The sequence below is a fragment of the Ursus americanus genome, chromosome 4 (assembly GCF_024610735.1).
Source record: "Ursus americanus isolate L20-20 chromosome 4, mUrsAme1.1.p, whole genome shotgun sequence".
Classification (NCBI taxonomy): Eukaryota; Metazoa; Chordata; class Mammalia; order Carnivora; family Ursidae; genus Ursus; species Ursus americanus.
The window spans coordinates 74,259,201-74,331,289 of NC_142130.1; the positions used below are offsets into that span (position 1 = coordinate 74,259,201).

The 72,089-nt window shown below is 36.2% G+C and overlaps 1 pseudogene; it reads right to left on the reverse strand.

The window, feature by feature from the left end:
* Positions 1–36,223: 36,223 nt before the first annotated feature.
* LOC123784391 (nuclear ubiquitous casein and cyclin-dependent kinase substrate 1 pseudogene) lies at positions 36,224–50,723 on the reverse strand (annotated as a pseudogene).
* Between the last annotated feature and the right edge of the window lie 21,366 nt (positions 50,724–72,089).

Consider the following 72,089-nt stretch of genomic DNA (forward strand, 5'->3'; position numbering starts at 1 on the left):
ATTGAAATGTCTAAGCCTAACACTACTAGACTTTTCAAAAGTGGATGGCTTACACTGATACACTGATAATGATTAATAATATGTATTATCTCCCTCGAAGTTGGTATACTTACATAAACAATGGTTCAAAAGCCATAAGCCAAATTGAAAGTGAACCAGTACAGAAAGTGCTGAATGCGTCTATTATGCACTATTTTAGCTAGAGTAATGAATATTGTATTATCTCTTAATGTCGAGGTAGTTTCGTACTATTGTGGTGTCTGTTATTCTTAGAGAATCCTTAATGTAATGAAATGGAGCTAAGCTTAAACGCTATTTTGCTGGTTAGGTCATTATTTTTCTTTTTTGCTTGCACCTTGGATTATATAAAATCCTGCAGAGGCAAGACGACGCTTTAAAGATACAATAGACACAATGCTAACTTTAAAGTGAATCTTTCCTGGGCTAAACACAAAGTGTTTTCACTCGTGATTTCTAATTACAGTAGAGATGACTCAAAAATTGCCACATATTTCATTCGTAGAAAAGGCACCATAAGTAAACTTTTTATAGGTGAGGAAATTTAGGGATCATAAGATTAGGTGACTTGCTTAAAACTAACTATATTTAGGGGCGCCTGGGTGGCACAGCGGTTAAGCGTCTGCCTTCGGCTCAGGGCGTGATCCCGGCGTTCTGGGATCGAGCCCCACATCAGGCTCTTCCGCTATGAGCCTGCTTCTCCCTCTCCCACTCCCCCTGCTTGTGTTCCCTCTCTCGCTGGCTGTCTCTATCTCTGTCGAATAAATAAATAAAATCTTAAAAAAAAAAAAAACTAACTATATTTATAAAACTAAATACATATATATATAGATATATACACATTAAAACTAAATATGTATATAACTAAACATATACACATAACCAAAAAATACACATATTTATACATATATAAAAGGGAAGGGAACCAAACATGAATTATCTATTATGTTCAAGGAATTGAAGAAAGAGGTAAATGTTTTATAAATAATACCTCATTGACCCTCTTCCATGTTTTTCCAAGCATTAAACCCTCACAAAATTCCAAGCCACTGTTACAAATCAATTCTACCATAAAGATTGTTTCACATTCATACCTCACATAGTGAGCTATATTCCCTACTAACCAGACAAAAGCATGGAAGCAGCATCTACTCTGACTTCCTTCCATGACTCACTAGGGAGCCTAAAGCCTTTCTGAGGTCACGGAGCCAGGAAGGAATTCTGCTTTCATCCTTTCCAGAGATCTAGTAGCCCCTCCCTTCTCTCTCCATTGCCGCCCCTGGTTCTTTCTCCACTGCCTCCTTTTGTCACTGCCACACTTATCAACAGCTGCTTAAGTGATGCCCACTTCAGTTCATTATTTAACTCCCTTAACATCTCCCTGCAATAATCGTGTTTATTCAGGAGTTTCATCTTTGAGGATAGTGGGTTAATTACAGTCTATGCAGCCATCATCTTCATAAAATTGCCAATTCATCACCTTGCTACACATGACTGGACCTTTTCCCAACTGATTATTATGTGTGACCACTAGTGGTGATCATTTCCTGCCTTGATTTTCTACGTTTTCTGGAATTAGTTTGCTTCTTCACTTTTCCCAACATCTATCCTTACACAGACACAGATAAGTTTATATCTATGCTTTATAGGCAGATTTGAATATAATTTATAAAAGACTACCTTTGTAGTTCAACATTACCACTTATTTTGAAATTAATAAAATATGTACACATCTCATTAGTCATTTTCTTCATTATATTACAACTACATTTTATGTTGACCCAACCATGGTTTGAATTTAACTATCAAATCAAAGCTTTAAAAATTTATTTCCTTTTGGCCAAAATCAAACTTTTGACAATCAACTTATCACCATTAGAACTCTACAATGTTTGGAAATCTACTTTAGACAAATCTCTTTTTCTGTTTTTAGCAGGTATCATTAAAAAACGTTATACATCTTTCAGGAGACTATTATGCAACAGACCAACATCTTGGTGCTAAATTGGTGGGTTGGTAATTCTAGAAGCAGTGTGCTTTATTTGATAATAGTTTTAAAGTCATACACTGATGTTTCTCTGTCATTTGCTTTCTTTTTCCTAATGAGATTTAAAAATTTATTCTTATCTTCTTGATCTCAGTGATTTTTTTTCTCTCTCCCACGCTATATATTGTCACTCTAAGCTATGTGTTTCAATGACAGTGCTCCCCAAAGATATGGAAACCTTAATTTTGGGGGCATAAGATTAGATTTTATTTAAGTAAACCATAAAGAAACTTCTATGGTCCATTAGTCATCCTCCTCCCCTTTCCCTGTTTCTAATCCCCCTCTAGCTTTGGGGAAAAGTAGTATGATAATAAGGATTATAATTAGATAAGGATACATGGGCAGAATATGCTGTTACTGAGTAATGCTTACATATTATTTCTTTTTGGCCACTGGCTAAAGGAGCATAGAGTGATTCTTAGGTGAAAGACCAGATAAATTTGCTAGCTATCATTTTTTTAGTAGGAACATGCTCCCTGAAAAAAACACTCCCAGCCACTTCCCATTGCAAGGTAGTGTACTGAATACAAAGAAACTTATTTTTATAAAATCAAGTTCCACTATTTCTTTTGTATTTTGCTTTTCCTGTTGTTGTTCTTATTAATATTATTTTATCACAGGGTGTTCCAGTATTGAGTTGTAATCCTTTAGAAGAGTTTGAACATAGAGACGCAGATATTTAATACCTTCTGTGTTTACTAATCTTATAACTGAAGTTGAAGTGCAACAAGTTTAGTTTAACGATAATCAAGAAGAAACACATCAGACAATTGGAAACCCTAACCCCTGAAGATTATGTAGAACAATGTTTTATACATCCTATAAGAAGTTTACAATATCACTTGCAATTTTAAGTGCCAATATACAAAAGATCCAGGCACAACTGAGCTCTAACTTATTCAAATTACAATGTTATAGTTACATTACATTTTGTTGGCCCTTTCATATCACTCCAAATAAATCCACATTTAACAAGGTTTCAGATTGATGGGTTTTTTTTTTCTTTCAAATAACGTAAATCCAGGAAATTCAGAAAGTTGCACTTAGCTTGGTTTGATTACAAACATCTGTCATTGGCATGCACTAGGCCCTGCTTACCTGTGTCTCCAATTGAGCACTCAGTGGTAGCTGTAAATTGCTCCACTAAACATTCAGATAAAACCCAATCATCTTGAAACATTTTCTCAGGTTTTGGTGTTAAATTTTAGTATAATTAGCCAGCTGTATCTTTTTTTAATAACTTGGCAGTTTAAGCTTAGCAGAAGTTCTGTTTGGGGAAATGTCACTTTAAGGACACTTCCATTCTGATGTTAGCTATTAAATTTTTACTAAAGTGTTGTCAGTTCCAGTTCAGTAAAATAAGGTTTATATAACTTAAAATCCTAGTTAAGTAATGTAGACCATGTTGTTCAGAATTTGTTTTACTCCAGTAATAGAATATTCATGGTCACCCTGAGAAATATGTTCTTTGATCCCCATTATCGAGGTAAGGAGAGGCTTAGAGAAATTAAGTAACAAGCCTCGTGGCAATGCCAGCTGCCATGGGCTTACTCAGCATTTGATTTCAAGTCATTCTGACTCCAAAGACATAAATCCAAGTTAAAAGCAATTGATGTCTTTGCTTTCTTCTACTCCTGTCTTTGAGAAAACTCAACAATGCAAGACCTCTCCTAAGTACTATCATCTACAGAGATTTTTCTCTTCTAAAATATATCAAGACCATAGGTTATTTTATGAATTTTTTTAATTGAAATATTGTTGATATACCATATTAAGTTAGTGTTAGGTGTACAACTTAGGGAATCAACAATTCTATACATTACACATTGCTCTCTATGAGAAGTATGGTTATCATATCTATACAGTGTTAATATAATACAATTAACTATACTCCTTACGCTGTACTTTTCATCCCCATAAATTACTTATTTTATAACCAGAAGTTGTTCCCATAGCTTCAAAGCCTAGGTTTTGCACATAGTGGGAACATGGTAAGTTTTGCTATTTGACCAAAATGCCTTCTTAAGCAAGCAACTAATACTTATTTTTCTTAGCAGGCACAAAGTGAGTTAAATGCTATCTAACCATTGTAAATGAATTTCGGTAGCACAATAATTCCAGGCCTACCTGCTTTTATTCTCTATTGTTTTTTTCAAAATTTATTTATTTTTTTTATTTAAATTTTTTTATTGTTATGTTAGTCACCATACAATATTTCATTAGTTTCTGATGTAGTGTTCCATGATTCATTGTTTGCGTATGACACCCAACTGCTCATTGCAATACATGCCCTCCTTACAAAATTTCTGCAGCAAAAAAACAGCCAAATTAGAATTAAATATGGGGTGCTTTTTTCCTTTCTCCTCATGCATGAGTGTGTCCCTGATTTCTGAAAGGAGGTAAAATATTACCAGGAAGCTAAGAGACAAGGAAGTCATCTACCTATTGAAGATGAAATGTAGCTTACTCATTTAGAAGCTTACTAGGAGGTTTTGTTTTGTTTTTTCATATTATTTGGTGGGTGACTATTTATGCTGTAGGTGCTATCCTGGTGCTTTCCAGATACTTTTGTTAGAAGGGAGGCAAGAGTTTACAATTATGGAGTGCCTAGATCTTTTACGAGAGACGTTGGAGGGAAAACCTGCTAGCACTTGCTGTTGGTGGGGAATCACCACAGACCTTTCAGTTGTTGTTTCTAACTGTGGATACCTTAGCAGAATGCCAGCTGTTTGGTTCCTGGAAAATGTACTATGAATTTTAATGTTTTCATTCTATATTGACATATATATTGGAAATTTATTATTTGTGAACCACAAGAAAGAAGTGCATTTTATAACTGCCCAGATAAATAAAATAAAAAACCTCATCCAAAAAAAAGTGAGACTCTTTCTTAGCCAAAGAATTCTTTCGGCAGTTGGCTTTAGAAAGAACAGGATAATGTTTAACCCATAATCATGCTTTGAAAGTTGCCAACTGTCCTGGCCCTTTGATCATTCCAAAGAGAAATACTTTCTTGTCTGTTTGAAAGAGAACCAGATACTGTGTCCTTTGGTTACTATGCTTGGTCACTAGATTCATAAATAAAGTTGTTTAAAATGCAAAGAAATGACCAAAAAAAAAAAAGCTGTTGGAAATTCAGGAAATAGTGGAAAGGAACTGAAGAAGAGATTAAAAAAAAAAAAAAAGAATACCTTAAGGATGAGTACTGTATGATAAAAATTTACAATATACTTGTGAGTCAAAAAATTAGTTTGCCCTCAGAAATGTTAAATGTTAGGTTCTTTTATGCCACTGAGAAAGGAATTGTCCATGATTATTCAGGCGATAATTTTGGTGATTATGTGAAAAAAAAAAAAAAAACCCTAAACTTATGAGGGACAATTAGGAAGGAAAGTTATATAAATACTTGAATTTCCAGAGATACTGAAGTGAACCGTCTGGATGAGCATCAGAGAATTCTTAAGGGCACTAGAGCGTCTTGTCAGTGGAGTACAATACACAGACTCAGATACTGCAAAGAATCTAGTTGATTTGAAATCTCACTTCCTGAATAAAACTCCATGAAAAAAATCTTTGACTTAACTAGTTTTCAACATTTAACACTTTGGTATCATTCAAGTAGAACTTAGTTCTTCATTGGAAAAATATTAAAAACATTCAAGTGTTAGGATAATTTTTCCTCAAAGATTAAAAAAATATTAGATAAGATGAAATTGGTTAAACTTTGGAAGCTGAGGCAAATAGAAGCCTCTATTAGAGCTTAAGGTAGCATAAAGCAGTCTATACGTTAACTTCCAGACATTTTTGTCTCTCTAGCTTTTATTTCATTTCCTCCATCTTTCTCTGACTCTTTTCTGGATGGACATTTTCCAAGGTGTTCACTCTGATGTGTATTTAAAATAAAGCTATATTGAATTTGGAAACAATGAGGAAAACCTATAGGCAAACCTATAGGCAAAAGATGTAGTTACCAAACTTGCCATCAACGCACTCCAGAATAAGGGTTTAGGAGAGATTTTTCCAGAGGGGAAAAAAATGGGAGAGCTAAATGATTATATTCTTTTATTATCTTAGTGGTTCCTACTACACATGTTTAGTAAATTTAGGTGAATTTTGACCTACTGTTATTATACAATAATTAGAGGTTTCAGGATAGTTCTGAGAAATCCTGTTTTCTATTAGGTTCCTGTCAGCTATTGCTACTTAGCAAATAACTCTGAAACTTTGCAGCTGAAAACAACAATCATTTTATAATACCTCACAATTTGTGAGCCAAGCATTTAGTCAATGCTCAGCTGAGTGATTCTTCTGTCACCTATGGTGTTGACTAAGGTCACCAGTACTAAGGTTGGCTGGCTGATGGGCTTGTCTGGAAGGCACAGGACAGCTTCACTCACATGTCTAGTGCCATAAACTGGATGTGTGTGTCCCTTCAAAATTCATATGTTGAAACCCTAACCCTCAATAATATGGTATTTGGAGGTGAGGTATTTGGGAGGTCATGAGGTTATGAGGTCGAGGCCCTCATGAATGAGATCAGCGCTCTCATAAAAGAGACCCCAGAGAGCTCCCTTGCCTCTTCTGCCATATGAGGACAAAGTGAGAAAATGGCCAGCTATAAACCAGGAAATGGATCCTGGCCAGACACGGAATCTGCTTGGAACTTGATCTTGGAATTTCTAGCCTCCAGAACTGTGAGAAATACATTTCCGTTGCTTCTAAGCCACCTTCTCTATGGTATTCTGTCATAGCAGCCCAAATAGTTCAAGATATCTGGTTTCTTGATTGGGGTGACTGGAATATTGGCTTCAGCTAGAAGTACACCACCTACGCATAGCCTCTCCGTAACGGTGGTGGAAGTCAGGTTTCATCCATGGTAGCTCAGGGTTTGAAAAGGGAGCATTTTAAGAGACAAAAGCTAGAAGTTTCCAATTTCTTAAGGCTCCCCTAAACTAGCACACTGTCATTTCTGCCATATTGAATTTGTCAGATTCGAGGGGAGAGGACACAGATATTACTTCATAGTGGGAAGTATTTCAAAAATTTGTGATTTTTATTTTGCCCTGCTTGCAGTTACTAAAATCAAGTAAATGTCCCTATTCAAAATCTATACATTCTTAGCAAACATAAGCTCCCTCTCTCGCTCTCTTCTTTCCCTCCTTCCCCTCTTTTTATCCTTCCTTCTTTTTTCCCCCTTCCCTCCCGTCCTTCTTTCCTTCCTTTATTCTAAAAAGGAAGAAGCTTTGAGAAACCATGGAGAATGACAGACGGAGACTGAAATGTTCATGTTTTCAGTCTGAAAAGAATCTTCTCACAGTGTAGAAGAGCATATTTCAGGATACAGGGAGAGAAATGCAGAGTCAAGGACGTTGCAGTAGACATGGAAACAGTTTAAGAAGAAAAATCAACAAAATTTGGTGATAGATTAAATATGGAGAATAAATGAGAGGAATTGAAATTGAAGTGCTCACTGTTCACCAATACCCATTATCTACTGCTTAATAACACATACTTCAACTGAAAAACACCTAACATGTACCAGGCACAGTTCTAAATACTTTACAAATATCTTTCTCTGAAGTAGATGAGATCATTCACCTTTCCCAAATGAGGAATCTGATACAGAGAGAAGCAGAATAAGTCATGAAAGATCACACAGTTGGTGAGTGGGATTTAAACCCAGGCAGTCTGCCCTAAGAATCTACGATTTGCTAGCCCATTCCAATTGTAGTTGGGCTCATGGCCAATCAGCTAGAGATTACGTTCCTCAAATTACAACTCCTTGTGTTTGTGTTCTCATGACTAAACTCTGGCCAGTGTTCTCGTGACTAAGCTCCGGCCAGTGGCATGGGAGCAAGAGTGACACATGCTACTGTTTGGTCATGTGTTTTACTTCCCTCCCTTTTTCTCTTTCCATTGAAAGATGGTCAGCACTGGAAAAACTGCCTTGAACCCAGAAATGGAAGTCGTATACTGATGATAGCAAGCCTGCCCCACAACCCACAACCACTTATTTAGAAACCATGTGAAAGAGAAATGTGTTCTTATGTGACCTAGCCTATGCTAAATTAGTTACTATTTGTTGCACCAAATTAACCTGTCTCTTACTTAATGTAAAAACTGTCACAGATAACTCCTCACTTCCTGGAGTGCAAAAATGGAGGCATGATGAGACTATTCACTAAGGGAGGAAACAAGCAGGTTTGGAAAAGGAAAAGATCACATTATAATCATATTCGTTATACGCATGTTAAATTTGAGATAACTTTAAAGCATTCGCGTAGAGATGTTGAGTAGGTAGCTATATGCATGGATCCGGAGATTAAAAAAAAAATAGAGCTGAAAATAAACACTGATACAACTCTGAAACCAGCTGCAAATCAGTGAAAAAAAAATATATATATACATATATATATTCTTCTGAAATAGTTCATAATAATCTCAAGTGCTATAAAAGAGGCTTTTTCCTTCCATTTTACTAACTTCCAAAATTTATGTTCAAAAATATGCTTTTAAATGTGAATGTTGGGGATAGATGATCCATTGAATCTTATATTTGTGAAACAACACTTGTCTATGGCCTCTAGAAAGTTAGCTTAGTAATCTTGTATCAGAAAAATTACCTGGTTTAGGGAGGTTGAGGTTATTGGAAATTATATTGTCTATTGCTACATAACAAATTACTCCTAAACCCAGCACCTTAAAACAACAAAACATTTATTACATTATAGCCTCTGTAGGTCAGGAATCTGGACACAATTTGTGAGGCTCTGGCTCAAGGTCTCTCTTGAGGTTGCTGTCAAGCTGGTCAAGGCTGCATCTCGGAACTCAACTGGGACTCAAAACACCTGCTTCGAAGCTCGCTGTAGTGGTTCTCAGAAAGCTTCAAGACCTTGCAGTTTGCTGAATGGAGGGTGTCATTTCTTTACCAGGCTACCAAGGCCTCCCCACAGGACTGCTGACAACATGGCAGCCTGTTTCCCCTGTTCCTTATATTCTTAAGAAATGGAAATTGAAATTTTTTGAAGAAAATATGCAAAGAAAATATGCAAAAATATTTTACAAAAATGTAAAATACTTTTACATTTCATATTTATTATAATCAAATTCAAGATGAGGGGAGTGATGATAAACCTCTGCAAAGCTTCTTTAAAAATTCATTGCAGATACATCATTTAAGTATTAAGATTAATAAAAAGCAATTAAATTAAGATAATTAACACAAAATACAGTGTTCATGCTCAGTAGGGTTACTTTACACGGGATTTTAATTGAAAGTTGACATCTTCTTACCCAGCATACTAACCAAGGGCTTTATTTCATCTTGAGAAGATTATATATCAGTATAAATCCAGAGATTAGAAAAGTCTTTGTAATTACACAAATTGCCTCTCTAATATCATGTCAATTTAAATGTTACATAAAGATAGAACAAGAAAACTAAGAAAGTTGAAACAAACAATCATTGAACTGCTGGGAAAAAGTCCATATAAAGGGCATGTAGTGCCCTCTACTAAGAAAATATCAGTTTCAATTCTTTATTGATCAGCTCATTTCCATAGTGTGAAACCAAGTAAACTACTGGACTAGATGAAAAGGAACAGATAAATTCAAATGCTGTAAATAAATTATTATGCTAATTCTCAGATTCAGATACAATTATAAAACATTTGTTATACTATTGTTTGGTTTATCCGCATTTCAAATTAAATTTCTATGGTGAGGTAAATGCACTTCTCATAGTACATAGGAGTTATCCTTATATGTCAGCACTACTGTTGACTAAATTTGTGGTCTATCAATGATTATATTTTAAAATATATTTAAACAAAAATCAATTAAATACTTGGGTAGATACAGTGTTGACTGGCTAGGTAAATTTACCTACTACTTGAGTAGGCAAAATTTTCTTGGGGAGGTAGAGAATTTCTCATATTTTGTGTAAGATGAGCATAAAAAATTAATCAGCATTTTGATATGTAATATCCACTATTCAGTCATCCATTAGATTCCAACAAATATCGGTTAAGCACTAATCATGCAACAGATATTGTAATAAACACTCTGAGAAAGACAGAAATAAATGAAAAAGATAAATACAAAGGTAAATTTAGAAGTGATCCATGAAGTTCACTACAGATAATGTCATGGAACCTAACATCATGTACTGTATAATAAAATATGAAGGCTATTTATTTTCTAATTTGAAACTTATATTACTTTTTGGAGCTCAGCTAAGGAATGATTAAGGGAATCTCCCTTATAAGTCAGCACATAAGTTCCCTTTCTCCTCCTAGAAATCATGCAAAAGCCACAATGACAATAAAGACCCCTATACCTGCATTTGCAGAGAAACTAGGAAGTGAAATTGAAATGTACATATTGAGGATAAGCTACACAGAAGAAATTGCAGAGAATAATATGGGAGTTATAGAAGTGCTTAGTGGCAGCATATATCAGAAAGCCTCAGCAAAAGTGTATTTCCTGAGGTGAGTGGCTCTTTGCGAATTATGAAAGTATACCCATTCTTTGCGGTAACAGGAGTGGGAACGGGTCTAAGCAGCACTCACGACCAACCTGCCACCAACTCCAACCTGCAGTGGTTTGGATGAGAGAAGCAGAGGAGAGAGAACTAACAAAAATTTCCCGGGAAAGAAATTTTTTGCAAAAAGTAGTCTAGAAAGATATTTGTCAGGGGTCGCTTGGGTGGCTCAGTCTGTTAAGCGTCTGCCTTCAGCTCAGGTCATGATCCCAGGGTCCTGGGATTGAGCCCTGCACTGGGCTCCCTGCTCTCAGGGAACCTGCTTCTCCCTGCCTCCCTGCTCATGCTTTCTCTCTCTCTCAAATAAATAAATAAGATCTTAAAAAAAAAAAAAAAAGACAGTTGTCAGCAGAAGGGAGATAATCTGGATTTTGAAATTTTAAAGAATACTCTGGAATATCTAACCCTACAGAAACTTTCTGATAATAGCTTGTCCAGAAAAACTTCAACTCATTCAGTGATGAGTAATACAAAAGGAACTGGAAGAGCATCTATACAAAAATAATATAGAAAGTAAAGCATAAAGCATACCACAGAGTAAACACATTGTTATGATGCCTACAGAAATTGTGAACAACTATTTCAGCATGAATTGAAGAAAAAAAAAAAACCCAAAACCTCATGAAACAAGAGCCTTTATAACATTAGACTGGAAACACAAATAAAGAACTCAGGTAAAAGAAAATTTGGATTTGAAATGAACTATCTTCAGAGAAGAAGTAGAAAAAGATCATTGTAAAATAAGGGGAAATATGAAGGCCACAAGGAGAATGGTCGTTTAGAGAGAAAAAAAAAGTAAAAATTAAAATAGAGAATAGAGAAATGAAAAATGAAACATGAAGAGTTAAAAATAACCTAAAATATTAGCTATTTATATTAGGTAGAGGTCCCTCCAATATATGCATAGAGTCCCTGATGAAGTCCCTTTGAGGAAAACAAAACAAAACAAAAACCAGAAAAATACATTCAACAAAAACCAGAAAAATATATTCAAAGGCATAATTTCATAAAACTCATAAAAGATCACAAAAGGAAAATAGTGTATGATTCTACTTATGTGACGTATCTATGGTAGTCAAATTCATAGAAAGTAGGGTGGTGGGTTATGGTTGTCAGGGGTAGGGAAGGAGGGAATATGAAAATTTTTGTTTAATGGGTACAGAGTTCCAGTTTGGGAAGATGAAAAAATTCTGGAATTGGGTGGTGGTGATGGTTGCACAACAATGTAAATGTACTTATTGCTACTGAACTGTACACTTAAAAATGGTTAAAATGATAAAAATTTATGTTATGTATATTTTACCACAGTAAAAAAAAATCATGAAAGAGGATTTGTATTTTCATAACAAAAAGGAACACTGTGTGTCATAAAAAATTGACCTATGGCCAAGACATAGTCCGTTAAGAACACTGGACATTGAAGATACAGAAACCAGCACAAGTCTCACAACGCTTGTAAAGGGAAAAACAAATCTAAGCTGGTCTCAAATCTCTCCACATAACTTTCCACACCGGAAGTTACCTAAAATATACTTACGGAGAGAAAGCATGAACCACGGATTTGACATTCAGATGAGCCGAACTATGAAAGTTGCAGATAATTATTTTAAACGTGCAAGAAACATGAAATTTTACTCCCAAAAGACATTTTTAAGAAAACCGCCAGAGGAAGAGACTGGCTAATTAAGGAAAGACTGGTGAAAACATGACAAGATAACTGGAAGAAAACACTGAATATATTTAACCGCAAAACAAATGCAAAGATTACGGTTAAAGTCGGAGTAGGCAAAGGTATATTCCCTGACAAGAAAAAAATAATAATAAATAGGAAAGAGAAGGTAAGGAAAGACTGGAAGGAGAATTTCTTGATGGTCTCTTCTGATATATCTGGGAATCAACGAATATCATTTATAGATGAAAAATAAAATACAAATATGTAAAATATAATATTTGTAATACCAATGCATATATATATAGGCAAATATATATTTGTGCATTGTCACAACCATGTAAAAAATCAGTGGTTAAGACAATAATCTTTAATTTGCAAGAATCTGCAGTTTGCCTGAGACAGTTCTGCTTCAGGAAGAAAGTCTATGGGTCCAAGTCTTCTCCATAAGGTTATCACCTTTTTGGGGACAGTGGACCAGCTAGTCAGGCATGATTTTATGCTTGTGGCAGAGGCTTAAGAAATATGTGAGGCTTCTTGAGTCTTAGCTTTGAAAAAAACCCTCCTGAAATGGATGAAGGGGATCAAGTATAAAGTGTCCTAGAGTTGTAATGTACAGCATGGTGACTATAGGAAATAACATCATATTGCATATTTGGAAGTTGCTAAGAGTATAAAAGTTCTCATCATAAGAAAAATTTCTAATTATGTATGATGATACATTAACTAGAGTTTCTGTGGTGATCATTCTGCAATATACAAATATTGAATCAATGTGTTGTACACAGAAATAATACGTGATATGTCAATTATACCTCAATTTTTTAAAAAAAGGTTAAATTAAAAAAAGAAAAAAAGCCCTCACTTTCCTGAGCTCATCTCTTTCTTGTAGTATTTTTTTGTATGTAGCTAAAAGTAACCAAAATATGTTGCTGACATTCTGCCTGAAACCAACTTGCCCAACCTTCCTTTCGGCCTGGGATCACAAGATCTTTTGGTCCACTTAAAAATTTTCAATTTATGGTAAGGGACAGTTTTACCAAATATTTTGCCACTGTCTAACATTATTTAACACTAGGTTGAATATGCCCTGTCAAAGATGTCCACATCCTAATCCTAGGACTTGGGAATATTTTACGTTATAGAGGCAAAGGGTCTTTGCAGATGTGATTAAATTAGGGATCTTGAAATGGCGAGATTATGCCAGGTCATCTAGGTATGCCCAAAAGTAGCCATGAGGGTCCTTATAATATGGAGGCAGGAAGATAAGAGTTAGAAAAGGTGGTGTGATAAGAGAAGCAGAGAGAGATTTGAAGATATTAGCCTTCTGGCTCTGAAAATAAAGAAGGGGGCCATGGCCCAGAAATGTAGGCAGGCTTGAGAAGCTAAACAAGGCAAGGGAACAGATTCTCCCACAGAGCTGCGCTTAGGAACCAACCCTACCAAAATCTTGACTTTAGTGAGATTGATGGTGGACTTCCGACTGGCAGAACTGTAAGATAATAAATTGGGGTTGTTTAAGTCACTAAGTCTGTGGTAATTTGTTACAGTAGCAATAGGAAATAAATATATAGGGGTTATCAATTTCCCAAATTTGTATAATAGTTTATTTTCTCACCCTTTTTTCAACCTCTTGTAATATATATGACACAAACATTCATGGGGGAATATAAAAACTGAATTGGCCATATAGAAAATTTTTCCGATTGTCTCATCTAAAATACATGAAAGCTAAATGTATCATTTAAATTTGGCAAGTCAAGTAATATAAGTTTAGGTAGATTTAATAGTATGAACGTCAAGAGTAAAGAGGATAATCAAATGTTGGAAGAGAGAGAAAAATGTACCAAGTTTATTATTATAGGGGATGCCTGGGTGGCTCAGTCAGTTAAGCGTCTGCCTTCGGCTCAGATCATAATACCAGGGTCCTGGGATCCAGCCCCACATCAGGCTCCCAGCTCTCCCTCTGCCCCTCCTCTTGGCTCATACTCTCACTCTCTCTCAAAAAAATCTTTAAAAAAATTTTTTTAAAAACATAATAATTATATTATTATAGGAAACTAATGGATACTGTCTAAATCAATAAAAAAGAGGTGTCAAAATTATAATTATAGCAATAGGAATAAAATTTAATTATTCCTAAACATTAAATACATGTGCAAGCATATACCACATACACACACACCCCATAAATATACCAAAATGAAGACACCACAGAGCGAAAGTACACAAAAAAACGGGGGGGGGGGATAGAAAACGTAACAAGATAATATGAAAATTTAAAAATGGACAAGAGTGTACCATGCAAATGCCAATCAACAGAAGCAGAGGTGTGATTTTACTATCAACTAAGATGGAACTCATGGTGAAAACATGAAGTGGTACAAAAGGGGGAACTTCACAATCATGTAAGGTACAGCTCACAATGAAGATACAATAGAGATGAATATTCATGTCCTAACTAGCATAACACCATTATTCAGAGGGCAGGAATTATAAACTATTCAAGCATAAATATACTAAACACACTAGCAGTTAGACACACAGTTATTCAATTTGATTAAACCCAGCAAATATTGATTGCACCCCCACCACGCACTGGGGATATAGTAGTTAAAGAAATAGACTCTTCCTTCTGTGTGTCTTGTTTTCTAGCGTGGAGAGATAAACAACAAGTGGAAAAAGGAAAATATACATTATGGTAGAACACGATTGATTCTATGGAGAAATTAGAGAAGAGTGCTGGGGTACGGCTTTCTGTGTAAGTAGAGGAGGCAAGAGAAACCTTAATGAGAAGGTGATTTGAGCCATGTTTTGAAGGAGTTTACCTGATTAAGGGAGTGTTAAGAGAGGGGTTGATGGGAAGTAGGTAAAATAGGCAAGGAGTGAAAACTACACTTCTCACGCTGCCTTTTATAAATTTTGAATAATGCAGGTATAGCACCTTTCAAAAAATTAAAATATAATAGAGAACTAGCATGATTTGGAAAAACAAACTGGACCAAGAGACAGAAGATTTGGGTTTGGGTTTAGGTTCAGTTGTTAACTTGCCTGTGATTGTGAATGAGCCACTTTTTTCCTTTCCAGATCTGGGAAAAAAGGTGGTGCTACATTAGGTGATCTTCAGATTCCTTCCTCCTTTACTATTCTGTGGGTCTATGATTTAATACAGTGTTCATCAAACTGTGGCCTAGGAAAATAGTTTTGGAGTCTAGCCATTAGTCAACCTGTTTATCAGCACCCTGTCCTCAGCTTCCCTGCAGCACACAAATAATGAATAGCTGTTTTTCCAATTCTAGAATTATGTAATTCGAGTCATGTAAAGAATAAATATTAGAAAACTCAAGAAGTATCACTTTTTCAAAGAGATTCAAAACTCAGTGACAACAGGATAGTTCCCTAAACACAGACACACACAGACACACAGACACACACACACACCCCAAGTTATCCTTTTAGGCCTTATCATCATAATAAAATCATGATTACATTTCAATATATATATTTACATTTACAAAATGTACCTTTTTACTCTTTTGTAGATTGCGATGTGGCCTTTGGGTAAGCCACAGGAAATGTTCTGTTCATTGTAAAATTTAGCGCAATTAAAACTGTGGGTGAAATATTTCTTCCTCTAAGTGGATTGCCAATTCATGATGCAGCATTATTTATGTTAGTCTTATAGTTATGTACCTAAATTCTGTCTCCTGTCTCTGCATTCTATGGAATTAACTCCTTAGAGTAAGATCTCACCTCCTTGATAAATTCCAGAGCACATACGACACAGCTCTGTACAAATATGAGCTCAATATGGTTCTATCCTGACTCACCCATGATATGAGAAAGGATATGAGGTGGAAGGTCAGGTGCCGCCCTCTCACTGAACGATCACTTCTAAATTCTCCTGCCTTGATACAAAAGAGCAATTAAGAAAAATAGGCAAAGGGATACAAAATCTCTCCTATCTACAAGGTCAATAGCTCTTCCCAAAGAGAATAAATATCCTATGCATAAGATCATACCATTTATACAAGAAAATATTTGCATGGCCAAAAATATAATAATGGTATTTTTGTCTTCTATCCAGGAGGAATTTGATACTTGGATATTTCCCTTAATAGCAAGAGAAGGATGGCTGTGACTTTTATAAATAGCTTTTGTCTCAAAATGCAGATTGAATGAAGTTTCTTGAGAATTAGACTACAACCTCCAGTACAATCTCTATATATCCTCTGGAAACATGGAATATGGCTGCTGTGCCATTTTGGTAATGCCTTACTGTGCTTCTTTTTCCATTGTCTAAATATTTTCGTTGTTTTCCATGGGGACTCTCCTGAAACTGTGGTTCTCTTGTCTAGGAAATGATAAAACAAGTTTCAAATCTTGTACTGAAGTTAGAATCAGCATTTCCTAAAGAAATGGTCCCATATATTCCTACTCTTACATAATTACAAGTTGATACACTAGTTTTATTCCCCATACAGTAAAGTATGTGTTTGGTGATTTTTTTCATCAGTATCTCCTATAACACTGCATAACTTCCTAAAATCCGAGTGGCATAATTGAACATTTTTTAGCCAGGGAGGGATCAATGTTAATCGAAACAAGATTCAAAACAAGGGCAATAAAACTGCATCTCACTTCTTCGTAGATCTGACACAGCTGCTTTAGCACATGAGCCAACAGAAATTTGGGCTGTGCTCCCCGAAGGAATTCTGTCCTAATTATCCTCAATTATCATAGATATCCCCTGTTTTGAATTTCCTACTCCTTGACTAATTTTCCATTGTAGAACTTATTCATGTTTGTATGTATCACATAAAAGATACATAGAATGTATCTAAATGTTCTCTTCATATTTTCCCCCATTCTTTTTTTATTGTGTTAAATTACCATCTTATTCGTGTGTAAAAACCTATGACAACTATATCCAAACTAGAATAACGTATCATGTTATTACAAACAAGTCTATAAAATTAAATACCGCAATAATGATGTGGCAAATTATTTGTCCTCTCAAGTTTATGTAAGAATTTCAGGAAAACTAAAGGAAAAAAAAAAGCCTCAATTTGCTCAATTACATTTTTCTTTTTCCTGCTCCCAGTATTCAGAGAGGTCAGAAAATTGAACTAGAAAATATCTTTATTTGGATAAATAGCTTTGTAGGGAAAAAATGCTTTAAAGAGCATTACTTGAATTAGTTGTTCTTGGGAAACTGAAATCCCACCAATTCAAAAACTGGTGTTTTCATTACTAAGAAATAGCTAAAACGAAAACATTATTTTACAGTGTTAGTAAAACTAGACAGCAGTTGATATAAGAAACAAAATCAGTCATTTTCCAAAGTAGACCAGAAGCAAACACAAGAAAAGTTGATTTGAGTTTTAAAATATTACATATTATATTCGATTCATAAATGAATCATGATGTTAGTCTGAGATAGACACAAACTGAAAAACATATTGTACCAGATACACCCCTAACGCTTCCTTATTTTCCACCTCAATAAAAAATTCTCCTGGTTTCACTGATCAAAATACATTTATGCAGGAAATCTTCATGATGTATGCTTTCAAGGAATATTTAGATTAAACTTGGCTACTCCAGTATAACCATAGGTGATATAACCTTTGAGACACTGGTACATCAATATTTTTTATCACTTAAAACCACTCAGTACTCTCTGGGATCTGGGATTTAGAAATTGATGAGCTGGCTTAGCAAAATCATAGCTGATCATCAACCAACTGTTCTTATTTCACAGGACACATGAATTAGCAAAAGTCTTCCGGGGATTCCACACTGTCTGAAAGAGAACACATTTTGCTTGGAAGAACTTTGTGCTCATCACTGAGTTCCTAGGGCAGAAGGGAATAGTTGCTTGAAATTTCTTTGCCTTTGAAGTTGCAGAAGTGATCTCTTGTAGAACTGAGGGGCCTTAACCAGCCAAACCAGAACTATCTCTGAGACCTACAGAACCTCTCCCGGGTCTACGTATTTCCAATTCAACTGCTAAATTCAAGACTCTGGAAGATGTACAGTGGAAAGGTATAGAAGAAAAAGCTACAGATCCTCCCCTGAAGGACCTAATAGTCTATGAGCAGAGATAATAAGTCTACATCGATTATAGTGAAAACTAAACTCACCCAATCTGATGTCATCATCATTCTAACTTGGGCCAAACCTGTGCCTTCTCATGCATTTCCTGTTTTAGTAATGATACCTCTCAACACAGATACAGAACAACCTTCCTAATCCCTTCTTCTGTCTTTACCTCTCTATCCCTGCTACCTATGTTGTAGCTCAAAAACTAACCTCATTTTAACCTCTAAATAACTGCCTAATCAGTTCCCCTTATCCCATACCTTCTTCAAAATGACATTTCCAGTAAGGGCATCTGACATATTCCTCATCATTCACCTACAAGCTCAGCTCCAAACTCTTGTGTATAGAAGGTAAGCCTTTTTCATCTCACTCCTCACTTCTTCCCTCCATGCAACTTAAATTCTGGTCATTTGGAATTATTTAGTTGTCCTCCAATATGTGATTAAACATGTGCCTTTGCACTTGTTCATCTGTCTGGAATGCCCTATGCCACCCCACTCTATACCCTATGTGGCTCACTGTGAACTTTTGTTCATCCTTCATTCTCAGTCCAAGCATTTTTTTTCCTTTGTCATATATTTCACAATGCCTCAGATAATAATTTAGCCATAAATGTATACAATAGCATCTGTTGTTCTACAGATTCAGAGCCTATTGTATCTGTTCTTATGGCTGTCTCCCTACTAGATTATGAATATCCTGAGGGGAGAGGCAGTCTGAGGGCTTTTTTCCACCTTCGTATCCCAAGCTCTTGCTGCAATACTGGACACACAATACATCCTTGACAAATATTGAATTAAAAACACAATTATAAAGCAATAAGTCAAAATAGCATGTGGAAAATACTGTAATAGTTATACCTTAGTTGACAGAGAGTAGATCAAGCTGAGAAAATCAAGAAAGACTTCACGGTATAAGGTGTACTTGACACAAACATAAAAGAATGCACAGAATTTATAGACGTGGAAGTGGAAGGGAGGAAACACTTAGGTTAGGGAACTTCATGATCAGTAACAAGAAGCTGAAAAAAATATCTCCTGTGTGTGAGGATTCGATCTGAATAGAAAATGGGTGCAAGGTAAAGAACTGTAATGAATAAGATAGAAAAGTCAGCTTGGAGGATACCTTGGTAAAGGTCATGAATATCTGGCTAAAGAGTACAAATTCATGGTTTTTTCCCTACCAAGTGTATATATGTTTAAGGATTGTTGTCTTCACACACACACATGATCACACATATATTCTGTCAGGAAAAGGAACTTTAATAAATTGAGTAGGAAAGTCAGCTCAGGGAAGATATTGTGGAAATTCACAGACAATTGCTTTTCTCTTGAAAAAAAAATACATATATATTTTAAAGGGTACTGCAATAGCCATAGCTATAGATATACATGGAGATATAGACACTGACATAGATATTTGGACAAATTTAAAGCCAAGAAATGAAATGGTAGGATGTTGACAAAATGTAGAAGGGTTTTGACAACCTGAATTTGGATGACTGTAATTCAGTATATAAAATTCTAGGAGAGGCAATCTGCATAATTCAGTATCTGGATAGAGAAAATGGTGGTAAGGGAAAGGGAGAAGTCAGAACAGAAAGAGATGAGTCAAAATTCCCACTGATTAGGCATCGTTTATCTCTTATCTGGTACGATTAATTCCCTTTCTTTGCATCAGCCAGACAAGCTTACTGAAGGTAGGGTCATTCATTATCTCTTTTGAAACCCCACCACTCAACAGAGTGTGGGGTCAATTTCAGGTAATCAACAAAATTGAATTGATCTGACCACAGATGGATACTTAATGCAACCTCTTACCTACAGCTGCTGCCATCTATGGCATTTGACTGTTTTCTTTGAAATTTGCATTGCCTGGGCCATGGAAGGGACAGGGCTATGTTAGAGCTACCTGTCGGCCGTTTTCTTGTGAGTGCTCAAATATCTACCCTGTACCTTCCAAAGACCTGAGACTATAGCACTTAGCTTCAATGTTCTTACATAGTTCAATGGCCCCTGCTGTTTAATCTGACTGCACATGGAAGAAAAAAACCAAACCGTGCCAGCTTGAGGAAGCACTGTCTTATTGTCACAGTAAATACACTGGTTTATGCTAAACTTAGTGAGATGTACCATGTTTGCCAACAAATTATTCTTAGCAAAAATAGCAACACTTGCGCATCCATCTAAAGCTCCAAAAAAGTACTGTATTTATCTTTCAAATAGTGAAATGTAAATTTAGAAAACCAAGGGAATTAAGACACTGAATCTTTTATGCCCTCTTTATTATGTTTTCTCTTTGTGGAAAACAAGCTGTGCGGTATAAAGTATCACCTCGAGAGAAAAGGAATGCCAAAAATATGTGTGGCTACCACTTTAAAAAAATGCAAGTTTGTTCCTTTTTCTTTCCAAACGATTTATATTATAATTTAGACATATAGAGAAATTACCTCCTCGACTATACAGTCCTGAATACTGCCTGTTATGTCTAGAATAGCTATTACAAAGCTTTCTAAAAATCCTTGTAATTTCTAGGGAGATATGGGGACTGTCTTGTAAACCAAGTATTTTGGCTTTTCTCCCTCTCTTTCCTCCACAAATTATAAAGCAACTGGAGTGCATTCAGCCAATAATGATCTGGTTTGAATTTTTTAAAAAAATCAAAATTGTTAGGGAATTGTCTTTCAGCAATGGAGGCATTGAAAAGAAACTTGGGAATTACTACTGTTCTTTTCTGTGTCTATACATGACAGATCTACTGTTCATGTGGTTAATTTGGTCAAAGAAACCATTTGATCTGAATTTTTGACGGAATGACCAGCGGTTTGACTGAGTTCACAGCCATCATGCCTGCTCTGGCCATGCATGTCCACCCGGGCTTTGTTTGCGTGCTGGCAGTCTCTGCACAGAGAACACACAGCATATGCCAGGTGGCCATGTGTCTGAGGCAGAGGGAATAGAGAACAAAGCAAAAAAAGCTTCCATTTGGACAGAGATACTTTAAGCCATCCGACTGCCAGTAGCGTATTAAAGAGAGAAGAAAATGCAGTGATGCCTGAATATACTCAACAGTAAACAACTTCAAGCCTGAGATTCAGATCACAAATCTTTCTCTGCTGCTGCTGACAAGCTCAGCGTGAGCATGGCTGCAGGAGACAAAGAAACCTGCTTCAAGAGGAAAATGGGAGAGGAGATCCTCACACTCATTTTAATCTATCTCCAATGCATGTTTTACGAACCCATTATATCATAATCATTGTAGTCTCATGTCAGAAGCCTGTTCTGTTCAAAGTGGGAATGGGGAAAGAAGGTTCTAGAATGGCAAAACCAAAAACTTCCCGTCCCTGTCTTTCTTCTTTAATTCTACCCTCCTCTTGGTAATTACCATACTGCTCACAACCATCTTCCCCACAAACTAGGAACAGAGTGGGCAGATGCTAATGCCATCTCGGAAGTGTTGGGGGCTACAAAATATTTTAGAAGGGAGGTAGGATGGCGTGGGTTCCCTAAAGGTTGCAACGGGTAATTTCTCATATAAACACTATATTGCCCTCATCTCCTGCATCATACTTTAGGAAAAATAAAATGTCTTGACTACATCATTTTCCTATTACTCATTTATTGAGCACCTGCTATGGGCTAGGCAGTAGGCTCGAAGCCTAACTTTCAGTTCAGTATTTCCTGTCTTCCCAACTGTAGCTACTTACTGTGCTCCATCGTATTCATCTTACAAATAAGAACAGTGACATTAAGAGCAGTTCGTTGATGTGCCCAAGCTTACTCAGCCACTTAGTGTGACAGTGATTTAGATCCAAGCTTATCTGATTCTTTTTTTTTTTTTTTGAGAGAGAGAGAGTGAGAGCACGAGTGTGTGCAAGCAGGGGGCAGGGCAGAGGGCAAGAGAGAGACGATCTTAAGCAGGCTCCACGCTCAGCACAGAGCCCCACGCGTGGCTCCATCTCACAACCCTTAGGTCATGACCTGAGCTGAAATCAAGAGTGGGACATTTAACCGACTGTGCCACCCAGGTGCCCCAATGTTATCTGATTCTAAAACCTGTATTAATCACACTATGCCAAGCTCTAACTTCATTCATAAATAAGTCAGTTTTGCAAGGATCTCCCAGATGCCCTGTCTTCTACAACTTGCGTCACTCAATCAACCCTCAATGAGTCTTTTAATGGAGTATTACCCTATTTCAGATATTAAAACACTAAAACAGCCAGCTGGCCTAAGGCTGGATCAAAATTCAAACATAGGTCTACCTCAATATATACATATATCTCAATGCTAGGCTGAAAGCTCCACCCACCTGAACTCACGAGAGTATAAAGAGCTCATTCCACCTTCCCTGAAGGTGTAATGTCATCTTGAAATTAACAAAATGGATGCAAATCTGAATGAATTTTAACACCACAGAACTTCATGTATTTGAGTATTTTGTTCCCTCTGCCAGGAATACATTTCTCTCTATTTCATCCGACAAATCCTTCCACTTGAGCTTTCATAATCTAGCTCTGATGTATGTTTTAGGCACACTCTTAATTCCGAAAGGGAGAACCCGTTGCTGCCTTGCTGGTGCTCCAACGAGCACAGTATTTGCACCTGCATTAGAGAATTTTGTCATGTTGTACTGGATTCTTATTTGTCTGTGTGTGTGTGGCTCCTGCAGGCAACCTGGGACGTCCCAGAGGACCCATTCTGTATCCCGCTGACCTTTAAGCTTCCACGACCCAGGTCAGTGTCCTATCAGATCGGTGTTTAGAAATGCTTGCCAGGAGTGTGTAATCAAGTGATATTAGAATGAGAAGCCATTAGAAGAAATACAGAAATATGTGTTTGTGTGTTTAAAAAGCAGCGTGAAAAAGGAGGAAATGCCATTTAGGTTGCAGGGACAAAGTCATATTACTTAACTGGCTTTTAAGGGGATTTTGCTGAGCAAAAAATCCTCTATTTGTAGAAAAGCCTTACCTGAGCCACCAATACCATCCAAGATTATTAAAAGAAGGATTTTAAAGATTTAATTTACTTTTTGTCATGCACTGCTTGCTATTTGCATTCCACTCTGGTTGAACATTGAAACGAGACAAGCCTTTATCACCTTTGTGTCTGGTCACGTCTGCTTTCTAGTCTCCCTTGCTAGCACAGCGCCACAGTATCGGGCTGTAAACACAGCAGCAAAACGGTTCAAGGAAAGAAAAAGGAAAGTTGCTTTGGTGCATAATTGGATGGAAATATAGTTAATGAAAACATTTCCATTGGTAGCAGGCTTTTTACAAATTCTTTTTTTCCTTATAATTAAATTTTCTAAAACGTACACATTTGGCCTTAAGTATCTCATGGCTATAATACTAGCACAGATCGGTACAGCTTGCTTGCCAAGCTTAGCAGGGAAAATATAATGGGAAAATACTGTAATTTTATAGTTCTTGTAAAAATGAGGAAATCACCACCCGCACAAAAACCCCAAATAGTAGTCCCTAAATCTGCCCACAGGGGGACTAAGATATATGTTTTCAGTTTTGAAGATGACCCTAGAAACCTATTGGGGGTTTATTTTCTTTTACCCTAACATAACTGTAGATGCATCTCAGCAAACAGATGTGCAGAACATGAACTTTATGTTCATTGGCTCAGGAAATGGAGCTGAGAATTTAAACTAATTTCCATTTTTATTATGTAGTATGACTTTTGCTTCTTTGTTCTCTCATAATCAACTTCAGTCCCCCTGAAAATACCTTAACTGATAGCTTCTAACAGGGTTAGCTTGTGTGAGCTGAATGCAGACTTGTTTATGACCGCCTTATCCACATATGCACCTGACATCTTTCTCTCAGTGGAATAACAAATTGGATTTTTCAAGAGTAGGAGAAAGGTACAAGCTCCTTCTAATAAAGTAAATATGATACCACTTGTGTGTGGCAGAATCTTTTGAACCGAGTTAAAAGTGCATTTCTGAGGCATCAAGCATAGGAAACTCGGCATCTATAACCTTGCTGCAGAATAAATTGCACTGAGCTCCCAGGTGGTGGTGAAGAAGACTATGTCTGAGCACAAGCACAGGCTCTTCTTCCTTTTGCCCACAGAACACATTTCCCTCCCCTCTCTGACCTCATTGTGCTCACGTTGGTCAATTTCACGTGTCAACTTGACTGGGTTAAGGGATGTCCAAAGAATTGGTAAAACATTATTTCTGGGTGTGTTGGTGACAGTGTTTCCAGAAGAGATTAGCATTTGGTTCAGTAGACTGAGTAAAGCAGGTAAATGACCCTCCCTGGTGCAGGTGGACATCATCAAATCCACTGCACACCCAACCAGAACAAAAAGGCAGAGGCATGCTGAATTCACTCTCTCTCTACTTGAGCTGAGACATCTATCACCTCCTGCCCTTGGGCATCTGTGCTCCTGGTCCCTGGGTATTTGGGCTCAGACTGGGTCTTATACTGTTAGGCCTCCCACCCCATTCCAAACTCAGGCCTTTGGATGGGGACTGAATTATTCCACCAGCTGTCCTGGGTCTCTGGCTTACAGATGATAGGTCGTAGGACTTCTCAGCCTCCATAGCCATTAGAGTAAATTCCTATAATAAATCGCTCTCTCTCTCTCTCTCTCTATATATATATATATAAATATATATAAATAAATATAAATATATATAAATAAATATAAATATAAATATAAATATATATATATATATACATATATATATATATATATATGTTCTGTTTGTCTGGAGGACCCTTACTAATATAGTGCTCCTACAGATGATAACTGTGAACTGCATGTCCTTGGCTCTCCCGCAAGATGACCTTCAGTTAGGTATGGCCACTGAGAGCTCATGCAATAGAAGAGGGTGGGAGAAGTGAAAAAAACTGCATTTACTTTCCCTCTCCTCCTTACTCTGATGCCTGCCCAAAGTGTGGCAGTGGCTGTACCCCTCTACAACTAATGTTTTCATCAGAGTCTTTCTCCATGGTCCTCACCCCAGTGGTCCACCATAACTGTGTCCTTCCGGTGTTGCTTTGACCCTTGGAATGGCCAAGGATCCCTAATATTGCTAGAATTTGGGTACCTCACCAACTCTTGCTTGCTCTCTTATTCCTGCTACAACTCTATGTTATTTCTTTATTTAGAACTTTGTGTATGAACCTTCTGAGATGAATCCAGTGTCCTGTTAGGACCCTAAACGACAAAGAATGCAACCATTCTTTTTTAGGTTAAATAGTCACTTGAATAAAATAACCCACTGAATAGCCATGGATTGATGAAATGGCTTCCAGTAGGAAGAACACTGTAAACAAGCTCATCTAACTGCCTCCACCTTTGACATTCATAGCAAAGACTGATAGAATATAAAGCAACTAAATTCTGCATCTTCTAGGGACATTAAAAAGGCTATCATAACCTTCTAGATTCTTTAAGGAATCTACTAGATTGAGTGAAATTATTTCATATCACAAAAGGGGTTGAGTCACAATTCTGCTGGCTGAGACACAGCAGCAAATCAAGGAGGAAGAGGATAGAGAAGACCCAATGAAACGAAAGTACTTTAACTCAAAGTCGCAAGGACAGGCTGGATTCCAGGACATCTTAGCAAAAGAGAAAGTTTTCTAGGACATCTTTGTGGCCAGAAAATAAGAAGTCTCAAAAATGATCTAAAAATATTAGAAAGATAAAGGATTTAAAGGAACACCCACTGGCCAAATATGGCCATTCAGACCTCAAAATACATGATAATCAACACACTGAATAAAATAAGAATCCCTATTTTATACTGAGAGAAAGAAAAAAGAAAGAAAAAAGAAAGAAAGAAAGAAAGAAAGAAAGAAAGAAAGAAAGAAAGAAAGAAAAGAAGAGAAAAGAAAAAGAAGAAAAGAAAGGGAAAGGGAAAAGGAAGGGAAGGGAAGGAAGAAAAAGAGAAGAAAAGAAAAAGAGGGAGGGAGGGTGGGAAGAGAAGAAAAGTAGGAAGGAAGGAAAGAAGTTCTTCCTTACAGTAGAAAACAAACAAACAAACAAATACATAAATAAGTGCTAAAATAGTGGGCGAATCGTCTGCTTTGATGAAGAAGACATGTCCAGAGTCTCAACGAACCTCACCACAAATCACTTCTTAATTACTAAGCTATACCTTTTGTAAGTTATGGACCTAAAACTACTAAAATCATACATAATCATGTCAATTATTTTTCATTTTCTGTTTTAATATCTTAGCCTACTCCAAGAATTTGGCTAAAGATTGAATTTGCGAGTCATGTCTTAAGAGACAAGGCTTCCATTTTGGAGAAGCTCGAATCTCTGACAAATAATCCAATGAACTGATTATTTCATAATTCCACAAATTCTTAAGCCAGGATTTAGATGATCCATTTTATTCTTTCTAATGACAACTCTACCTACTTACTGTATCCTCTATTCAATCCCCACGTCCTCTAATTGCTTCTTGTTGAGAGGATAGGTCCCTTTTATTTCCATTTTCCATCAGATACAATTTGAGGTAACTTTTCTCAGACTTTATGGTGAACTTTGTCCCCTTAAAGCAAGTAAATCAAAAAGACTGCAAATATTCCATGTAACTATACATACTATTTGCACAGTGTACAGCAGCCACCAATTAGTGATCACCATCTCTCTAAGATGCCTCCGGCTAACAGCTACATCCCGATAGGGAACAGCATCTACATAGGAGACTTCGCAAAGGCTCAGATTCCCCCTCCAGAATGCAACCAAATGAATTTCTGTAAAAACTTTTCTTTCAGGCTATAACATTATTTCATTATTCATTATTTTTTCCATTGAGTTTTATTCATTTAAAAAAGTCACTCATTTGGAATACTTTAAACTTCCTTCCTTTCAGATTATAAAGGCAAAACCATTTCGCATAATTGTGTACTTTTTCTACAGAATCCTATTATCTCATTCTCATTTCATGTTGCAAAGCCTCATGAAGTCTGTGTGCTAATTTTGCCAATGGTTTCCATCCAGATCTAATCAGACAGGGTCACTCAAATAATGGTCAAGGGATTTCCCTAACCCTGATTACAGCAGAGTTTCCAGCTCTTCTTTAAAATGTGTATGTACTTCTTCCAAAATTCTGCTTGCTTAACAGGTTCGTGTTTATTCTGTATGGCGAACCTAAGGAAGTAGAAAAGCCAGAATTATATTTCAGACTTTTCCAACTGTCAGTTTTGTACTCAAACAAACTAGTCATTGCTGTCCCTCAGAAGGAAAGCTGCCTCTCACTTATAAAGAACCTTCCTCTTGGAAGATTCTGTATCTTAAAAGGTTGTTTTGAAATGTTGATATACATACAAGTAAAAAAATTCTCCAGGCAGATTAAATGCATATATAAATTTATAATAGCCCACTGACTCCAGTTGGCAGAGTTATAGCTTTAGGATAAGTGGCAAAACACTTTCCAAAGAAGTTTGGAGACTCTTTTTTGTCTTTCTGCCAAGTCTTCTCCACTGAATCTCATGCACTGACTAATGCATATGCTTGTTTGTATAAGGTTGCAGGGAATGGTCTTTATTAAGCCTGGTAGGTGAGAATACTATCAGCTAAGGTCTATTTGAACTTCTTGACTTGGACAGGTTTTGCCTTCTGCTAGATTTCTAGTGGCTGTCCTGCTGTATATACGTCAACATTAGCAAAATGGGAGTCCTGCAGCTTTTAATTCATATTCAGTAAGCTCAATATGAAATATGCTTTATAATTTTAAATGTTCATTAAGAAACAATACACACATACTTATTACTGACCCTCCCACTTCTCTCAAGCAATTTCTTTCTTCTATAGTATCAGTGTTCACTGTAAGTAATTACTATTCATTGCTGCTAAATATTTCATTATATAAATATACTTTAATGTACTTATTTATTTTTTTACTTATGCATAAATGAGTTGTTCCCTGTTCGGGACAACTATAAATAAAATTAGGGAACGTTACTGTACATGCTTGTTGTTGCCGTAAGCATTCATGTCTATTGTGTATACAACTTAGAGAAGAAGTGATTATGTGTATATTTAGCATTGGTAAATACTACCAAACAATTTTCCAACAAAATGATTATCAACTGGGGTATTAATTTGTATAATGTTTGAGAACTCTACTTGATTCATATATTCTCTAACACTTGATATTTTTAGATTTTTAAAATTTTAGTCATTCTCCTTGGGATGTAGTGTTATTTCATTGTGGTTATAATTTGTAGTTAGTTGAGGCTCATTAAAAAGAATTTCTCTCACCGAGTTGTTGGCATTATTTATATACCTTGCATAGAGGTCCTTTGATTTTATATATATGCTAATATAATTATTTATACGTAGTCATACATTATAAGTTATAAGCTTATGTATAGTTATAAAATTTACGTAAGTTACATATATAAAATACATATAATCATTCTCTCTCATTTGGTAATTTGACTTTTCGTACTCTTACTACTACTACCTTTTAATGAACAGAGTTAACTTATTTAAATGAATTCCAACTTCTTAATCTTTTCTTTCACAGCTAATTATTTTTGTCCCAGTTAAGAAATCCTCCTACCACAACGTCGTGAAGGCATTCTCCTATGATTTCTTCTAGAAGTGTTCTTCTTTGGCCTTTCACATTTATATCTAAATTCCATTGCCGATTCAATTTTGCGAATGGTGTGAGGTATGGACTAACTTATTTTTCAGATGAATTGTCAATTGACTCAGTAATTTATTAAAACCACCATCTTTCCTGCATTAAACTGCTGTGGCATCTTTGTGATAAATCAGGTGACCATACGTGTGAGTCAGGTTCTGGGTATCCTATTCTGTTCTACTGGCCGATCTGTTTATTTTTACACCAGTATTATTCAATACCACACTGTTTTGCTTACTGCACCTTTATAATGAGACCCAATCTCTGTCAGTACAATTCCACCAGGTTTGTTCTCCTTTCAAGATTGTCTTGCTATTATAGGTCTTCTGCATTTCCATACACATTTAGAATTAGCAGGCCAATTACCCCTCATCCATAAAAAACAAACAAGCAAACAAACAAAAATAAGAAAAAGAAAATATCCTTGTTATTTTGATTGAAAGAACATTGAATATATATATCAATTTTATAAGAACTTACATTTTAATAATATTGAGCTTTACAGTGCGGGAACATATTTTATCCACCTATTTATTTGGATTAAAAAAAATTTCTTGGAACTCTTTTTTGTTGTTGTTTACAATGCAGAGGAGTAAGATTTTTTCATTTGAACTATTTCTAAATATCTGGGGGTTTTATTTGTACTATTATAAATAGTATTTATTAATTTCTTTCTTAATACTCTCTGCTAATTTGTAGAAATGCAATCATTTGCTGTGTATTGATTTTACATCCAGTTAATTACTAAATTGACATTATTCTAATCATTTTTTTGTAGATTCTTTTGAATGTTCTAAGTACATATCCATATCATCTGCAAAAAATGACAGTTTAAAGTATTTTGGTTTTTCGGTTTTTGTTTTAGAGAGAGTGGGGAGAGGCAGAGAGAAGGAGAGAGAATCTTAAGCAGGCTGCAGGCTCAGCATGGAGCCCAACACGGGACTCGATCTCACAACCCTGAGATCATGACCTGAGCCAAAATCAAGAGTCAGGCGCTTAACTGACTGAGCCACCCAGACGTTCTACTTCTACTAATTTCCTTAGTTTTTGTCATGAGGGCGTATTGAATTTTATCAAATGTTTTCTGTATACATATTAAGATGATCACATTGTTTTTCTCCTTTATAGGGTTAATGTTTTGAATTACACTATTGCTTTTTGAATATTAAAAACCAACCTTGGGGGCGCCTGGGTGGCACAGCGGTTGGGCGTCTGCCTTCGGCTCAGGGCATGATCCCGGCGTTATGGGATCGAGCCCCACATAAGGCTCCTCTGCTGTGAGCCTGCTTCTTCCTCTCCCACTCCCCCTGCTTGTGTTCCCTCTCTCGCTGGCTGTCTCTATCTCTGTCAAATAAATAAATAAAATCTTTAAAAAAAAAAAAAACCAACCTTGCAATCTTCTGGTAAGCCACACTACATTATTATTTACTATGTTTTTAAATATACATATACAGATCCAATTTGCGAATATTTTGCTTAGAATTTTTTGCAAAGGTTGTCACGGGAGAATTTAGCTATAATTTTCTTTCCTGGTAACATCCTAATCAGGGTTTGCTATTAAAGATATGCTGGCTCCATGTAATTTTTGAAGCATTCTTCACAGAGCAGTCTCTGAAGTCAGATTGCTGGGTTCTAATTTCAGCTCCATGATTTACTAGTTGTATAATTTTGACCAAGTAATTCTAGAAAATGGTGTCAGAAGTCTCAGATCATATTAGCTATGTAAGCCTAGAAAAAATTACTCACTATATTAATTTTTAATTCACTATATTAAAATTTACCTTTATTTGTTAAATAAACATAATAATAGTACTTACTTTATAGGGTAGTTGTGAGAATTAAATGGATTGAACTATATAATATATTCAATATGGCGCCTGACACAGGGAGCACTCAAATATTAGCCGTGTGTGCAGATGATAGATAGGTAGATGATAAGAGATAACACAGACACACAGACACATACACAGTTGACTGTGTCAGTTGGACTGTAAGTATATTTTTAATCTATCATTTTGATGACCAAATCCGGACTTTCACATCACTGCCCATTCTTATTCTCTACCTGCCAACCCAATACTTAAACACTTTCCTAACTTTAATGGAAAAAACAACTCTCACTTTCAATGTACCTAACACTCTTTGTATTTAAGATGGCTGTTAACTCTGCATTGATGTGTCCATTGTATTAGCCAAGTTCCACCGGTTTAATAGAACTAATAGGATGTGTATATATAGAGAAAGAGATTTATGATAAGGAATTCATAATAATCAGTATGGAAGCTGCCAAATCCAAAATCTTCCCCGTGGGCCAGTAGGTGGAGATCCAGGAAAGTCAGTGGTCCAATTTAAGTCAAAAGATCTTATGCTGTAGAATTCTCTCTTGTGTGGGGGAGGCTGGTCTTTTTGTTCTATTTCGGCTTTTGACTGATTGGATGAAGCCCACCCACATTATGGAGGGCAATCTGCATTATTCAGAATCCACCAATTTAAACAGTAATCTCATCCAAAACCACAAACACTCAGAATAATGTTTACCAAATATCTGGGCACCCTGTGGTCCAGCCAAGTTGACACATAAAATTAACCATCATAGTCATATTTTAAAACCATGCAATTCTGATTTCAGAAAGAATCTGGTTCTGGGTTCTGATTTTTTATTTTCAGAAAATAAAATATATTTATGATTTTTTAATATTTATTTCTCATTTTGGGGGGATTCAGGAGTGTAGAGGAGTTAGATTTGTATACTGAGTCCACCATTTTGAACTGGAAGCTTCTGTTTTATAACCTGGATTAGGGAGGGTAAAGTTTAAAAGCATAGCACCTGAGTGATTATTACAAAGGAGAAGGTGATTGATGGATTCCCAAGGGCAAAGTTTATTGGATATTTTATTTAGGTAAAGGAAATGAGGTTTTAACTGTATGAGCAAGTTGCACATAGCTAGAGGTCCAGCTGCAGTCTCCATGTTGGAAATGCAAGCTCCCCTGTCCTGCCAGGTATCCTTCTGTGAATGATGGGTAACTGAGCAAGATGAGAAAGATGATGATCATTTTGGGTCACAGAACGGCCAACTGAAGTCCTACTCAGGATAAGAGTGGAGTGTTCTTTATTCCCTGTGGTGTAGAATTAACTGCCACAAACTATAATTCAAATGTATCAGGGTTCTATTTTTTCTTATTCTTGTAATAATTACCTTTATCTCCTTTAGCAAATTGTGAGCTAACCTGGACTGATTCAAACATAGTCATAAGCAAAGTATCAGATTTACATGAATCAAATGTCAATTCCAATCATCTGGAACCTCACCATCCCAAGTAAGATAGGAATTCAGGACTAACTAAGGTCCTATCTCTATAGCTTTTGATATTCCTAAGAGAATAAAACATAGATAAGAATACTATGTTGCGTTCTGCTTAAATTTATGTAAAACTGGGGACAATAAACACATACATATGCATATCAGTGATTCCCTCTTGGGATAAGGGATTTTGCTTTCGTGAAATACCCTTTTACACATTTGACTTAAATTTTGTCACGTACATATATTCTGTTTTTCAATTAAAAGTTCCAATGAACTTTAACAAGTCATCTCATTATAGAATTGTGTTTTTTTTTTTAAGAAATCAAGGTGGTTGTTCCTTCTGTGAATGAACACCTGTGGCCTAATGAGATTATCCCCTTATGTTTCTACCAAGAGAAGCAAGAAATAGTAAAAGGAACATGGATGAGGAGGCAGTAGGAGATCCTGACTTCTGATACCACTAGTTGCCAGCTAGCAACTTTTTCCTAAGTATGAAGTAGGCAGGTAGGTAATTTTCATGACTCCTGAATAAAATTGAAATTACAGAGTTTTTAATTCCTGGAAAGGATTCAGAACACATATGCTTCTTTAATGCAATTGAGTTTCTGTGGCTTAAAAGGGGAAAGTACCTACTGCAAGGTCTAATTCACATCCCAAGTAGATCATGTATTCATCTGGTTGGATCTGGCTTTCTTTATTAAGAAATTACCAACATTTAATACTTAGCACTTCCGAACAAGCAGAACTTTGCAACTGAATTCACTTCTAAGTTTTAGTAGATTTGTTTTGCTGGAAAAAAGTTGTTTATATCTTAATATTATTTTATATGTCTTCTTTATTTTTTTCTGTCCAGGCTACTGGGATAAATGCCTCTTAAGCTAACCAATGACTTTTCAAAGATAGACCATTTGATCTGGTGTTTGTAGAAATTCACTGAACAAAAACTGTCCCTAAAATTTTACTGAAATCTTACCAGAACCACGAGAAACACAGAAGTCCTCCTTTTGCCTATGTTTCCAGGATTCCGGTATAAAACCGCTGCCATTTGCACTGCACGCTAATGACAAGCTGGATGTTGGCATGAAAGCCAATATGTTCTTACACTGCTTTTTGAGACAAGTAATAATCAGTCTGTCATCAATGTCATGCTGCAATCAGGCTTTGACAAGGTTTGCAAATAACTTGAAAGGAATTGCTTATCCCTGAACACTGCAGATCAAAACCAGACCTGAACAAAAACTAAGAGTCTGCTGTGCGTCAGCTGCACAGTCTCTGGGAACGTGCCGTGCATAAGCAGAGGGAACAACCAACCCCTCATCTCCCCTTTCTCCTCCATGTTTAATTTTTTATTAAGAAGAACTTTCTCTGCTACCAATCCCAGAAACTCACTATTCAAAACCATGATGGAGCCACCTAGAAGGCCCAGCCTGACTGGAAGTACCAGTTGTATTATTCCTGCAAATGTTTGGAAAAGTAACACTCCCATCCTTGGGGTAGTTTGTTTTCTTTACTCATGAGCTGCAGGCAGGATTTGTGATCAAACTCAGCAATGCCATCAGCGAGGGGACCATGTGCATGTGGGACTGAGGCACCAATTGCTTTCTTTTCCTCTCTTCCGCTTCTCAATCCTTCCCACCCCACAGAGGAAGTGGCATGTGTATTACTTATTCACAGCTGTTCCTGGCACTTGTCGATTGATAGCTTTTGCAGTCCTAAGAAACAAGTGTAATTTATACAATGTTAAGAATACTTATATAAGTTAAACTTATAAAAGTTTGAGGACAAGATCCTATGGGAGCAAAAGAGATTTTTTGAGATGTGTCAGCTGGTCACAGTTCTGCTCAGAACTTCAAAATATGTTTGTACTTCATGTGAGTATAAATAGCTGGACAGCCACATGACGTGTGGACTTAGGCATTCGTGAATCGTGCCCAAAACATGAGCATAGATTTGAGATGTGAACTAATTTTTTATTTTATTTTAGCATAAGAGAAGAATTTAGTTCAGTTATCTTGTTCTTTATAAGGAACCCTGAAAATCAGGTGTTACTGAGGGCAAGACAATCAAAGCTAAGTGAAGATGGGAATGAAGAGAAGAAAGCAAATGCATCATAAGTGAAAAGACCACATTATAAAAAGAAAGGAGATGCAGACCATATTTAAGATCCTATTTCAGGTGATGATAGTCATCTAAGACCACAGACCTATACAGCTGTAAAAAGAACTGTGCAATAAAAGGTCATTTAAAAATATATGCTGAGCATCATAATATTGGCTCAGTATCATGTTAGATATTATGAAATAAGCATGATGTATAAGAATGAATCCTTATTTTTTCAAGGAGTTTATAGTCCGTTTAGAGAAAGGATACCAGTGCACATGAGCACGTGGCAGTAATTGTTTGAAAGTACATAATGTAAGCATCGAAATATGAGACAAGAACCACTCGTGAGCTATACTGAGGACTTGTATCAAATATCCATAAGCAATTTCTTTAAGCCACATTTGTTTATGTCCCAATTTTCCCAGTCTTCTAAGCTTACTTGTTAGCATTTAACTATAATCCAAGGCCCATTCTCAGGAATACGGAAAGTTCAGACCCCACCTCTGTTGTGTCTGAGGTCCCCACACCGTGGGCTGCACTTATATACATAGGCTGTCACTTGTCACGTCTCAATTCTGACCACAGAGCTGGGGTTCTTCAACCATTGCCTCTGTCCATCATTGTGTCTCTCTGCTGCTCCTGTTCTACCTAGTCAAGCTCACCCCAAGCCATGAATATTTATAGACCCATACTTTGGCTTCCCTACCGCAGTTTACCTGAGACTATATTGGTTTAACAAACTGAACCGAAGTTTTAAGGACTGCATCAAGGAGTTATAATGCAGAAAACAAAAAACAAAACAAACAAACAAAAAACACCTTAAAGTTGATTATAAAGTAGCACGTCTCTTGTGTCCATGCCCGCTTTTTTGCTGAAGCCTTACTACAGTGCTCTTCTGTCTTCCCCTGGAAGCGGAGATCCTTCTCTCCCAACTAGATCTCCACCCTCCCTCTCTGGTTTCCTCAGTGCAAATCCGGAAATCAGTTAACATGACAACATGACAACACCTCAGGTGTGTGGCCCTGCTCAGAATGAAGTCAGATTCCTATATAATTGACAAAGCCCGTTAAACCCTTTCTATTAAGGGGTGCCTCTGTGGCTCAGTCAGTTAAGTGTCTGCCCTCGGCTCAGGTCATAATTCTGGGATCCTGGGATTGAGCCCCACATCTGGCTCCCTGCTCACCAGGGAGCCTGCTTCTCCCTCTGCCTCTCCCCCCTGCTTGTGCACTCCATCTCTTTCTCTCTCTCTCTCAAATAAAATCTTTAATAAAAATAAATAAATAAACCTTTTCTACCGAGTAAACTTTGGAACCCAGTATTTTAATTGACAATTTTTAAAATTACATTCCTGAAAACTCTACCTTCATATTCAATTACGAAGTTCAATGTAGCAGATTTTGCATACTGTTTAACAGGAAAGTTTTTCAATTCCCAATATGTAATACTGAGGTCTGTAAATAAACATATTTATTCTTTCCCTATTTCCCAGATTCATCTTTGTTTCCCTTTCCATGATAGTAGGAAAAATTAACCTAGAATTCTCATGATGGAACCTTCTCCCTTACGGAAGACTAAACTGTGATTTCAAGTTAGTCATTTTTGAAGAAACCATAAGGAATTCATATTCTAAGATATTAAGTAGTTTAAGTATTTGTGTTTCTCGTCTATTTCAAATGGCTCAGCATACTTCCAAAATAATCATAAAGGGCACCAATTGCTCTAGGAGACTCAGAGGTAATTGGGCACAGCATCAAGGACAGAGATCCGTGGCAGCATACTAGAGACCTTCTGGTGGGCTCACATTACTCCACTAAATCATTCGTCCGCCAAATAATTGCAGAATGCTTGTTAGGGAAGGTTCTCTGCTGGAGCTGATGAGTCAGTGAGGAACAAGAAAGTGGAGTACTGACCTTCAAGGAGACTATACAACAACCAAAAAGACAAAGGGTGACCAAGAACAGAAATAAATAAATAAATAAAACATTTACACATTGTACTGAGTGCAAGGAAGGAGATAGACAATGTTAGGATAAATTGAAAATAAATTGAATTGTTCTTAAACATATGAAAACAGTCTAACCTCCAAAAAGAGAAAAAAATATAAATTAAAAGTATAGTGATGGCACTTTGTACCTACTTATTGACAAAGATTGGAAGTTTGATAGCACATTCTATAAGTAGGAATAAAGGAAGAGGGTATTTTGATTGTGGATATAAATCAATTCATCCTGTATGGAAAGTAATCTGACAATATCTATCAATAGATAAAAACATAACTTTTGACCCTTACTTCAGAAATAGAAATAGAGGCTATAAATTTTTTTCTCGTTTATACAACATATGGTGTCATGTACAAGGTTATTCATTGCGCATGTACAAGGTTATTCATTGCAATGCATTTTTAATAAGAAAGATTTGGATAATATCAAAATATCCATCAACAAAATGCCAGTTTAATAAACTATACTACATATATATAAATTAGATGCAGGGTAGCCATAACATAGAATGAGAACACAGGTTTTTGTTTGTTTGCAGATATGAGCCAACTTACAAGTGTTTAAAAAAAAAACTGTTAAGACTGTACAGTTTATATACTAAGCTAAAAAGAATGTATGTATTTTTGTTTGTATATACCTAAAATGCCTCTGAAAAAAGGGAGTGGGATGAAGCTTTTCCAAAGTACATATTTTCTTTTGTACCTTTTAAATTTTGAATTATGTGAATATATTGTCTGTTTTTAAATATTTAGATTTTTTTAATACAGATAAAAATACCCAGTAGTGTCGACTATGGAATTCATATTACCAGCTCGATAAGCTATAGGTCTGAGAGCAAAGTTCTTGAAAAATTCATGATGTAAGATCCAACTAAAGAAAATACACATTAGAATCTATTAGGTTCAAGGTTCTGTGCTCTTGGGATATCAAATTAAAATACAGACATTATTCTTAGGAGAATATAGTTTGGTGGAGGAACTGGATATTTCTATAAAAGGTAAATGGTGATAAATGTAATTAGTAGGAATACAAAGACTTTTTCAGTTTTACTATATCTTTCAAAATTCTTCCAGAGTTACCATGAAGTATTGGGTTCAAATAAATACTAAAAATTTCTAGTATGTGATTTATAAAACACCATTCATTTGATGTAAACCTCCAAGGCATTATAGGGCACACCGTTCAAATATTATTGGCATATATGACGAAAACTATTCATTCAAAGGATATAGAAAAGGAATTCTGAAGAACCCTGAGTTGAACACCTATTTAATTATACTTATCGCTAAGATCACCCAAAACCTTCTTCCAGTCAGAAATCTGATGTGTCCCACAGAAATTACATAGAATAGACTCTAAATAGCACAGTTAGGAGATAAATTAACTATTTTAAAATCACTCAATCTGTTTATTTTCTGTTAAGCAGCATTTCATTTTCCACTCATAGTTTTTATTAAATGGTTTTGAAAGTACAACAATATATGCAAACTACTTGTTCTTTGTTGTTATTTTTGTCTAAAAATGTGTGAGCTTGAGATTAATGGAAAATCTATACTATTCCCCAAAGCAAACAGAAAGAAGGTAAAAACAGACATGAAGAGTCAAAACAAAACTACAAGGTTACAAATCTGAATATCATAAAAAGTGATAAAATAGCAATAATACGTGATCAAATAAGTCACTTCTATTTCACCTTGTTTTGAGGGATGGATCCGAAATCTGTGGAGCTTAAGGGTATGAATAATGAGCGAGGGGCTTTTTGGGAATAATAGTGATAATTTTACAAATGCAAATTTAGAGCCACGGCCTTGGAAGGGCCCTTGCAGGTGAGAGAGACCCTGAAGGCTACGGGTCTTTTGCTCCACAGAAATCCACTCTGCTTTTCTTACCAAATAGCATTTTTCCTTTAAACTTCTTTCTTTAGGTTTAATCTGAATATTTATTTGGGGGGAAGGATGTAAATATCAATAAGGTCCCTGGTAATTAAAAGAAGTTTTCCATCTCACTGTGTAGATGACACTCTGATTGTTTTAGGTCTTCCTCATTTAAGAAAGTAAAACGAAATCTGCCATATCAGATTCATAACAGACCAGAAATTTCCACTTGCAGAACATAGCATCTTGCAATCCAATTTACATACTGTTCTTTTAGCCCACGTGTGGAAATTCAACAATGATTTTTTTCACTCCTCACAGTGGTTTTCAGTAGCAGCTCTGACAAATTCTCCCACCATCGAGCATTTATTAGAGTGTGAGAGCACACAGCTCTTCTCCTTCTGAGAGTGTGCTTCCTTTCCGGTCTTGACGGCAGAGGTATGCTCAATTTCCCGATAGTAAGAAAAAGGCAGACATTTCTAAGTTTTCTCTCTTTCATTATGCTGGGCGCGGGGGCTGCAGCAGAGAACCAGCTTCCACTAATTCTGGTAACCACGTTATCTAACTCTCAAAACAGGGAAAATGACGGGGAAGAGAGGAGGCAGAAGTTCTGAGAAGCATCCCCTGGTTATTGTTGCTAGGGCAACTGCTACTTGGCATCCTCCAAATAGTCATCGTCTGTCACACTTGGGGTATAATTCACAGACATACAACACATCTGAGTGGATTGGGAAAAAAAAAAAAGGCGGGGGAGGGGATAAAGATTCATGTAAATAAATGAGAGAATTTTAAATAGGCACATAAACAAAAGTGCATGCCTAATATTTAGAAAGGAGAGAGAGGAGAGAGGCATGAGAGGAATACAGTTCTGAAAATGATTGTCACTGCTAAATATTAGTGGTTTTCTTATTGCACAAATTAGTTAGCCTCTACCCATTTCCCAATAATTGTCTACCCATCTGCCTCCTTTATAAAAATCCCTTCTTCCTTCAAATACTAGTCTTCTGTAGTATGACATTGAATCAAATATGTGCAAAGATGTCGATGTCATTTTCCTGTTCACAACCCTTAAGAGAGCAAAGAAGATTTAAAAGTACTTCTTCCTTGTTTCATAGAATGTCTGCCTCAGAAGCAGGACTGGCTTTGTTAGAAGATAAAGCATTTATTACCCAAACAATCATTCACAAAAAACAGGCATGAGCCCTGAAACACACTTGCTTCAGTCTAAGTTGTACCTTTCATTTTTCTTATGTCTTCATTCCTTAGAGCCAGGGTGTCTGCTTAATCTTTCGAATCACTGTTTCTTCTTCATGACATTATAGGAACGTTATCTTATACATTGTGAAAAAAGAGGTATCACCGCTCAAATTGTAAAGCAGAAAAGCAAGCCTCACGATATCTGTCATCAAAGTCACATAAAACCCCAACAGTTCCAACCTCCTCTTAGCATTCACTGGTGTCAGCGTCATAAAAACGTGCAGGAAACTCATACCAATGTATCACATTTACAAAAATGCGTTTAATAGCAAATGCATTTTTGGAAGCAAGTGGGAAGAAGGAGAAAGATTTTAACCAAATACACTGAATGAATTAAAAAAAAAAAAGCATGACGGATTAAAGAGAATGAAATAAAATCAGAAAAAGCAACTGCTCTAATGGTTTCACCAGAAGCTTTTCTTTTCCCTTTAGAGAGAACTGCTAAAGTTCTCCTATGAAAGCCAAATGTATACTTTCACATAACCAAAATAATGAAACTAGACACTAAGCAAATAAAGAAAAACAATCACTTAATTACTATGCTTAACACTGTGCGTTGGTTCCACCAAATTGGTCAGGCTTCAGGATTATTTTACATGTTTCTTTTTAATGGAGTCACCCAAATTTTGTGAACCAATACACTCACTGCTTGGAAGTCTAGGGAAAGGATAATTATCACAGAATGCTAGCCATAATAAAAATGATAGTTTACTTCTGCTAAACATTTATTATCTGCCAGACACTATCATATAAACTTTATGGGGATTACTTCACTTAATGCTCACATTAAAATTATGAGGTAGATACTGAATTATTCTTATTGTACAGATTAAGGAATTAAAGCACATAGAAGCTACATAACAGGCTCACATTTAAATAATAAGGAAATCGTAATACCTAGAACCTGTTTTTAACGTTAGTGTCACGTACTATAGAAACTTGGTTGGAGGTCCACCTCTACTTGGGCCCATGATCTCTTTTCACCTGGAGTATTTCAATGCATTTGGGCTACAGCTTCCCTATCTAACCCCCACCTTTTATATGGCAGATGCTCTTGACTGTCCTTCTTTCTGGATCTCTGGTTCCCACCCCAGATCTCTTAGGACACTTACATTTGCCTCGAACACTAATATGGCAGGTGAAGGCAACTAATTCTTCCCCTTCTCTACTGGCATCATTTTGCCTGGGTAGATATCGAATCCTTGGTAATACCTTCTACCAATTTCTGCCTTCTTTCTTTGTTGAAACACCTGGGATATTTTATCATGTGAATTTGCATTTCCTCTGCTTTGCACTTAGGGAGTTGGTTGCAGCACCTCCTCCCTCGCCACCACACACATACAGACACACACACACGGGAATACACTCACCCTTGATAATTCTTATGCTTATTCTCCAACATGCAGACTAGAACTGCCCAGCATTACATAACCTGTACCCTGATATTAAGGATAAAACTCTCATGAGAATAAAGTCTGAGCATCTTGAGAGCAATGACTTGAGTTTTACTGATTTCTTTATCTGCATCTCAAATAAATACCTAGTGCTGTTCCTTATGCACAGATTTCAATAAGTGATTGTAAATTAAATGGGATCATCTGCCAAGAAACTAGTTTTTTAATTTACATTAATGAGTATACCTAATCAGGATAAGCTAGGCTGTGAACTAACAAGCATGCCCAAATGTCAGTGGCTTTTCATAAAAAAAGCTTATTTTTTACTCACCTAGTCCATGCCCCGCAGGGTCGCATGGAGACTGCTCATCATGGTCATTCGTGTTACAGGCTGAGAGAGCCTCCAACTCAACAGGATCCCATGTGGCTGAGACAGGGAAAAGGGTAATACGGCAAAACACATAGCTTCTTTAAATTTCCGCCCAGAAGTGACATACCTAATCTCCTCTCACATATTATTCATCAACAACAAGACAATATGGCCATCCCAAACTTCCAAGAGCGCAGGGAAGCGCAACCTCTCAATATTGCCGCACTGGAGATTAGGTTGCGATATACGCATTTTGGAGAGACACATTCAGTTCATAACACTTGGATATTTTGCTCATATTTCATAGCATAAGACATGGAAAGGGACTATCAGTGAATCAGGAAGCAAGGTGCCCTACTAATATGTCCCTTAGTGAGATAAGAATATGATATTATCTAAATTTGTTTCTTCTCTGAACACTTACATTTGTGAACTTTATGAAGTCAAGGGTCCTCTTTGTGCCTAGCCTAAAACCTCTCAATGTGTTTATGTCCAAAAATGCCAACACTGTATCTGAAAAAAATCCTGTGTACGGATTTTGTATATAATGCGTGTATGTGAGTGTATGTGTATGTGTGTATATAGGAGGATACACACATACACAAAGAGAGAGAGAGAGAATGCATGAATGAGTGCTGGATAAATCCAAACTATAATGCCACTCATAAAATCTCCCAATAATGAATACAAATTTTACTTTTAAAAAAGGTGTTATCAAGATGCAGTATGTTCAAATTTTATAGCAGGAAAATCATTTAATCAAAGATCAGATTCCTACCTAGTGCCATGATTCACACGTGGTATAGGGAGTCAGTGGCTCCAAGATTATCTTCCCAAAAAATGAGCATACTACATGGGTAGGAGACAGGGTAGAAGACAGCTCCTCCTTTCACCCAATCAGTACTAGCTTTCTTAGAAAGTAAAGAGCAAAAAAGCAATATTTGCAAAAAGCAAATATTCTAAAAAAGAAGAAAAAACTGAGTCAGCCCGTAGTTATTTTTACGTAGTCAATCATAGTGATTTGATTTTTCCATGGCATGAAATCTCTTTCCTTTGAGCTTCATGTATGCTTTATAGATTATTTCTGAAACATACACCAGGAAGTTCAAGTACTCTAGTAATGATTTCCAAACATCGGAGATTCTTCTGAAAATGTTACTATATCCTGTATCCTGCCTTACAGTGTATATCTATACTATGTTTACTCCTGGACATCCAGACATAACTGGGGGATTATGAATAGAACGAAATTGAGAAGCATCTAGTTGCATGGAGAATAAGAATTCTTCTAGGGGTCAAATCTACTCGTAAGGTAACATGGATCATGCAACTATGAGTTTGACTTAGTTATAAGACCCTAATAGTTAAAAAGGAATAGAGATTCTGCGTACAGCCTGATATCTATTGTAAAAAATCTGATGCTGGCTCAGGCCCTTGAATGCATATCCATATGCCAGGGAGGGAGAAATCTTAAGGTATGCTAAAGGATGGATCTGCTGAACTCTGTCACATACATGGGCCCAAGAAACACTGTGTTTGAACATCACACACGGGAGGGAACTTTCCCCCATAATCCCCTCCAGAGTCTCCACACAGCTGTGGGGCCCCCTAAGGCTGAAGGAACCGCTAAAAGATAATATCTCTACTCAGAAAAGCAACAAGGGAGATGACCACACTCTGAGGTGGAAAACAAGTCATGCCAGTGCATGCAACCCCAAAGAGAGGAATGAGAGTGGCTACTTTGCCGACAGAGTGGAAGCAACCTTCAGAAAGGAGTTGCTGGATCTGGGCAGAGCAATAAAGGGGTTCATCACACCCGGAGAATAGCAAGTACACCCTCAGTGGAGGAATTGGAGCTGTTGTCAGGGAATAAACTGCTCTGCCTAAAATAGAGGCAAGAAGTGGCAGAACACTCCAGATCTGAGGACCCCTAGCTTTGGACAGTGGCCACAGCAGCAAGGGATGGCTACGCCATGCAGAGCAGTTTTTGGCATTGTCCAGTTGTATCTCTACCTATGTGTTTACTTTTAAACATTTGACGGATCCGTGGAGACATATATGAGTCCAAAGTCTTTGCAAGAAGCTAAAGTTTATGTATTGTTGGTACATCTTAGCACAATCTTCTTTCTTATTAATTTAGATATGTATATGACTTCGTGTATACTCCTCAACTGTTGAGGTTGGGAAAGTTCAGATTTCTTAGTGTCGTCATTTTCAAACTTAGAGGTAATTTTGTATTACATTATGCTGCATGTTCGTTAAATGGCAGTTCTAGAGGCAATTTGGTTCCCCCCATACATTTTTGCAAAGCAAACCAGAGGATGGAAAACTTTCAAAAAGGGTATATTTTGAAAACTGTTCTTGAACATGTGATGTGGATCGTTCTTAGATTAAGTCACAGGGAACAATCCTTCCTTACCTAAGTGTGTCATGCTTTCCATGACTCTGTTTCGATGATCTTTTGTCATGATAATTTATTTTCTGAAATCTTGACAATCCTTTGAAAATATGGTTACTCTAAATTTCTACAAAGAATATGCCAGGTCAACAGTTGTTCCTGAGCTTTCTTTGTTCTTTTCTTTTCTGTGTGTGTGTGTGTACGCATGTGTGTACCTGTGGTTGCATGCATCAGACACCGCTAGTCGTAACAGCTCTCATAGGAAGCCACAATTCCAAATAAAGGGATGGGAAAAGAATATCTGAATCTCCTCTGAAGTGAGAGCTTGAAATAAGCCCTCACTGCAGTATGAAGTTAGTCTCCAGAGGGTTTGCTCATACTGAGAACTCAGTAAACATTTGTTGAGTGATGAAATCACATTTTTATACATTTAATTGTAAAGCTCACCTGATCGGTTATCCAAAATGATGAAAAAATTGTGTCTATGATCCCTAATTGACAAATTCAGTCTCTAGAGCCAAGAAAAGTCATAGGTCCCACTATATCCTCAAGGCCTTTTATTCGAATTGTATATCTTTATTTGGAGAGTTTCTACTTATATTGAATTGAAAATTTGCCTCTCTGCAACATCACCTATTAGGTCCAATGATTTTTCTCTGAAGCTTCACAGAAAAAGTCTACCATACCACCCAACCTATATAAGATAATTTCAAAAATTTTAAAGCAGACATATATATGCATTATATATATACATATAAAGCATGCATTATATGCACAAATATTTTAAATCAGTCATTATATGTACATTAATATATTATATAATGCTTTATATAATAAAGTAGTATTATATAAAGTTTATGTATAAATGCTTTATATAATAAAGTAGTATTATATAAAGTTTATGTATAAATTATATAAAGTTTAGTATCTCCAATTTTAACCATTCTTGCACTATCCTTCACCACCTAGGTCATTCTTCCTTCTATTTCATCCACTTTTTCATGACCTTGTTTAACTGATTGAATGCAAAGTTCCACATATGAACTAATCAGTACTCATGGTTCACTCTTTTAATAAATACTTAATGAGCACTTATTATAAGACAGTTATTACAGCAAGGACTAGTGGTTAAACAAGACTTGTAGTCTTTACCTGCCTTTGGAGCCTTAAAGTCAAAGATAGTGCTGGGATTATGGTAAAGATAATCATATTAATATTAAATTACAACTGTGGTAACTTTACATTAAGAGTAAAGTGGATAACAATGTTTTTCTTTGGACATAAGTATATTACAAAAATATAAAATTATGTCAGTATTTTTAGAATCCACATCAAAAGTTTAATTAAAATAAAATCAGTGGTCATTCATGTTTTCATATAATTTGCTAATAAGGTCAGTCATACAGATAGACACTTTTGACACTGAATTTCTTAGAATGTATGAAAGAAGCAAAACCAGAAAAGGAAGAGCCTAAGGGAAAAATGATAAAACATCTCCAGATTTCTGATAAATTATAACTTGTAAAAAGAAAGCATATGTTTAAACAACCAAATAAACAAAAAACACAAATAAAAACCTAGAAATCCTTATACTTAAAAAGTTAATAATTTTGGTTTTCCTTGAGACAGCATTGCATAGTGGACAGAGTACTGAAATAAAAATTAGAAAAATGGATACCAATCCAGACGGTTTAGGCTAAAATCACTTTATTCTTGTTGAGGCTAGTATCCTTATAAGAAATATGGAATTTAAAATTTCCCTTCTTCCCTAATTATCATCCCGAGTGCTAATTCATTTGATAATATTTTGAGAACAATATTATATAAAACATGAAAGTGCCTTAAAAAAAGAATAAGCCACAATACCAAGGTAAGTATTTTTTTTAACAGAGAAAGGAAAGAAATTATGATTATAGCCAATAGGGACTAACAGGTATTGACTGACTCCCCAACCATAAACAGCTATAAAATGGTTTTGTCATGCACAGACAGTGCAGAGCCTTAAAAAAAGAACACATGTTAAGTAATGTCCACATTTACCTCAGCTTCCTATCTGGAGACACTTTCTAAGTGGGGACATAGAGAAGTAAAGACAAACAGTATTGCTGGGCAGACAAATCTTTCTGTGATGATTTGGGGCTGCTAAGGGGGGGCAGAAATTTATGAGACAGAATACTGGGGAGGAGAGACATACACAGAGAAAGAAATTAGGAATCTGCAGGGGGTCTCTTTTGATTCTTTTATGAAATACTAAATTACATTTGCTCGAGGTGTGACATCTTGGGGTCTGAAAGAGATCTGAATGGGAGCTGAATGAAAATTCTAGAGGTTTCTCAGTGCTGAGAACACTAAGCAGTCAGAGTAGATAAACCTCACTGAAAACTAGGGACTTTTATTTCAGACTTCAGAAAGACCAAGTTTTAAGAGTAGGGCTATTCCAGATATGTCCAAGCCTTGACAGGATCACACTGACCTGTGAGCAAATTAGTCACTTGCCAAAACAAAACTTAATATTCTTTAAAAGAGGCTACATTGTTCGGATTTCAACAATATAACATCCACAGTACCCAGTATAAAAGCAAAATACCAGACATGGGAATAAACAGAGAAAAATGAAGACGAGACAGTCAATAGACACAGATACACAGATGACACAGCTAGTACAATTACGGAAATGAAGGCACTGACAGAGCCATGAGAAATACATTCAAATGTGTAAAGGACAAAGTGAACCTAATAAATAAACTATGGGAAAACCTGAGTGGAGAAAGGACAGGTATAAAAAAGAAGTTCTAAAACTGAAAAATACAATATCTGAAATGAAATAAAAGCACAATTGGGCACTGCTGAAGAAAATATCAGGGAATTGAAGACAGGCCACAGAAATTATGCAAACTAAACACAAACTATAAAAGAATAAAAACAAAAAAGATCTCAGCTATCTGTAGGTCAATATCAAGCACAGCTAAAAAGGTGTAAAAATGTTTTAAAAATATCAGCTTCTATCAGCAACATAAAAGAAACACAATTCATATAAACACAAAGAAAGCACAGTAAAGACACCGTTGTCAAATGGCTAAAACTCAATGATAAACAGAAAAATTTTAAAAGCTGCCAAACAAAAAAGACATTATATAACAGGAAAAACTAACAAGAGACACCACTGACTTTTTAAAATAAGAAATTATACATTTCAGAAGACAGTGAAACATTTTAAAATGCTGATATTTTTTTAAAAAGTCAATCTAAAATTCAATATATTGCACAAAAATTATTTGAAAATAAAGAGAAAATAAAAACATTTTTGTTAAACAAATCCTGGGTGAATTTGTCACCAGCAGACTTAAAATTCAATCAGTGTTAAAGTTCTTTTGAAAGAACAGATACCATATAGAAACTCAAATTTATGTGAGGGAATAAAGAGTAGGAATGATTAATATATGGATATGGTTAATATGAAATATGCTTTTATACCTTCTTAATTTTTAAGAGACCATAGCCTGTTTAAAGTAAGTAGTAATAACAATGTATTTTGAAGTTGATATATTTAGAAGCAAATGATATGAAACAACAGCACAAAAATAGAGGTGGGTAAGGAGAAGTATATTGTCAACATGTTTTACATTAAATAAGAGGTGATAGACTATTACTTTGAGGAAGAGGGTGATAAGTTAAAGATTTACTTTATTATATAATAATAATAAATAAAAATGATATAAAATGATATATATAAAAATATAAATAATAAATATAAATATAAATATAAATAATAAAGATAAATGAAGGAAGTGTACATGGTTATATAATATAGGAGATAAAGTGTATTTCTAAAGGTAGTTGAATAATCCAACAGAAGGCAATTTACTTAATGAAGCAGCAAACTCCTGATACCCCTGATACCACACAATGGGGAAAAAAGAAAGAACAAATGGTACCATAGAAAACCAATAACAAGATGAAAACTTAAACCCAATCATAATCATAATTATATTATTGGGGGGGATCTGAATGCACATTTATGGCATAAAAGAATTTCCATTTTCTGTTTTCACAAAGGAAAAATCTCAAGTCTTCCCAATTGAGTTTCACATTAACATGGTACTTTATTTGCTTAAAACCTAAATACTGTCAGCTAGGAAGAGATACACTCTGGTCTATAGATCTTGCCATTTAAATTCTAGGTTTTTGGGGTTTTTTGATCCTTGGTAAAATTTTATCCAAGAAACAGAAGATATATATATATATCTTCAAATATATATATATTAAATATATATATATGTGTGTGTATATATATATGTGTGTGTGTGTGTGTGTGTGTATATACATATATATATTCAAAAACATATATATATACATATATATATTCAAAAACATATATATATATATATATATATATATATATATACACACACACACACATATATGTATTCAAAAACATGACCACTAGAGAATGAAAAAGGAAATCAAGAGTAATTTAAGTTTTGGGGCTCCAAGGTAGTTCAGTGGGTTGAGCTTCTGACTCGTGGTTTCGGCTCAGGTCATAATCTCAGAGTTGTGAGATCCAGCCCCCATTCCGGCTCCTCACTCAGCCCGAGTTTGCTTAAGATTCTCTCCATCCCCCTCTGCTCCTCCCCCCCTCACAAGTGTGTGCTCCTCTCTCTCTAAAACTAATAAATAGGCGTGCCTGGGTGGCTCAGTTGGTTAAGCATCTGCCTTCAGCTCAGGTCATGATCCCAGAGTCCTGGGACCCCAGCCCCTTGTAGGGCTCCCTGCTCAGCGGGAAGCCTCCTTCTCATTCTGCCGCTCCCCCTGCTGTGCTCTCTCTCTGTCAAATAAATAAAATCTTAAAATAAATAAATAAATAAATCCGTTAAAAAAAGAGAGTTATTTAAGTTTTGTTTTGTTTTTTTTTAAAGATTTTATTTATTTATTTATTTGACAGAGATAGAGACAGCCAGCGAGAGAGGGAACACAAGCAGGGGGAGTGGGAGAGGAAGAAGCAGGCTCCCAGCAGAGGAGCCTGATGTGCGGCTGGATCCCATAACGCCGGGATCACGCCCTGAGCCGAAGGCAGACGCTTAACGACTGAGCCACCCAGGCGCCCCAAAGAGTTATTTAAGTTTTGATGGCCCTCACCTTTTTTTTTTTCTTTTTTTAAAAGTTCCTTAAAGACTGTAGCAGAATAAAAGGCTCACTGGCTCAGGGTCTCCTTGAGATAACAAGAGATTAAATTAAAACACAGACACACACACAGTCAAACAAGGTCAGATAACACCATCCCCTGCCCGCCCGCAAGGTAAAAAATATGAATACTTTTAGTAACAATGCAGAATTCATCTTTATCTCCTACCTGCCCCATCAGTGAAAGTTTAACATCATGATTTTTTTTAGACATCTACACTTGTGTATATAGATATATAAACTTGTATTAGATGACAACTGATTTTAAGTCCAGGTAGAGAAAGAAGCAATCATTTTTAACTAAAATCCTTCTACCTTTTTTTTTAAAGATTTTATTTATTTATTTGACACAAGCAGGGGGAACAGGGGGAATAGTAGAGGGAGAAGGAGAAGCAGGCTCCCTGAGATCACGACCTGAGCCAAAGGCAGACGCTTAACCATCTGAGCCATCCAGGCGCCCCAACCTTCTATGTTTTTTGATTAATGTTCAACTTGCTACCATTTAACAAAAAGCAAAATTTCCAAACTGTTCAACTCAAATCTTACTGCTCTAAGACTGTGGTATACCTTCCATTAAAAATAAAAAGATGAAGCAGTCAATTGAATGATTACTTTGACACGGCTTTCATTGGGAAGGGGAGTGACGACAAAGAGAAGACCATTGACAAAAAATACAATGGTTTTCTTAAAAAAAGGGAGAGAGGGAGTTATTTCTTGTCATTTTAAAGAAGAGGAAAAAAAGCACTGGAAGCCCATGAGTCAAGCCATAGCCAAAATCATGTTCCATCTTAATAAGTAGATTTTCTTTTTTGCCCCCCCCCCCTTTTTTGTTCTTTTTTAAAAATAAAATCTCTCTCCAAGGGGTGCCTGGGTGGTGAAATCAGCTAAGTGTCCCAATCTTGGTTTCAGCTCAGGTCGTGATCTCAGGGTTGTGAGAAGGAGTGGGCTTTGCACTCAAGCCCATGAGGCTGCTTGAGAGTTTCTCTCCCTCTCCCTCTCCCTCTGCTCCTTCCGCTCGTGCCCTCTCCCTCTCTCAAATAAATAAATAAATCTTTAAAAATAAAAAATAAATAAATAAAATAGAATTTCTCCCCAAACCATCAACACTTTTTAAATCCTCCCCAGACTGGGCTTCATATTCAGACCCTATATCCCCTGATTTCTCAGGTGGAGGGCTTGCAGAAGTTTTCTTTTCTGGGGGCTTGCTGGTTTCTCCTCTTCTTTGAGAGAAGGTATCTTTTCCTTTGATGTCTCTGAGGCTGTGGGGTGATCTACTTTTCCCTTTGCCTTTCACAGGGCTTGACGTCACTGTAGCCTTTAGCCTGGGTTTGGGCATTTTCTTTTCTCTCAGGTTTGGACTTCTTAACCATCTTTTTGTTTTTCTTTTTTGAGCTGCCATAGTCATTGACATCATCATCTTCTATTAGGAAATCATCATCACTGCCAGAATCTTCCTCCTGGAATGGTGCCTCATCCTCCTCTTCTTGTTCTTCTCCACTGCCCACATCTTCCATGAATACCTCTCTCTCGTTTGGAAACTGCTTTAGAGGCTGCCGGCCTTGCTGGTGCACATTCTTATGGGCTTTTTTCATCTTCATTGTCCTCTGCTGAGAATCATCCTTGGTCTTCACATCTCTTTCTTCTGAGTCCTCACTATCTTCCTGTGAATTCTTTCCAGATCACCTCTTATTTTTAGCTTCTCCAGAAGATGATTGAATTTTCTTAGCTGGAAGGTCTCAATCTCTTCCATAATTTTCTTGGCATCATTAATTCCTGACACCAAATAATCAACGACTTTTTTATTTCTATAATAGACAGGCCAAGACATATTCACTGTTGAAACAGGATTGAGTCAAGAAGCCAAAAACAAGGACCACCCCACACCTCCACACACTCAGAGCACCCCCCTCAACTTTGGCTCATGGGGCTGCTGCTGCTGAACCCCAACCCGCTGGCTTCTCAAACTCCACTGCTTCTTGGCTTAGGGCCCCTTAATCAGATGAACCCCACCACCACCCACCCCCATACCCTGCTCCCCCATCTCTTCAAATGGATGAATCAAACCAGCCCTCATAATTATATTAAATGCTAGTGGACTAGACATTCCAATTAATAGGCTGATATATCCAATCTACCAGGAAGACAGAAAAATGTTCAATCCCCAATGTGGCACCATTTGAAGAAGAGACCATATAGCCACTTAGTGTCAATTTCACATTAGACCCCCTTCACCTGACAGTGATTCATCACGACTAGAGTTGACATATATTCTGTAGAGTTTCTATAGGACTTCAACCAGCTCCAATATCCAAGTATTTACAGAGTATTATATCTTCAAACATAAACAGTGTCCAAAACCAAAGGACTAATTTTATAGCGAGAAACATGGCAATGGGCACACTACAATGGAATCCACTGGTCTTAATGCATACACCACCACCAGAATTTGCCAAATTGACCTTTCAATAGAGTAGCTTATTGAGGTTGGAACTGAGGCACAAGTTCAGATATGTTATTATGTAAGGATAAGTACCACCCTCAAGGATGCAATATACATTCTTAATTGGCAACCAGTGTATGGTGCTATGTCTTCAATTAATAGAAATCATAGATCTAGAAATCAAGATGCAAAAGTGAAAATGTTTACCTGTTTACTACCACTTTTCTTAACCCATGCTTCTGGTCCTTGCAACACTAACCTCAGTAAAGATCTTTGGAAATCCTGGTTTTCCAAATGTTTAACTCTTCTAATTTGTGCCAGCAAGGGTCTTGAAAGGTTCTATTCAAAGCTATCTCCCCAGCCAAGCTTACAGATAAAACTCGTAGGTATCTGTACTTGGCCCTAACTTTGTTTTTCGAGGTCATGGTGCCCCACATTCTCAGAAAATAGACCACAACTACAAAACATATTTTCCTCTAGCTGGACCACAGCCCACATCCAGGACAAGCCTATGACAGAGCCCCTTGAAAAACCTATCACCTCCTGCTCTACCTGGCCAAGAGCTGACCCCTTTCCCCATGGGTGCAGCTACAACCCTCTCACATCCTAGGTGCAGCCTAACAGAAACTCAGAGCCGACATTTCTCTTGATGTCTGGCCCCTCTCCTCCTTCAGAGAATGAATAAACTCTGTCCTGCTTGTTGCTCTATTCTTGGTGAAATTCTTTGTCATCCCTGTCACCAGGCACCCTAACAAGTCTCAGTAAATTTTGTTCTCTGGCTATTGCCTGAGAACTTTGAACTCAAGTGCCCAAAGAAAAGCAGAAACATGGAGAAGTCACGGACCTGAGGGGTAGTGTCCTTGATTATCACAAGGAGCTAGGACTACTGTTACACAATAAAGGAACAAGTTTAGCACTCAGACGGCACACTTCAGCATTTTTTGGTGCCCTGTTTGCACAATCTAACCAGCTAATGAATAAGTATAGCAGCCACATCCAAAGAATGGCATGGTGACCAGGCTCTCAATACCCTCAGATCTCAGGTTGTTCATCACACCACTAAGTAAACTTTCTAAATGAGTTTAGTTTCTAGCCAAAGGAGAGGGGAATCTTGAATGGCTAGTAGAGGATGGAGATGATGCGTATCAATTGTGGCCAAGAGACTGGTTTCAGTGGGAGAGGCTATAGTTCATCTCACTAAACTTCCTATGACACATTTGCTCTGGGAAGTAAGGCCCATCAGAGTCCTAATGGATCTGTTCTCAGAAATTTTATGAAGTGGATTCAAGTGGCACAAAGGATGAACTATAGTGGATGCAGTCCTGTGCAACCCAGCACACCAGCCCTTTAACTGAAGGAACTATTCTCCCAGTTGCTGGAAGCATTGGTAGGAGATAGCTGTCAGATGTGAGCCCTCTCTGCAAACTGTGTCAGCTAGAGAGAGCAAACTCATCCAAGGCTACACATCTTCTTAGTACAACCTAAAACGAACAACTGATTGATAAGGGCCTTAAAAGTCCAGTTACTCTGCTCCAGTTCAGAACAACTTTGAAGGTTTGTCCCAGAGTTTGATATTCCCATCAGAAGAATTGGCACCTTTGTTGTAACTGCATTTTAACCCAACTTCTCCTTCACCATAGGTAGGTTATTTATCCCAAGAGAACTCTCTGCAATAAACTTTCTGTGAGTTAATCTGTTTCAAAATTGAATCTGCAACTTCTACACACAGAAAAATACAAAAATTTTGAAGAAAAGAAAATAAAGAATATGTAAGTGAAAATATATATTAAATTAACAGATTGCAAGGGTCAATATTGTTAAGGTGGCCTATAGTGTCCTTTGGATCAATGTGATTCCATTAAATTTTTCTTGCAATTTTTTTCTTTAGAACTTGGGAAAGTGATTCTAAATTATATATGTAAATTATAAGTATCTAGATGGTCAAAAACAATCCTGACAAAGACAATTTTTGAGGATTTATATTACATGACCTCAAGACTTAGAACAAGGTGCATTAATCAAGACAATTTAGATTTGTGTAAGGATGTACAAATAAATTCAATGAAACTAAAGAGACTTAGAAATAGACCTAAATACATATACTCAATTAATTAATTTTCAACAAAGACATTAAAAACAATATAGTGGAAATAAAAATCTTCCTGCCAAAAGATGCTAAAATAGGCAACATTCATAAGGAAAAAAGAGAACATCAATCCCTAAACACTATTTTACTACATACTAAAAAGATCCCATTTGAGATGGATTATAGATCTAAAAATACACACCAAAATCATAAAGCTTATAGAAGATTGCTGGAGAATTTCTCTAACCCTTTTAACTTTCTTAGAACACAAAATGCGTGAACCACCAAAAGAAAAAAAAAAGATAAATTGGGTTTCATCAAAATTAAAACACTTGCTCATCCAAAAACACCTGTTAAAAAAAGTGAAAAGGTGAGCCACTGCCTGAGGAAGATATCCTGAACACTTGTATCTGGCAAAGTAATTGTATCCAGAATACATAAAGATCTCTTACAATTAATTAACAACAAGAGAACCAAAAATTTTTAAATGAGCATAAGACTTGCATAAACACCATATGAAGGAAAATAAGGAAGATATACAAAAGTCAAATAAGCACTTTAAAAAGTGTTCTATTTCATTAGTCATCAAGGAAATGCAAATTCAAAACACAATGAGATATCACTTCACAAACTAGAATGGTTATAATTAGAATGTTTGACAACCTGAAATACTGACGTTTTGGAGGAACCAAAATTCTCATACATTGCTGGTGGAAACTGGCTATTTCTTACAAAGTTAAACATAGATTTATTCTTTACTTTAGCAATCCCTTTCCTTGGTATTTGCCCAAATAAACTGAAACATATGTCAAACAAGATTTCTTTAAAAATATTCATGGGAGCTTTATTCATAATGGCTCAAAGTTAGAAACAATACACATATTCATCAGAAGTAAAATAGATAAACAAATGGTGTTCATACAATGGAATACTACTTGATAATAAAAAGAATGATCAAAGAACTTGTATGATTCCACTTAAGAACTTGGATTATTCCAAAAAATATTCCCCATTTACATGAATTTTCATAACAGAAAAAACTGATGTCATGATAACAATTAGACAATAGTTACCTCTGAGAATTTCATTGATTCTGGAAAGAATGGAAGAAAGTTCCTGGGGTGTTGAAAATACTCTATCTTGATAGGGGTGTTGGGAGCCTGGGTGGCTCAGTTGATTAAGTGACTGCCATCAGCTCAGGTCATGATCCTAGAGTCCCAGGATCGAGTTCTGCATCAGGCCACTGCTCAGTGGGGAGTCTGCTTCTCCCTCTGATCCTACCCTCTCTCATGCTTACTCTCTCTTTCAAATAAATAAATAAAATCTTTAAAAAAAAAAAGATAGGGGTGTGGGTAGCACAGACACATGCATTTGTCACATACTCTACACTTAAGATGAGTCTATTTCGCAGTATAAAAATTACACCTCATAAAAATTTAATAAGAGGTAGAATTAAACGTCAGGAAGCCACTAAGAGGCAACACATTAGAATGTTTCTGGGAAGGTCAAAGCCAAATTATAAGTGGGTTGTTTTTAATGACCGTATAACTCAATGTTGTCTTCTTTTCCTCCTTATAAAACGTTTTGTTTCTTCTTGTCAGCCAGCAGGTAACTATTTGGTGAGCATCCACTATATACAAAGCACTGTAATCTCAGGTTTCCTGTTCCTGATAGCTCATGGCAGATAGCTAGCTAGTTAATTAAGTTACGTGTTGTTTGAACTTAGTATGTTTCCTTTTCTCTATCACTTGTAAGAACATTAAGAAAATGAACATGGAAGAAAAAAAATCAACTGTTGAAATTGTCCCATGGGCAATACAACAGTTGGGGAGATATTTTTTGTTTGGGAAATTCCTAGCCCTCATGAAATAAGTGAAGTCATATTCTTCAAGTTGAATCCTTTTCAATTCTCAAAGAGTTTAATGAAAGCACAAAAACAAAATAAGACTTGTCAAGAGTAGAGTTTTACTTCACTGTCATGTTTAAGCATTATGGGAAGAGGTTGATAAATATGTAGATTTTGAGTCCCTATCTTGAAAACTATTTTAGTAAGACTATGCCACCAGGTTCTTAAAATAGGATTACAAAACTAGGGTTAGGACATAAATACTGAAAAAGTCTGTGGGGGAAAAAAGTCTATATGGAAGATTGTTATAGACTGTGTCCCCGCAAACTTCATATGTTGAAAGCTAACACCCAATGTGCTAGTATTGGGAGGTGGGGCCTCTGGGAGGTGATTAAGTCATGAGGGTAGAGTCCTCATGAATGGAATCAATGTCCCTATAAAAGCGACCCCAGAGAGATCCTTTGCCCCTTCTCACCTTGCAGGGACACAGACATTGAAAAGACAGCCATATATGAACCAGGAAGCAGAACCTTACCAGCAAATCCGCCGATGCCTTGAATTTGGACTTCCCAGCCTCCAGAACTGGGAGGAATAAGTTTCTGTTGTTTATAAGGCTCCCAGTATATGGTGTTCTGTTATAGCAGCGTGAGTAGATTAAGACAGAGATCATCAAGACAAAAACCATGGCTATGTGAGTGATTTTTCTCTTCCCAGGATTTACACCTCCCTCTTGGTTCTCTTTTGTCTCTATTTCAGCCTCCAGGGACACCATATTGTCTCCTTGTTGCAAGACCCAGAAATGGACAAAAACTCCTTTCCCATTTTGCTCTTTGCTTAGACAAAGAAAAGCTAAAATTTGAAAATAACTTCACTAAGAACTAAGGAGAAAGTAAACGAAAATAAAGAAAATGCAAAATTAGAAAAGGCTCAGTCTAATAAAATACAGATTTCTGATTCAAACATAGTTAAACTGAAGCCACAAGTCCAATTTATCAACATTCAGGCCAGGGTTTTGCTCACTTCCTCCAAAACATTCTACTGATTAGAGATTCATCTAGGTTTGAAAAACAAAACAAAAACAAAAACAAAACCCTCCTTTTAAACTTACCAATTATTACTTATAGAGTTAAGTCTATTATAAATTTTAATTAGATACTCCGTTTTGTTGTGTGTGTGTTTGTTTTGTTTTGTTTCCCTACTACAAAACTGAGATAACTGGGGAGGAACAGGGTTAAACAGACAATTTTGGAGCAAAAAAACACAGTAGGGAAACAGGTCAGAGTCTAAGCTTTTAGTAACTCCTTGTGTGCCCATGCTGTAGGCCTGAAGTGCCCTATAAAAAGCAACTAGTCCTTTTTTCACTCAGAGTCTTTCTTTAGTCCCCAGTTTAAAGACTCTCCCTCTCCTCTCCTGGCTTTTTAATTCTCTTTGTATGGCTTCTTCTGAACAGTGACTGAGTTGGCTGGTCTGTGACTTGGCTGTAAATTACTCCCCTGTAAGTTTCCTCTCATTTGATTGGCTTCGATCTCTATAGTCTGGCCTCTTCCCTGATCTTGGCCTAGACTCCAAAAACACTGCACTACAGCTTAGTCTGTGCTGAGTGGCTCCTCCTTGTCTGAAAGTTGACTCAGATGCATGAGGAGATGAAATACAGAACTCTGTATGAGCAAATCGCTATCAGGGCACAGAGTATGAGTAAGGGTTGTGGGGTGGGGGGGGTGGGATTCGAAGTTGAAAAGGAATAAAGAAAGGGAAGTGAGAGACCGTTAGAATTTTGTCTGACCCTGGGAATTACATCGGTTTACAACACACACCAAATCATTTTGTTTTCTCTGATGACGTGAATGCCAGAGGTTTCTGACCTCAGGGGTATTTGAGTTATCTTGGTTCCCCACACACCTCCTGCTTTTCCTCTATCACCTTGAAGGGACCTTCTTTCTCCCCTTCCCAGGATTTAATCCTTGGCTTTCTGCTCTTCTCTCGGAGCTCTATTTAAATCATCCTTCCGTGTATACATTTTCAAATTCTGTCACTATGCTTTCAATTTCTAACATCGTAGTGTATGTTCAGCACACTTCCTCCCACTTTCTATTTTCCTTGAAAACAAATGCCACTCGACCTATGGCTCCCAATAGCTACCTTTCTCCTGCTGATAGAATTATTTGCTGACAAATTTATTGGAAAGACAAGAATTATTTGCTGACAAAATTATTTGAAAGATTTTTACATCCAAAAGCATATGTTTTCTTTCTGTAGTTTCTTACATACCGCCATCTGGTTTCTATTCCTGCTTTATCTCCCTCTACATTCCCTCTTAGACCTCTTTGCTGCATTAAAAACGAGAAAAGCTGCTTGACTGAAGACCATGAAAATCTTTGAGTAAATTTCCCTTCTTCCTTAGTTGCTTAAACCAAGTGGAGCTCGGTATATTATGAAGAAAAGTAGTACTAATAAAGCTAGGTATGAAATTGGAAAGCTGCCTCCCTCCCAGTCCAAGTTAACATGCCTTCACTGAGGTCTTACCATATCCCAGACACTTTATTTAAATAATAGAGAAGTAAAGGTGAGGGGGGAAAGACGATTGTTGAATTCGTGGATGATAATTGAATTATTTTCAAGAATTCAAGAAATTATCATGTGCTTTTTATCTGGGTGAACTTGAGTTCTAAAACTCCATTTGCAAGGGCCTAAAAGAAATATCTTTGCCACAATCTTAAAGGAGCAAAACTAAAATCATTAGCCTCCCTTCAATTGTTCCAAAAATTGCATTTTACGTTTTATTAATGCAACTCCTTATCACATTTTTAATCGTTTCTTACATCCCTTCATGTATGATCAGTCACCAGCTACATTTTCTGAGGTCTGAGTACTACACTGGTAATGCCTCTCCTGGAATTGATTTATTGAGTTGAGTTTTGCTTTTTAAGTCTACATAAGAATAATGTCAGAAAACTGAAATCTAAGGTTAAGATTATTAGAAAATACAAAATGGGATATTTCATGTTGAAAAAGAAATGATCCACCCATAAAAAAGATTTTAAAATTGTGAATCTTTCTGAACCTAACAAAAGAGAAAATTAACATTTTGACAATCATCATGGGAACTGTAGCAACTTTTTCCAGAAACTAGCAGATAAAATAAACCAAAATTTACAAGACAAGGGAGAATTTAAGTAACATAAAAAGTAAACACTACTGCATTCAAAAGGCAATACACATTCAGTTGAAATGCACATACAATATCTACAAAAAATGACCACATATAAAGTCACGAGAGAAGGCCCCATAGGTAAAAACTAAGAAAATTATTTTATGCATTCAAGTTATATTCACTATTAAATTTTTAAAAAGTTAAAATTCAATAACCTTTCAAGTAAAAGAAACAAAAAACAAATAAAAATCTCCTGGCAAACTAGGAAGATAATAGAATTCTCTTATTCTGATCATGCACATTTATTGGAAGTCCAAGATGTACATCACGCCAGAAACAGCTAATGGACAACATTATATTCTTTCCTACTAAAATCAGAAACAGGATTATAATTTCTGCTACCACTACTACTATCTATCACTATATTAAATGTCTTAGCCAATGCAATAAAATAAGAAAATAAATGAAATTGGAAAGATAATTTTTATATATCATTAATATATGTGAGAGGGAAAAACTAATATCCTTATAACAGACCCAATAAGTGAGTTAAGCAATAAAGGAGGATTAAAGTATAATATATATAACAATAACTTTTCTAAATCCTGCCAATATGAGAAAAAAACAATCATGTTCACAATAATAATAAAAAGTATAAAGTGCTTAAGAATATACGGCATAAAAAAATGAGTATTCAGCTTATGACAGCAGAAGAATTTCACAGTAAATTCTCAGAAAACATTAAAAACATGCTAAAATTTATGAAATTAAAAATTCAAACGTGACCAACAAAAGTAAAACTGGATTGTATGAAAAGATTTAAGTTAATAACAAAAATATTGGATAAGATGGATTCAGAAAAAATAAGAAAAGGCTTAAATAAAATATAAAAAATGAAAAAGAAGTATATTTAGAGATAGGATAGAATAGAGATTTAAAAATTGAAGAAGATATTTTGACTTCTAAAGAGAAAATTATAAATGTATACAGAATGGCATAATTACTCCTGAAAAAATAAAGAGATATAACATCTTCGTTGATGGCAAATCTCAACATAGTTTTTACTTAACTAATATAAAAAGTCTTTGCAATGTAAATCAATAAAATCAATATCCAATAGAATTTAATAGAATTTTGCAGGCTGATTCTGAATTTCATATAAAAGATAAATTTGTAGGAATCTGGAGATGAACAAAAAGGACAATCTATCCTACCATAGTCAAATATACTTTTAAAAGAACTGTGGTATTTATGCATGAATAGACAATGAAATCCATAAAACTAAATAAAACATTCAGTAAGAGACTCATAATTAAGTATTTGAAAAAGATGGTGCCTCTTATCAGTGAAGAAAAGAAACATTATTCCATAAATGTTCTTGGAAAATTAGATGAATATTTGGGCAAATAAGTTAGCTCTCATCTCAGACTTATCACAAATATAAATTTTAGGTGGATTCAAGAAAAACATAAAACAGAATATTATAAATATAAGACAATGCTTTGAGTGTAGGCTAGGGTATATAAGACAAAAAAGGAAAAGTTATAAATAAAAATATTGATACAAAGACTAAATCAGAATTAATAGCATGAATTCCACTAATACAGCATTAATAAAGTTAAATGATAAGTAAAGATAGAGGAAGAATATTTTCAAAATTTCGAAAAGCAGTAGCTCTCAAACTCTCTGTAGTGAAGAGCCATTTTTTCCTATTTTTAATCTTTAACAGACCAAGAGATTTATAGAATACAATAAAAGCGAATTATCAGGAAAACAAAATTTTAAAACATATGTAAAATATGTCTTTTTCTTAAATGATATTGAATAATCATAAAATTACTCAGCCCACTGACTTTCAGTTTTTCCATCCACCAGTTTGTAGACCAGAAATAAATCACTGGTGGAAGAGCACAGGTCCAGAGATGACACTCTAAACTGAATAGATCTTAAGATGTCCCAAGGATTAGAATGAAAATGGCAAAAGGCCAACCTAAAAACGATTTAAGTGTATTAACATGGAAGTCACAGAAAAGCATAAGTATACACGAATATATGCAAATAGTTTTGGTAACCAGGACCTTGTAAATTAATCAATAAGACCTTTTAAAAGCTTGATGCTATCAAGTCTTGAAGTTGTAGGGAAAATAGGCATCTATACGTTGCAGATGAGAGAACGAATTGGTAGAGCCACTTTGGGAACTATTTGACAATATCTCTTAAAATTAACCAGATACTACCAAACCAAAACTCTGTAATGCCTAATATTTAATTCACCTTATACTCTGGTGGAAAACTTCCATATTTCCTCCAGGAGACATATACAAGGATGTTCATTTTGTGATTGTTTATAAAAGCAGTAAATTGAAGGGGAAAAAAAAAACCCACAAAAGTTCTCAATAGGGGACTATGAAACACTTATACCATGGAAAACAGATTAAAACTTGTTAGATTACATAGACACTTATTTTTGAGAATAAAAACAAAATACCCATACTGTATAGGTAATGCGTATAAATACTCAGAAAAGTACTAAGAGCATAAATTTCAAACTTAAGCAGGTAGTGATGTCAGGTGGAGATGTGAACTAAGGGGAAAAAAAATCAAGCTTGAGGAGGTAATGATCAAGGGGCACTTCATTTTTATATTAATATTTTAATATTTTGAAAAAAGAATATTCTTGTGCAGTATTTGTATGGCTAAGCAATTTTACCTTTTAACAAGCTTTCCAGGTATGAAAACCTGTGGTTATTAAAGAGGAACACTGACAAATGTTTTAAATACTTTGTTAGTCCTGTTCACTGTTTCTCCTCAGGTCAGGAAGGGTTCCTCAGAAAGGTAGCAAACCAGGATTTCCCGCTCTTGACCTAATGCCGATACCTGTTAATGGCTTGTCTGTCTTTAAAAATGGACATGAGCACCTGATCATATGGCGTACCACAGGTACAAATTTCTAGTTAAATGATAAATTGATAAGCAAATAATTCCACTAAATATTTTAAATGAGCATATTGAAAAGTGCACAAAATCCACACCATGGTTTCTGGTAAACTAAGTACCCATTTACTGTATCATACTTGTAGAATGACTTCATAGGTAAAATAGACAAATCTTCTTACACAAGCAATTTATTATTGTTTAAAAGTAAGAACATAGTTCCATCTCAGAACGATTACAATTGCCAAGTCAGTAAACTCTCAAAGCAACTAAGCCAGCATTTCTTTCTCTCTCTCTCTCTTTTTTTTTTTTTTTAGCTTCATTGAGGAACAATTGACAAGTAAAAGTTGTATACACTTATGGTGTGAAGCAGGAAGTTTTGATGTATGTATACATTGTGAAATGATCATCACAGTCAAGCTAATTAACATGTCCATCATTTCTGTTGATATTTTAACTCCATGTGTTCTTTGGAGGATTCCTTTATGTAACATTCCTTAGATGTCTTTAAAACCAATTATTATGAAATATGTTATTTTTATTAACATGTATGGGCCAAGTGCTATGGGAGAGAAAAAAAATAAAGTGATAGTGTACAGAAATAATAAAATAGGTAAGATATATTCATGAGTGAATGCTATAATGACTTTCAAAGAAAGAAATCAATTCATACCTAAGCAGCAGAGAAGATTTTATTTTGTTTTCAATGGGAAAAATAAAAACATAAACAAGATAAATGTAACTCTAATAATGTAATAAACAGAAAACATGGATTGCAACAAAGTATAGGAAAAAATGTAACATTACATTGGTAAGCAGCTTATAAGTAATTTGAGTAAATGAGTAGTGTAGTAAATAATAAATAATCTATAGTAAGATATAGTAAATAATAAAGAAAAGATATAAGAAATTCTTAAAGGAATCATTGCAGAATGAGACCAACTCACCAAGGTATTCAGAAATTCATTCAGGTACATTCACCACCCAGACACTCTTGACAAACACATATTTGGAAGAATCCACAATAGACCAACTGCAAAGCTGGAAGATTATACTGAAGATGTCATCCTAACTTCAGCTAACACTAGAGACATTTTACATATTTATTAGTGCTATCACAGTCCTTCACTATTACACTATTATTTCAACTCCATTCAACAAATAGAAATATTAATAATATTAATAAAAGGCACCATCTATTTCAGTGTTTCCTATATGCCTGACACTAATAAACAGTTCAAATACTCATTTAATTGTCATAAAAAATAAAGGTAGAAATTAATATCTTGTAATCATATGGCTAGCAAGCAATAGAAGTATGAATAATTCAGGTTTTTTTTAATCCAAAGCTTATTTTTAATTGCCATTTTGGTACCTCCTAGTTTTATTAATGTTTGTACAACACTATACAGCATTATTGCCTTTAAAATAATTTCTGTTATATGGTATGTACCCAGTCCTGATTGGGTGTACTTACGAATTCTGAGAATTAATAGCCCTATCTTCAATGGTATACACACACTGATACTTCAAAGCTTATGATGAAAAGAACTTGAAGACGAAACGCTGCTTTAATGGTCTTTGTCTTCTCCCCAGTCTTTATCATAAGACGGGATGATAATTTTTCATCAATTCAAAGGAGTGCCAGAAAGAGCAAGGACAAATCCTAGGGGCTAGAGGAATTCAGAAAGGGGGAAAATTAAAATAAGCTTAAATGTTTTGTGAAGGTTTCACAAAAATGGGAAACTTATAGAACTATTCACTGACCAAAAGTCAGTTGTATTTTGAGAATTCATAATGCTTCTTTCTCCCTCGCTGTATTAGTTTCCTAGAACTTCTGTAACAAAGAATCCTTGATGTTCCTTGTCCTGTGCCCATCTCTGCCTCCATCTTCACATGGTCTTCTCCTCTGTGTGTTTGTAGGTCTGTCCAAATTTCCCTCTTCTTATAAGGACACCAGCTTTATTGGATTCAGGGTCCACCCTAATGACCTCATCTTAACGAGGTCACACCTGCAAACACCCTATTTCCAAATAAGGTCACATTATGAGGTAGTGGGAGATAGGGCTTAAACATATCTTTTGGGCGGGACACAACTGAACCCATAATACTCACCCCTTTATATCTAATCTTTCACCTAACCCTATTTTTTCTGGCTTTGAAGAGTTCTTTGATCCTTCTTCCCCACTTCAGCTCTACTGCATTCTCCTGGGCCACCTGAGCTACCGGAATAACCCCTGACCAGGTTTTCCTCCTTCCCCTCTTCCAGTGCAGTTTTCATCCAGTGCATTCTGACACATTAACCCATTATCTTTCAACATGTCAGTATGATGTCTCACCAGCCTCTCCCTTCATTGATTTTCTTTTACACTTAAGCTAAAATCCAAACTCTTTATTGGATCTACAACTCTTTGCATCTCCTGGCTTCCACCTGCCTCTTTCACAAGCTCTTTAAGCCATTCTTTCCTTCGCTGATTTTTAGTATTGCTCTGGAATCCGGTTCCTTGCATTTTAACCTGGATAATTCCTTTTCATGCTTGAGTCCTCAACTCAAATGTCACTTCCTCAAACTGCTCTCTACTGACTCAGTCTAAATTAGCCTGCTATCCTTTCTTTTAAATCTTGTTCTCTTCCCTCACAGTGCTCATCAAAAATAGCACAGTATACAATTTCACACTTGTTTTGGTGCTTACTTTTCTTTTATCACCCGTACCCACTACCCTGAGAGCTATAGAGAAGTAGAGAGTAACTTCTTTATTCCCAGAACTTAGCACAGCACTCAGCAGGCAGCAGGTGCTCAGCAAACATGCATTGACTAACTAGATAACTGAGTAAAATAAGGACGGAAAATAAGAGAGGATCCCAAAGCTAAAAATGACTGTGAAAGAATGAAAGAATAAAGAGAGAAGGAGAGAAGGAGAAATTGTGTTAAATTTTAAAAAATAAAAATAATAAAGATACATTTGGAAAAATTATAATCCTCAATTTTATAAAAGCAAGGAAAATACTTTGTGGATAAACATGCCAGGTAACCATTCCATAATTACCTTTTTCTTTTTTTAGAATTATGAAGACAGAATAGCATTTTAGAGTCTTTTTCCTAAGCTCATAACTATCACTACTATATCATATATTAATGCAATTTAATATTCAAATACAAGAACATGGGTTGCCTTATTTGCATTATACTCTCTCACAATATAACAAATGGGATTTTCTATTCTCCATAAACCTTTCTTGAACCACTGAAAGAATTTCACTTCTTTTGGATGTGAGGGGAGACCAGCCGGTTTCTGAATAGATTTTTAAAAAAACAACTAGAGAATAAAAACAGAAAGCAAAGTAGCAACTTATGTTGGTAATTTATGTGAGATAATATAAATAACGGTAATGTGCCGTGTTCTTCCCAGAGGCATCATTTCAAGGCTGAGAATGAAGTTCCAAGGTTGAAGAGTAAAATATTGGTTTTCTGTGGGTGCATCAAGTGAGTTTTTCTTCCCCATGCTATCTTTTTGTTATGTCTGTATCAGTCAGTGTTCAGTTGCAGAGAAAAGAATCTACTTTAGCCAGTATACCCAGAAGGAATATACTTGAGGACATTCAAGGCCACATAGGATCATAGGAGGGCTGAAGACCCCAACTCTGGATGGAGTTTTCAGGAATCATTCAGAAAGCTACATTGTAGAATCGGGTTATTAAGGGACCTGCTGCCCCTGCCACAATCCAGAAGCGGTAAAAGCAGGAAACTGCATACGAAATCAGGAGGATGTTGCTACAGCCTCTCCCAGCTCCACACTGCATCTGCCGATATCTGCCCCAGCAAAATGGATTCCTGGACCCTGACTCCCTAGCCACATGACTTGCTTGAAATAAAACTTTTGTCCTAGTTCATCTAATCAAAGGACTATACATCGCACATAGAAATATACATATATATACACACATATATATAAATACACACACATACATGTATATGTATGTATGTATATATATTTACATATATACATATATATAACTATACATATATAAATTATATCTAGAACTATATATATATATATATATATATATATAGCTATATATATAAAATCACATCTGGAAATATAAGCCTATAAATCCTGTCTATGAACTGTAGCTTGTTGTTTATTTTTGTTTCATATGTTAACAGGGGGTTGGGGTTCAGAATGCCTGCTGAGCAAGCTCATTCACAGCAGTCATCATACAGTATATGCACCTGCTCTTTTCTACCAATGAAGAGGGATTACGTAGGTCACTTATGACAAGAACAAATAAGATATGAACATTGTGGGAGATATTTGATACATTTCTGTTTTACTTTCCACAAAGTATAGGCCTTATGTTAGAGATTCAAGTTGATACTTTGACATTTATAAATAGCTATTAAATTACATTATTAATTGAAATAGCCATAATTTATTGATTTTTTAAAGAAAATTTGAAGCTTTTAACAAGTTAGTTTATTTTTTTCAAAGATTTTAATTATTTATTTGACAGACAGAGAGAGAACAAGCAGGGGGAGCAGCAGGCAGAGGGAGAGGGAGAAGCAGGTCCCGCTGAACAGAGAGCCAGATGCCGGACTCAATCCCAGGACCTTGGGATCACGCCCTGAGCCGAAGGCAGACACTTAACCTACTGAGCCACCCAGGTGCCCCAATAAGTTAGTTTAAGACAATTAAGCCTCAGTGCTATTGACACTTTGGCCAGATCACTGTGTCTTTGGAAGGCTGCTCACACGGGGGAATATTTAGCAGCCCATGTGGCTTCTACCTACAAAATGCCAGTAGCTCCATCTTCCCTCAGGTGCGACAATCAAAAGGGTCTCCAGATATTGCCAAATGTCTGCTGGGGAGAACACAAAATTGTCCCCAGTTTTGAAACTCTGGTATAGATGGGATCACATAAGAGAGAGAATGCCAAATCCCGCTTTAAAAAATAGAAACATAAAGTAACATCCAGAATACATAATTTTTATTTCTTGACCATTTTCTATTTTAAATTTTAGAAATATATTTTTCAATTTTATGTTTTCAGAAAATATTTGTAAGGATGCCCCCCATCTAAGCAATCTACTTCAACACTTATTAGCACCTGTTTGTACATTTGTTTCTTTACGCAAAGTAGTTTCTCTCCATCATGAGGTGCTTCAACATAATATAAAGAGGTAAGTTTAAATAATCTTATTTTTATATGCAACTATAAATTTGAACTCTGTGGATTTCCCATTTTGTATAAATTTAAAAATAGCCTAGCTTCCCTGTTTCTTTAAATTAATTGCAATGTTTCACTTTTTTCACTTAATGTCAATAGTGACGTTGACCTCACGTTAACTTCTTTAGGGGAATATCCTGAGAATGAGCTGCCCATGAACCAAGGGTCTTTTTTTCCTCTTTTCTCTCTTTCTCTCTCAGCTCCATTTTCATCCCAAAGATGGAACCCTGAATAAAAACAAGCACTTTCCAATGCAGTCAGAAAAATTGGGAGTGGTACAGGATGCTTTCTTTACCATCAGGATTAAATCTGGGAAGATGAGGCCTAGTGTCATTATCAACCATAAATTTCCAGAAAAGGTGTGGACAGACAAGTCTGTGGCCCCAAGGATGGACTGAGGAGGGTTTTCTGACTGATATATCCATCCAGGACACTGGACTGTCTCTGCCTCAGTGCTCTGTGTATCCTAGACACCAGAGGTCACTCTGAGAGCCGGACCTTACCACTGCTACAACCACTCTCGATCCTATTTTATGTGCTCCAGATTACAAAACTTCTTCCTTGTAGGACTGTGTGGCCATAAGAAGTGTGGCTAATATTCTTCATCTCTTTTCTCATCTGTGAAGTAAATAGATTAAATAATTACCGAAATCAGTTCCTGATTCAATAATTTACAATCCTTCTTTGCAAGATTTTTTGCAAAGTGATTAATTATTGTTATGCTCATTGAAACCCCAATGATATATACAAAGTTAAACTCAGAGGTTTGGGATATTTCTCTGCCTTCAAAGTCAATCCAATTCTCCTTCTCCTCTGCTTCCAGCTCTGTTTTGCCTTGGCATTTTCTTTTCTGAGATAGTTAGGGTGATAGAGTACCTTTCTGTAGAGGGAAATTAATGGGCTTAGTGTGAAGCATAGAAGACGGGGAATAACAATTTAAGTAACAGAGAAAAGAGAGAGGAGGAAGTGAGATCATAGACACCAAATGCACATCATTTTTAAAGATGGGAACCTGCAATAATGAGGTGTCAGCAAGGTCAAGTAGATTAGCACTAAACTTAGAGGACCTGGCTTTGGTCTGGAAATGGATTGCACACTCTCTGCCAGCCCCCAACCACAGAAAGCTGCCACACACTCTCCTGCTGCTTTGACAACTCCCCTCAGCCTTCTCCTCCTGCACAGTGTCATGAGTAAAACCCCAGAGTCCCTGCAAAGATGTCCCTCACCCCCACCGTGGGCAGGTGCAGTCATTCAAACTATACACAAATTCCATGGAGAAAAACACATGATGACGGCATTGCAATCGATCTCCTCGATTGCAGAAGTTAAATCCACATGACCTATATTCATGTACAGATTAGCTCAGATGGAAAAATGAAAACCAGTGACAGTGAATCATGCAGTAAATACACAGGAGCTCATAAATAAATAAAATCCCCATGGGTAGAAAACTCAGGGTGGAAATAAGAATGTCTGACAAAATGAAAAAAAGAATTAGAATCAAAAGATCAAACTGGTAGGAAAGTTTTTCCAGTATCTGAACTATATCTTTGCCCTGGATGAACTAAGTGAGGGGAGGTTACACCAGTAGCCAAGAGACAGATACAATCTAAATTTGGGGAGTTGGATGATTCTGTTTTGACTCACCCTAAAAATAATAGACTAACTATTTTTAAAGTTCAAAGATTAATAAGTAAAAAAATAATAATAATCCTTTATTTTAGCCCTCCAGTCTTGGTCTCTAATAGTAACCACTGTTACAAACTGAAGTTCCAAAAATTTATATATTCCAAATATATATCTTTCTGCTACAGACCCCTTTTCTTGCTCCAGAGTTCACTCAATACCAGCAAGCTTTTATGTCACCTTGCAAATGGGTTGAAATGGTCCTCCAAATTGTTAAATTTGCTGCCTTCAGAATCCAAAGAGGTCTGTCAATTACTGTGTTGCTTCTGAGTGGCAGGGGTTCTGAGAAGCAATCTTTTATCTTTTACCTTAGAGAAAATGTCTCTAACTCCTCTGAAACCCAAAAGAAACTTGCTGACTACCCTGAAAGGGGGAAAAGAATTCATTTTCCCTTGTGTTGATAAATATTCCTTGTATATACATTTGTCTTTTCCCCTAAGAAAGTCCCAGTTAACATTACTGGCGAGGACTTGGAGCATACTGGCTCCACCAACGAGATCTTATAATATATAAGATATAATATGGTTTCAGAATAAAGAAACTAATGTAAACAAAAAGTGGTGTGGAAATGGACACAGTTGTGAGACCCACTTACTATATCATGTATTGCACCACCCAGAATCTGTCAGCCTGATATCTTGGCATGCTGGCTTCTTGAAAACACGGCTTAGCATTATTCACAATAGCCAAGATATAGAAACAATCTAAGTGTCCACTGATGAATAAATTGATAAAGAAAAGGTGGAATGTAGATACACGCATGAACACATAGATCTTCCTTGACTTATGATGGAGTCGTAGCAATCAACCCATCATAAATTGAATAGACTGGAGGTTGAAAATGCATTGAATACACCTAACCTACCAAACAAATAGCTTAGCCTAGCCTATCTTAAATATGCCTAGAACACTTATATTAGCCTACAGTTGGGCAAAATCATGGAACACAAAGCCCATTTTGTAATGAACTATTTAATATCTTATGTAATTTATTGAATGCTATACTGCAAGTGAAAAGCAGAATCGTTGTGTAGGTACAGAATAGTTGTAAGCATATCAGCTGTTTACCCTTACAATCACATGGCTGTCTGGGAGCAGCCACTGCCCAGCATCATGAGATAGGTTCATATCACGTATCACTAACCCAAAAGATCAAAATCCAAAATTTGAAGTATGGTTTCCCCTAATTGTGTGTTGCTTTCACGCCATTGTAAAGTTGAAAAATGTAAGTCAGGGACTTAGAATATTATTCAGCCATAAAAAGGAAGAAAATCCTGCAACAACGTGGACAGAACTTAAGGCATTATGCTAAGTAAAATCAGTCAGACAGAAAAAGACAAATATGTATCACTTACATATAGAATCTAAAAACATTGAACTCATAGAAACCGAGTAGAACGGTAGTTGTCAGGAGCTAAGGGGTGAGGGGAAAGGAGAGAGACTGGTCAAAGGGTACAAACATTCAGTCAAAAGATAATTGAGTTCTGGGGATCTAATGTATAGGGTGGTGACTATAGCTAACAATACTATATTGTATATTTGAAATTTGCTATGAGTATGGAGCTTTAATATTCTCACCATAACAACAGCAATAAAATAATAATTATGTGAGGTGAAGGATATGTTAAGTAACTTTTTTGTGATAAGCATTTTGCAATATATATATGTATCAAATTATCACACTATATACCTTAAATTTGTATGTTATATGCCAATTATATCTCAGTAAAGCTGGGAAACACACACATACAGGTAAGGCTCTGGCATAGAGATGATAACCTGAGAAGATAAGAAGATAAAATGCCACCTTCCAAGTTTGAAATACAACTTAAATCAATGATCACAGTATGGCACTGTGTCTCTCGTAGGTAAAATACAAAGTGTAGAAGCCAAGTAGAAGCAGAAGTGGCACTGTTTCACATCATTCCCACTGGCCCATGTGGGAAATTTTCCCCGCCACCTTTGCAAATGTAAAGTCTGCACATCCAAAGGTCCTCAAACGTGGGACACAATAAGAGTATCATCCAACCTTATGCTATGACTGCCACACAGTTACTTTGTGCTTCTTGCTCTAAGAGACCAGCCGAAAGAAAGAGGAGTCACTACCCTAGTGAGAAGAATTAATGCTAGCAATCAGGAGGAGTTAGGTCTTCTGAGTGCTTCCAGGCCCAGTTTTAATAATAAAGACACACGCACACAAAAAGAATCACAGTATAAAAAGCATTTGGTAACCAGTGGCTCAGATGGCTCATGATTACAGGTCTGGGCCATCCCTCCAGGTAAGACACCACTATAGAAGACATGTTAGCCAAGAGTGAGGGCAATAGAGAATGGATTCTGGAAGTGGGTATGATGATTACCAGTTATGGACTCTAGATCAACAGCTTCACTGAGGGCCGTAACTCATCCAACTAACTTTTCTTTTTTAACTTTTCCTAAGAAATCTGATCAACCATAATCTTCAAGGAGCATATCCCAAATGAGGTGAACTTGACATGAAAACTAAGCCAATTTGGGACATCTGGGTGGCTCAGTCGGTTAACCCTCTGCCTTCGGCTCAGGTCATGATCCCAGAGTCCTGGGATCAAGCTCCGTGTCAGGTTCCCTGCTCAGCAGGAAGCCTGCTTCTCCCTCTGCCTGCTGCTCCCTCTGCTTGTGTGTTCTCTCTCTCTCTCCTTCTGACAAATAAATAAATAAAATCTTAAGGAAAAAAAAAAAAACACTAAGCCAATTTGAGCAATGCAAGATGACTGTGGTGGATGGACGGTGTAACACCCAGATCCCTCATCAGGATCAAATAAAAGCTGAGGCTGACACTAAAAGCTGGGGCTGACAGCTGCTGATAGTTTTAGCTCTACTTCATATCATGAGTATCTTTCTAGTCATTAGATAAATATCTGTCTCACTAAAATGCCTATATAGTTTTCCATTGTATCTACAATTTATAATAGCAAAATTTACCTAACCAGTGAGTTAGGCAATTCTTAAGGCAATTTAGACTAGACCTCATGACAATAGCAAGTGTTTATTATAAAAGCAACCAGTGAGCCAAAAGTTTAGCCTCTCTGTTAATCATTGAAGATGACTTACTGTCATTCACTATGCTTGTGGTTTATTTAGAAAAACTGACTCTGAAAAGAAACCGACTTTATTTTTTGCTGACAGGCTTACGTGGGAAAATCACTGATTCTATGTGGTAATGTATTTCTTTGATGTTACTTTATTACATTGATTGACAGCTGATGGTAACTGTGTGTGAGTGAATGGATGGGTAAGAATACAGCAGAACTTACGGTCTAAAGAAGAAAATGTAAAATGGTATGGCCATTCTAAAGAACCAGGTTAAGGCTTTTTTAAAATGCAGGTTTTATGCAGTAAGAATTTTTAGTTATACCTTTTATTTAAAATCTGTACTTCAATTATTTTACCACTCCTGACATCTATATTGTAATTAAAAGTATTAGAGAGACACAATCCATCTTTGGAGGCCTTTACTGCTGCTCAAAACTTTCTTTGTCCATAGACAAAGTTGTTCCTGTTCCCTTTCTTTCCACATGGAAGGTTAAGGTACATTTTTTAAAGCACAACAAGAAAAGCAGGGGGAAATACTTTTATTTGCTAAAGACCATATTTTTCATCCAGTCACAAGCAAATGCTTGAGCAAATGGCTCATATTAAGTATTTGTAAGTCTTTAGTAGATGACACTAATGTGGAATTACCAGGCCCCGTTGGTAGGTACTAGACAAAATGTAAAATGATAGACTATGTGGCCCTGGGACTTTTATAACTGTGAAGCTTGTTTATTCCTAGCAAAGAGGTCAGGT